Source organism: Ruditapes philippinarum, unplaced genomic scaffold, assembly GCF_026571515.1.
Source record: "Ruditapes philippinarum isolate M1 unplaced genomic scaffold, ASM2657151v2 ctg6543_1_1_1_1, whole genome shotgun sequence".
Lineage (NCBI taxonomy): Eukaryota > Metazoa > Mollusca > Bivalvia > Venerida > Veneridae > Ruditapes > Ruditapes philippinarum.
Window position 1 is genome coordinate 5980 of NW_026861258.1, and position 69476 is coordinate 75455.

Here is a 69476-nt window from a genome sequence, read left to right on the forward strand (position 1 = left end):
AACATTACAATTGAAAAAGGGGCGTATCTGAATACATTGCAGTAATGAACATGGAGAATTTTAAACAAATGTTGTGCCTTAATTAACGTACTAAGAGTAAAAATATGGGGGTCATTTCTAATTTTTTTATTGTTAATTTATTCGTTTCTTTATTATTTTTATTTAATTATATGTTTGCAAAATTAAGCATTTATTGACAAAGAATTTACAAGCCACCTGTTCCTATTGCTGAACCGTAGTAGATATGTAAAAGAGTTCCGAGCTTATATAAACGTGAACATGAAGCAAATATTTTTACACAGAACAGGACAGAAAAGACCGTTGAATAAGAAACGAGCATTTTCAATAAAATGTGTTTAATGAATATATGAATATAAAAGCAATAGTAAACGGTGTTCGTTTTGTGTATTTCAAGTTATATTTTTAAGTTGTGTACTAACTTGTGTTCGTATTTGAAAATAGTAAAGTTATGGCAATTTATATGTTTTGTGCTTGAATGTATATGGAGTGAAAAGGAAGATAAAGTGACTTTAAGTTAGTTATCTATCTTGCCCAGGTTATGATGTATATATGATTATATTTAATGATAAGGGATTTATATCTTTTTCTTTAATAAGTAGGATAATGGTGATCTATGAAAATTGTATCTGGACGTTAACGTTGTAAATTACCTGTACGTTACACGAAGCTTCTAGTGTATTTCATCTTCATTGTAAGTGCATTATTTTCTGTTCATCTTTATTCCTCTATGTATATAGCTCAAAGTATCTTGTCTTTATCTCTTTGTTTGCATCAATGACTTGATTTGCTAATCAGTTTACGTTCACGTCGAGCTATGCTTTCAGTTGTTGATTACATAAATTGGATTGGAGCTATGCTTTCAGTTGTTGCTGCAAAATTGAATGGTAAACCAATGTGTAGGGTCAGTTCGCATAACTTATCTAACAACAAACAATTAAATTTGCAGCCTTACAGTTAAATTCAAATTATTCCTTGTATGTTATAAAGTAAATATAATCATTGTCGTTGCACAACAAAGCAACAAGTTGTTTAAATGTTAGCTTTTTTTACAAATAGTTCCGTTTTTCTTGACATACACGCACGCTAACCTGGACCACAGGGTCACTTTTGTATCGTGTAAAATCGTTCATTAAGAATTTTAATCAATTCATTGTTATAAATACATCGTTAATCCGTCTTGATGAGAAAATGTATAAATTAAATGTCATTTTACATCTTGTGTAATGAAGCATTCTTTAGTGATATTATAAGTCTTTCTAGTCCCCCTTTTTACTGCTTATTCTTTCTGATGTAAAACACACTTTGATGTTGTTGGCTATTACCATTATTATTACTGTTGTGTATTCTGCAATTAATGGTACGGGTGTTTAATCTATATATATAAGTGCTTGCTTTTTTGCAATAATTAATCACATTAAAAGATTGTTTTGGCAGATTGTGTCAGATCCAAAACAACTGAACATAATTTCGTTTTATATGTTATTACTTTGTGAAGTATAGATGAGCTTCATTATATCAGCTTTCAGAACAAGCTTTTGGTCAAATTTAAAAGATGAAAGGATGTTCAGAAAGAGTTGTTATAGCCACAATATTAAATTCTTTCTTTACAAAAACATTGTATTAAGAAGAGTAACATGTCAATGTAAATGTATTTTAGTGGAGTAACTTTTTAATCTCAGTGTACATGTATTTAAAGGTGCACAGTGTCAGTTAAATCGTATTTAGAGAAGTGACCTTGTTAATTTCATTGTATTTACACGAGTGACTGGTTAATTTTATTGTATTGAGAGGTGTACAATGTCGGTTCCGTTGTATTTATAGGAATAACTGGTTGCTTTAATTGCATTTAGAGGAGTAACTGTTTAATTTGATTGTATTTAGAGGAAAAGCATGTTATTTTGATTGTATGTAGAGAAATATTTTAAGTTAGTGAACATGATTTACATAACCACTAATTTGAATTCTAATTTCAAAACTTTTACTTGCATGGTATATTGTTCACGATTTATGTAATATCAATAAATAGATAAGAAGAGTGTTTATTAGTAATTGACCCTAGGAATATTACAATTTAAACCCTACATAATTTAAGAGAAAAGTGAAAACAGAGTTTTGTCAAATTTCAAGCCAATGTGTCTGAACAGTCAAGAGTTAACAATCTGAAAACCAGGTATGTATCTTTCTGAGGTGGCTCATTTTGAAAAAAAAAATTATATATGACAGTCATATATATAACATTAACATTCAGGGAAAATAATAACATTTTATGGTTGATATAAAATATAATTCTGACAATGTGAATATACACAACTTTACGAGATTGTAAATAGATATAAATGGAGGTATGGGGGTTACGCGTAATTTGTGCAGGTGGGTTCAATGTTTGTAGATATGCCATGTCCTTTTAGATCTTATAATAACTTTATGTTTTGGGCATAAAGATATGACCGATAAATGCTATCCACTGATTCATACTAGTGGTAAATTTACAGGTAGTGCAACTGTTATTTATTAACTAGCAAATAAGAAAAAGGTGCGTAGCTGAATATATCGCAATATTGCAATTAAAAGTATCCATTTTGTAATATTGAAAGAATTAATGGAGATGGTAACACCTTAAGAAAGAAATATTACATGAATATGAAATATTCAAATCCAATTGAAACCATAAAGATAATTGTATTAGTTGGATTTTTTTAATAATTAGAAAACATCCTTCCGGCGCAATACAAATGATGCGTGCACTATACCAAAGGACTACATGTCCATGTGTTCTTATCCACAGAGCGAAATATGTTTCAAGGGTCACATCGACCAGTTTAACTGGTTGAGGGGGACTTTAGGTGCCCTCTAGTGCATTATTTCAGGCACGACTCGGCTTCGAGTAGTACCACTGACTTTCCGTAAAATAGTTGCTTAGCTTCATCACAAATGAAGAACATTTGACGTAATGTCTCTTCGTACATGTCGTAGCTAATGAAAAAAACTTTCAGCTTAAAATGCTTATAAAATGATTTAAATGCCTAAAAACTCGGTTAATTGTTCTTTGAGTATTATACCGAAATACCATACGAAACGAAACCTCTGAAAAGAAACTAATAACAAACACATGTTGTTCTTAAAAGAAACAGTAAATGCTTTTTATTTTTAGAAAATTTCTATTTTGATTTCATCATTTGACAACAGACAGGTACGTACCTGTAATATATATGTAGAAACATTTTAAGCTAATATGAAGCACACGGGAGATAGTTGAAGTATCATTACAAAGGTATTCATCAGAGCTTGAAAATACCATTCAATAAGAAACGTGCGTTTTCAATAATAATCATTTCTTGGCAACATAAAACTTGGATGAATTATGTTAAATAATGAATACGATTTTCACCAACAGTAAATATCATTCGTATCGCAGTGTTGTTTCGAATAATCTAAGTAGGAATTTAATTTGGTTTATTTGCATAATTGCAGGTGCATTGCTGTTGTGCTTTAATGAATATTAAGACATGAGAAGTAAACGTTGACTTCAAATGAGATATGTAATTTGCAAAGTTAATGGAGTAAGCATGATTGATATTGAAGATGAAACGTGTGTCTTCTCTTTGCTGAAATTTTGCAATTTTCCTTTTAAATTATGGACAAAGGGGTGATTGCGAGGATCATAATATCGAGTTTTAGGGATAATAGCAGCAATGTAACAGCACTTAATTTTCTTCATATGTTATAAATGTTTATCAGCATGATTAAGGTCATCTGTATTCCTTCGCCAGGCTAAAAGTATTTTGTTAAAATGCTTATTATGATTTCTACCTTCAACTAACTGGTAAAATTGCTTAGGTAATGAAAACATTGTTCGTGATTTGTTCAAACGTGTGTTTTCAATAATAATCATTTCTTGGCAACTATGGACCTTGATTGCATTATGTGAACATTATGATTAATGGATATAATTTGTTGTGTATGTAGTCACAATTAATAACATTCATAGCACGAGTGATGTTTTGCTTATTTCAAGTTATATCTTTGATTGGTTTATAAACGTGTATTCGTGTTATAACAATTTATATCTGTTATGCTTGAATGACTATTGAGAAACAAGAAGTAGAAAATGACCTAAACTTAGACATATATATGTTGTTAAGTTAATAATGTATGCATGATTTATAGAGTGATAAATATCGACATCGATGGTGTTATCTTTTATGATCTTACATAAAGCTCCCATTATCTGTTAGTGAATATTTCTTCACAGTAAGTATAATTCCTTGTGTTTATCTTTAACTCATATTATATGGTATGAATCAAGTGTTTGTAATATCATTTTTTGTGGAAAACAATGTTGTTCATTTGGTATTAAATGTTTTTTTAAGTTTATGTGGAGATATGACTTCAATAGATGAGCTATTAAACTTGACAGGTCGCTATAATTTCTTTGTCTGTGTGTTAAACATAACATGAAGATATGGTTTAAATTTTAATGTAATGAAGGTATGGTTCAGTTCTTGATGTATTCAACTACACATGAAGCTAAAGATTAATTAAATAATACTAGTAGTAAAATTTTTATAATACAGAAATAGCATGAGCAACACCAAAAAGGTTAAGGAGAATTTATTTTTGGGCCTAGGAAAGTTCTTAAAAACATAAGGATCGGATGATTAAATAAAATTGCTTTATAAAAACTGAATTTTAAAGGCTTTTACTAGAATATTTAACAGTATACATAAGCATTATATGGAAAAAAGCAAACACGATAGTGATAATACCGTAAGGAAATAATATAATTATAATAATGGTCAACTTGAGACTAGTATCCACCAAAATGGTATTCCTTAACTTCTTTCATCACTTAGCGTGTTTATTTAATCCACTTTGTAACTATTGCAATAACCTCTGCCGACCATAAACAGACCTGATCAAACCGAGTCTGCAACATTTTCAATTTTGCCTTTTTGGGCGTTCTTTAGGGATTCCACTTTTCAATATATTATATGGTACCAGGTTTAAGATGAAATCTGTTTTTTTAACGAAATGATTTGCAAAATATGTCAGGTATCATCAAAACGGTTTGTAGCTTTGATTTATGGAGTTATGTCTTTATTACTGGAGTTTATGACTTCATTTAGAGTTAGCTGAGATTCTCCGGATAATGTATCTAATTTCACACGGGTCTTTGATTTCTGCTCTTGCTCTCTTGAATTTTACATGGAGCAATAGCTGCTGTTAATAAAATTAATGTATTATGTAACACACTGCTGATTATGTACATACCTTTGTATTAATAAATAATTGTCATAATATGAACCTTTAAACGTTTTACCTTGACAAGGAATTACGATTGTTTTGTAATTGTATTTATTGACTGTTTCTGTGATTGAACTATTATTTCTGTTGCTACATTAATTACTATGGTTTCCTGAATAAGTGTATATTCGAACACCGAGGACAATGATTTAGCACGCTATATTGATATAGATAAAATGATTTGTTTCTAACATCGTTGTGGAATTCAATTGATATTAGACTAGCTCGGGTATGAACGTCGAAAATTGTTCTGTTGAGACACATAAAGTACTTTTATATTGTTTGGAAAATGATATATGTTGATTGTGACAGGATAGTGATAAAAATACAATAATGGCTTGACAAAAATAAGCATAACCAAAATGTTACAAAATGATACGCTGAACATGATGAAATGGAATTTTCATGATTGCTTTAGTTTCACATTAATTTAAAAGGAATTTAACAGCCTCGTGCTGATCGTCTGCGGCGAGATTGATTGGCTTGCCAATTTGTGGTGTCAGTGTGCGCCTTTTATTTTAAAAATATAACAACATTTAATTAAAATCGCAGCACTACAGTTTAGTTATTTTGTTACCGTATACACATTTCTGAAATGGGTAAACTTCAAAGCATTGAATTCAACTACATATTCATTTTTGCAGTTGCCTATAGTGATATAACTATATTGAATTTGCACTTTTTATTTCCTTATTAAATCAAACAGTAATTTAACAGCGGTGTGCTTCTCGACATATGAAATTTTTTGGCTCTTAGAACATTTCGTATTATTAGAGATATTCCAAATATTTTAAAATCCCATAAAACATGAGACACAAATGATGAACGTGTGTAGATTTACGAGAAAGATTTCCCTATGACAGCAGCCAGTATTTCTAATATTTTCTTAACTATCTTCATTGTTTCTTATTGTTGCATAACAATAACGTTGTTTATTTTGATCACACCCAGTACAAAAGATATTAAAATGGTAAATCTTTTTTTCATACATGTTGAATTATTCTTGAGAATAAATATTTAATTTGAACGAAATTGCCTTACGATACAGTATTATACAATGATATAAATATAATTGTCGTCTGCTGATTTTATAAACGCTAAATTCTGCTTTTACAACACCAAAAAAGTGCGTACAAATTGAAAATTAGACTTACCAGTAACAATATATGTTATATTTGGACATCATTATTAAGATATATGAAACATATTTATAGCTAGGTAATAATAATACTACGAAGCTGTACAACTTAATATTAAAACCCAAATTATTTATGAGGACAGACATCAAATTATTTCAGTTTTTAATTTACGATGAAAGTCGGCAAACATGATTATGATTCATCTTTATGTGGCTCATTTAAAACAACAAAATGCTGAGATCAGTTATTTCACAGTTGAAAGAACATAGACACATTATTAAGTGTAATAAACGTTCAGGGAAGATATAAATATTTTATCGTTCCTATAAAATATAAATTCAACACAGTGAATGAACGACTTCACGAGATTATAAATAGATATAAATGGAGGTAGGGGGGATACGCGTAATTTGTGCAGGTGGGTTCAATGTTTTTCAGATCTGCCATGGCCTTTTTGAATTGATTATGACATGAAATACATCCGCAGATTAATTCTTTAGTGTTAACATTACAATTTGAAAAGGGGCGTATTTGAATACATTGCAGTAATGAACTTAGAGAGTCTTAAACACATGTTTTGCCTAAATTTACGTACTAAGAGTAAAAAATGTCATTTCTATTTTTATCTAATTATTTTTGCAAAGCATTTATTGACAATGTACAAGCTACGTGTTCCTATTGCTGAACCGTAGTAGATATGTAAAATAGTTTCGAGCTTATATAAACATGTATATGAAACAAACATTTTTAAACAGAACAGAAAAGACCGTTGAATAAGAAACGAGCATTTTCAATATAAACTTTGTGTTTAATGAATATAATTTGTTGTTTTTGCAGAAGCAATAGTAAACGGTGCTTGTTTTGTGTTTCAAGTTATATTTTTAAGTTGTGTACTAACTTGTGTTCGTATTTGAAGATAAAGTGTTCGTATTTGAAGATAAAGTTATGGCAATTTATATGTTTTGTGCTTGAATGAATATGGACTCAAAAGGAAGAGAAAGTGACTTTAAGTTAGATATCTATTTTGCCCAGTTTATGATGTATGTAAGATTATATTTATTGATAAGGGATCGTGGATCTTTTCTTTAATAAAAAGGATAATGGTGATCTATGAAAATTGTATTTGGACGTTAACGTTGTGAATTACCTCTACGTTACACGAATCTTCCATCATGTTGGTAGTGTATTTTGATCTTCATTGTAAGTACATTATATTGTATCCATTTAATCTTCATTGTAAGTACATTAAATTGTATCCATTTAATCTTCATTGTAAGTACATTATATTGTATCCATTTAATCTTCATTGTAAGTACATTATATTGTATCCATTTAATCTTCATTGTAAGTACGTTATTTTCTGTTCATCTTTATTCCTCTAAGTATATAACTCAAAGTATTGCAATGTCTTTATCTTTTTGTTTGCATCAATGACTTGATTTGCTAATGTGTTTATGTTCACGTGTAGCTATGCCTTCATTTGTTAAATTTGTTTGGAGCTATGCTTTCAGTTGTTGCTGCAAAATTGAATGGTTAACCGATGTGTGGTGTCGGTTCTCATACCTTATTTGAAAAATATGTGACAACAAATCAATTAAAAATGCAGCCTTACAGTTTAATTCAAATTATTCCTCGTATGTTATAAAGTATATACATGTATAATCATTGTATTTGCACAATAAAGCAACAAGTTGTTGAAAAGTTAGCCTATTTTTACAAATAGTTTCGTTTTTCTTGACATACACGTACGTTATATTTCTGGACCACTGGGGTACCTTTTGTATCTGCTACAATCGTTTATTAAGAATTCAATTAATGCATTGCTATAAATACACCGTTCATCTGTCTTGATGAGGAGCTGTATACACATGTTATTTTACATCTTGTATAATAAAGCATTCTTTGGTGATGTTATAAGTCTTTCTTGTCCCCCTTTTTACTGCTTATTCTTTCTGATGTAACAAACACACTTTGATGTTGTTGGCTATTACCATTATTGTTACTTTTGTGTATTTCGCAATTTATTGTACTGGTGTTTAATCTATATATCATTGCTTGCTTTTTTGCAATAATAAATCACTTTAAAAAGTGTTTTGGCAGATTGTGTCAGATCCAAAACAACTGAACATAATCTCGTCGTCTAATGCGTTATTACTTTGTGAAGTATAGATGAACGTCATTATATCAGCTTTCGGGACAAGATTTTGGTCCAATCTAAAAGATTTTCCAGAGAAAGGATGTTTAGGAAAGTTGCCACAAAATTAACTTCTTTCTTTACCAAAACATTGTATTAAGAAGAGTACAATGTCAGTGTAAATGTATTTAATGGAGAAACTTGTTAATTCCATTGAATTTAGACGAGTGACTGGTTAATTTTATTGTATTTAGAAGTGTACTATATATGTTGGTTTGATTTTATTTGGAGGAGTAACTGGTTAATTTTATTGTATTTAGAAGTGTACCATGTCAGTTTGATTGTATTTAGAGGAGTAACTGGTTAATTTTATTGCATTTAGAAGTGTACTATGTCGGTTTAATTTTATTTGGAGGAGTAACTGGTTAATTTTATTGTATTTAGAAGTGTACCATGTCAGTTTGATTGTATTTAGAGGAGTAACTGGTTAATTTTATTGCATTTAGAAGTGTACTATGTCGGTTTGATTTTATTTGGAGGAGTAACTGGTTAATTTTATTGTATTTAGAAGTGTACCATGTCCGTTTGATTGTATTTAGAGGAGTAACTGGTTAATTTTATTGCATTTAGAGAAATAACTGTTCAATTCTATTGTATTTAGAGGAAAAACATGTTACATTGTATTTTGATTGTATGTGAAGAAATATTTTAGGTTAGTGAATATGATTTGCATAACCACTAATTTTGAATTCTAATTACAAAATTCTTACTTGCATGGCATTTTGCTCATGATTTATAGATGAGAATGTTTTTTAGTAGTTGACACTAAAAATATTACAATATTAAACCCCAAATTATTTACGGAAAAGTAAAAAAAGATTTTTGTGAAATATTTCAAGTCAATGTGTCTGAACAGTCAACAGTCTAAAAACCAGGTATTTATCTTCCTGAGTTGGCTCATTTTTTAAATAAAATGTTGGCAATAAAATCCTATATATAACAGTCACAGTTGAATAAACATAAACATTCAGGGAAATATTAACATTTTATTGCTCATATAAAATATAAATCTGACACTGTGAATATACGACTTTACGAGATTGTTAATCAATATAAATGGAGGTATGGGGGATACGTGTAATTTGTGCAGGTGGGTTCAATGTTTGTAGATATGCCAGGGCCTTTTAGATCGATCTTATAATAACATTATGTTTTGGGCATAAAGATATGACCGATAAATTCTATCCACTGATAATTTACAGATAGTGCAACTGTTAGTTATTAACCAGCAAATAAGAAAAAGGTGCGTAGCTAAATAAATCTCAATAGTGCAATTGAAATTATATATTTTGCAAAATTGAAAGAATGAATGGATGTGGTGTCACCGTTAGAAAATACTATTTGAATTTGAAAATTCAAATCCAATTGGACCATAGAGTATAGAGATATATATTGTTTTTATAGTTAGAAAAAAAACCTTCCAATGCAATAAAATAACGCGGGCACTATACCAACGGACTACGTGTCCAAGAGTGCAACATATGTTTCTGGGTCATTTTATGCTTGTTTTCTTTTATTGCTTTTTAAGTCACACCGACCAGCTTAACTGGTTCAGGAGTACTCGTGCATTATTTCAGGCACAAGCTGTCATCTGATGTGTACCACTGAATTCTTCCGTAAACTAGCTGCATAGCTCTAGCTTCGTAGCTAAGTGAAACGCATTTTGTTTAAAAATATTTAAAACTTTCAGCTTGTGAAAATGATTTAAATCCATGAAATCTCGGTTAATTGTTCGTTGAGTATCATACCGAAATACGAAACAGAACCTATGAAAACAATCTAATAACAAACACACGTTGTTCTAAAAAGAAACAGTAAATGATTTTTATTTTTAGAAAATTTCTATTATGATTCAACCCCTTTGTTAACAGACAGCTACGTACCTGTTATGTATGTTTGTAGAATCGTTTTAAGCTCATATGAAGCACACTGGAGATAGTTGAAGTATCATTGCAAAGGTATTCAACGAAACTTTAAAATACCATTCAATAGGAAAAGTGCGTTTTCAATAATAATCATTTCTTGGCAACATAAAACTTGGATGAGTTGTGTAACATAATGAATACGATTTTCACCAACAGTAAATATCATTCATAGCACAGTGTTGTTTTGAATAACTTAAGTCGGATTTTAGTTTGGTTTATTTACATAATTGTACAGGTGCATTGTTGTTGAAAACATAAATTGGCATGAACCTTTACTTTCAAAATTTAATGTTTTGGTTATTTCAACTTTAACAAGGAACTATGATTTAATTAAACATCACATTAAGTTGCTGTATGTTAAACATCACATTAAGTTGTAGGTGTATTAAACCTCACATGAAGCTATAAATGTGTCTTTGTCATTGGAGTAATTGTCTTTCCGCCACAATACAGCCTCATTGTTTATTCATAGTTATTCATTACTTGACAATATTTTACTATTTTACCGATAGGTCACCTCTGAAAACTGGGCAAAATCCATTTAATATACAGTTGATACATCATTCCTCTACATTCTAGGATAATGTAAGTTTAAGAAAAAATATTTTATGCTTGGAATACTGTAATGCAACAAACTTAAAGAAGGTAAACCCTCCAGATGCAAAATATTAAGTTTAGGTTATTTTACATTTCGTATAATACAGCATTCTTTGATGGTGTAAGTTATTGTTGTTTGTCCCATTATGCTGTTTTTATTTCTAGTGAATCATCACTTTGATGCTGTTGTTGGTTTTTGCTTTTTTGTTTATTCTATGGTTTTGGTACTTAATGTTCATTTCAGAGCTAGATTTTTGCGATAATAAATCATTTTCAAGATTGTTTTTGTCAGGTTGTGTCAGATCTAAAGTTTGATTCCTGTAACCGTTTAACAATCTTTATATTAATAGCTGATTAAAGTCACAACGACTCTTTAGAGGTCATATGACGCCTTTAATGCCATATGACACCTTTAAGGTCATTTGGCGACTTTGAGGTCATTTGGCGACTTTAACTAGTGTAGTTAGACTTCAGATACCTCTCTATGTATTATTTAATGCACAACTGGGTACCTGAGTAGGGCCACTGACATTTCGTTAGCTATCTAATGAAAGAATCAAAATTAACTGGCGGAATTCAAACCACAGCGACGATTGGTAAGATGTTTGTCAAACCTTATCTCCTCGTCCACTGAACATATTCTCCTTTTATTTGCTTATATTGGTAAACGTATGGTACATCTGAAATATTGTACCCCACCGACTTTTGGGCCAAGCGGTGCTGTGTTTTATGGGCGGCCTTCTTTCTTTGCCTTTCAGTAATGTAATGCTAGGTAAACTGTATTCAGAGATGTTTCATGTTAATATATTTAATGGTTTGCTAAAGCAGGTGTTGTTTACTTTTTGGAGGGATTTTTTTCTTCATTTTTTTTTAAAAAATCCTGATTGACCTTGATTTGATATGTTCAGATGTGTGAACGTATAATGTAGTACAATCTAATATTAAGGTATTCATCAAATAAATTTAAGGTGTCATTAAAATTACGTTGTGTTTTATTCAGAAGTGATATTTCACACAAGTTTCATTGTACATAACGAATAGTTATAAATCAATATGTTCTTCAGGTATGAACCATACACTGTTTATTTGTGGGTATGCTGATTGAAACATTGATTATATACTTCTCTGGAGAATACATTTACATTGTTTCAGTGGAAATATTTATGATAGGCTCAACAGTTAGTAAGATAAAGTAACAAATCACGAACACTGTTTTGAAGCCATCTGGTAATACAGTTTTACAATAATATGAGCCACGCAAGACAAAACCAACATAATGGGTTTGCGATCAGCATGGATCCAGACCAGCCTGCGCATCCGCGCAGTCTGATCAGCATCCATTCTGTTTGCTATCAGTCTCTCTACTTGTTATAGGGTTTGTAAGCGAACAGCATGGATCCTGATCAGACTGGGCGGATGCGCAGGCTTTTCTGGATCCATGCTGGTCGCAAACCCATTATGTTGTTTTGTCGTGACGCGGCTCATATTGTTTCAGTAAATGAATTCGTATGTATCTGTTGCGTTATAAGTTTTAAACATACTTATTATAGCTCGAGTATGATGAATGTTGAACCCCTGTCCGCTTCCAATACTTTACTACTGGCGACATGTTTACTTATTTGCCAATTACCTGAACCATCTTTTTCATCTGTTGCTTTTTAGCTCGACTATTCGATAAGAATAAGTAGAGCTATTGTAGTCACCCGAGCGTCGGCGTCAGTGTCGGCGTCTGCGTCGGCGTAACCACTTATGTTAAAGTTTTTGTAATAGTTCAAATATTTTCAAAGTCCATTGACATATGGCTTTGAAACTTTGCACACTTGTTCACCATCATGACCCCAACCTGTAGACAGGAGGAGGTAACTCTATCAAGCATTTTGACAGAATTATGCCCCTTTTTCGACTTAGAATTTACGTTAAAGTTTTTGTAATAGTTCAAATATTTTCAAAGTCCATTGACATATGGCTTTGAAACTTTGCACACTTGTTCACCATCATGACCCCAATCTGTAGACAGGAGGAGGTAACTCTATCAAGCATTTTGACAAAATCATGCCCCTTTTTCGACTTAGAATTTACGTTAAAGTTTTTGTAATAGTTCAAATATTTTCAAAGTCCATTGACATATGGCTTTGAAACTTTGCACACTTGTTCATCATCATGACCCCAACCTGTAGACAGAAGGAGTTAACTCTATCAAGCATTTTGACAAAATCATGCCCCTTTTTTACTTAGAATTTACGTTAAAGTTTTTGTAATAGTTCAAATATTTTCAAAGTCCATTGACATATGGCTTTGAAACTTTGCACACTTGTTCACCATCATGACCCCAACCTGTAAACAGGAGGAGGTAACTGTATCAAGCATTTTTTTTACTATCAAGCACTAAGAATAGTCGAGCGTTGCTGTCCTACCGACAGCTCTTGTTAGTAATAAGTACACTTACAGTGAATAAGTATTTTGTATGGAAGTCAAAATACTACTTAATTTACATTTTTGCTACTTATATGACAAATTATTTCACAATTATCGCTAGTTTCTTCAGGCAATAACATTTAACATTCTCTAAAACCATTATCTAAACATAATAAAATCCTTTTTTTTTTAAAAGTAAATTATTATTTATTTCCGAGGCATAATGTGCCTTTAAGAGGGAGACAATGTTACCATTTGACTACGTTTACCCTTCATTCTTCCATTCTTCCAATTCCGAATGAAAGCATTATGGATTGTGTCACTTATATTTAAAGCGTGTGTGATCGACGTTTAAGATTTTATCTCCCATTACAGACAGAATGAAAGATAATGAATATTTGATAACCCACTTGGCAGTTCGTGCTAAAGTCCTGGAAGTTTACTATAAGCACGGAGAACACTTGCATATTTTCTCCATCGAGTAAAAGGCATTTGTCTCTCGGATTAATACACTTCTTTCCTTTGGTTTGATCTCTACATTTTAGTTAGTTGTATCGCATTTCTCACACGGACACATCAATACTATTTTTGTTCGTCCTCCTTTTGTTGACCATTAACGAAATGATTTTTTTCCTGAATAGTCTTAAACGATTAACGAGTTTTAGAAAGGCTCTTCCTTTGTGTTACTTGGTGGTGACTCGTGTTATAAATTGTTATAAGATGATAGTTTCAGTTTTGTTAATTTATAGTAGTGATGCTGATTTTGATGAAGATGATGATGATGAGGATCATCATCATCATCATCGATGACTGCACCAAAGAATGCTTTTGTGCTCATTATAAAAGAAAAGAGCATCACATTGTTATAAAATACGATAAAAATAATTTCAATTTTTTCAAACAATTACTGAAGTCAGTTTTAATGGCTCTTCGCCAACATTCTATTTTCCTTATACTTAAATAGGTAGTTTGGTTGCATGTGTAATTTCTCTGTTAACAGCGGTATTTCCAACAACAAAAGTTCATGTCAAAGTAGGTCTCAGATAATTAAAGTTATTTGCAGTTCATATAAATAATTAAATACAATTTTAGATTGAACCATTGCCTTAAATAACACATGATTATAATGAGAGTGCACATAGGGAAGAATGTGATTCAACACCACATGTGATAACAGCAACTTAGCAGCTTTAAAGCTGCGTGCCACCAGATTAGCCAAAATATTTCAAGAAAACCAAACTTGGGATATATGTTCTTATTTTTGAGAAAAGTAAAAACATTCACGATTCTTTCTACCTTATGTGCGATCAATGACTGGTTTTAAAGTATTTATCATAATAATTCTACTGCGTGACTAAAGTAGTAACGGCTATTTTTGCATATTTTGGCCTCTCTTGTGGTAATTTACGTGAATTGCCTGTTGCAATTTGTAAATTAATTTCTTTGTTTACTTCACAATATTATACTTCTAAATACACTTTCAAAATTTTAAAGAAGTTTAGCATGAATCTGAAGGCATACTGCTTTAATTTAAGTCTACATAGTCTTACTTCAACTTTTAAAGCATATTCGAATGAAACAATTCTGTGTGTTTTATCAACATAAGAAAAACGTATAAAAAGTGTGTTCTTTATAGACCAATCCACTTTAATATGATTTTTATCTTTCATGTTTATCCCTTTGAAATCTATGTTTTGATTTTATCAACTCTGTTACAAGTGTCTGTGGTTATTTTTAAATGACATTGCTTCCTTTTTTCATTTATCGTATTTATATCTGAAATGTATGCGTTTTTTCTTCTTCTTATTTCTTATAAATGTTAAGATATATCTAACAACGTTGAAGACTTTAAGCAAATAAATGTTTCAATAGACACAAAATCTTAAGATTGTCTTATTTTCATTTTTTCTTGTTGTAACTTGTGGTTAAAAAGCAATGTTAAATCGAAATTTTTATTGTTTAATTAATTATTATTATTATTATTATTATTATTATTATTATTATTATTATTATTATTATTATTATTATCATCATCATCATCATCATCATCATCATTATCATTATTATTATCATTATTATTATTATTATTATTATTATTATTATTATTATTATTATTATTATTATTATTATTGTTATTATCATTATTATCATTTCTATTATTATTATTATTATTATTATTATTATTATTATTATTATTATTATTATTATTATCACTGTGTAAAATAATAATAATAAAATAATAATGCGAATATTTTTTATTATTACTATTGTTGTTGCTATAAGTTGGACTCTATTACTGCAAAGGGCCAATGGTGATTTGCTGGCGAAGAAAAACCTCGGTTGTAGAACCATTGTCCGTCTGACAATCAGGTTTTTGTTTGTCTGAGGCATAACTAAAAATACTATTAGAGGTGTCAACTTGAATATCATTTAAAAGAAGTACTGTGCGTCTCAAGATACCGAACTATATTTTTCATAATCTGGAGTTGTTTCCCTTTCCTCCGGAGCATAGCGCATAAAAAGTATTGGAGGTATCAATGTAAACATCCATAGATAGATAAATCTCATTGAGCAGAAGCGCAGTTCCCAAGGACCATAACTCTCTTTTGCATAATTAAGTTATTGCTCTTATTCGGGAGTATAACTCAAAACGTTTAAGTTGTATCAATTTGAAACTTCACATATAGTTATATCTCAGTAAAGAAAGGTTCAATTCTCATAAGCAAAATTACTCAATTTTCTAACTTAAGGTAAAATAGGTCATAACTTGAAACCTCATGAATAGATAGATCTCATTGAAGAGAAGTGCATTGTTTAAGAACCATTACTCTTTCTTGAATAACTTTGGGGTCAATACTTTTTGTTTATTTCCATATTGATTTTTTTCTTGATCATAAATTTTAAGTAAAATGATATAATTTTCCAATACCCTTTAACTATATCGCGGTTTCATACGGTATTTTATGAAGTAATTTGAAATTGATTGTAAAGATGAAATTGAATGCTTCGTGAATGACATAACTTGTTTTGTTACAGATCAGTTTGCATACGTATTAAGAAATAGCATCTAAACAGAATATCTATATAAGTCGACAAGGCATGACCAATAAATCTTTAGCGTAACGTTAATTACTTTCATAAAGTACAGGAGATATCGGTTTTACTAACATGTCTTATTTTTGTTATATTTTCAGTGCTGGAAATGAAAGTGATAATGTGAAAACGTTGGATACATTTTTTACAATACTATCCGTGCCATGCCCTCCGGTGGATAGTCTCCATTTTGTATGTAATCATAAAATAGGCGATCCTAGATCAACATGTGAGGAACGTGCATTAATTATTAACAAGTGTTTGCATCAATTTCCAGGACTCTATAATAATTCCCAATGGAGTTTGTGTTTGATGGATGTTTGTAAGTGTGAAGCAGTGTTAAATGTTCTTCGCAATAATGATTTTATAAATAAATCAGACGATGATGCGGAGTCAGTGACTGTGACAACAATTACCGTATCGACCACATTGTCAACATCGAATTTAACAACAAGCTCAATCACATCCGCGGTATCTTCTCAAAGCACATCTATTACGACATCTATAACGACATCGTCAGACACAACATCCGGGTCATCTGAGAGTGTTTCACCAATGGATGACGGAAGTGAAACGCCATCTAGTGTGGACGGAGAGCTTGACACTGTTTCATATATCTATCCAATCATTGGCGCTTTTTTGATTGCCTTCGAAATCGTGATGTTATGTGTATTGTAAGTTTGATAGTTATTATTTTATTTTATTTTAATTTTTATTTGAAAATCTTTTTTGGATTAACAAAATATTGTTGGTATTATTCAGTTGCCAGAATAATAATAAAGTGAATTTAAGACAGCCTGCACTAGGTCAAGGTCAAGTTTGTAAGCAGCATAGTGCCAAAATTATTTAATATAATGTATGATGATTCAAGATATTCTCTTGGAATATATCTATTTACGAACTCATAATAAATCACAATTTATTTATTTATTTATTTATTTATTTATTTATTTATTTATTTATTTATCTATCTATTTATTTATATTTATAATCAGATAAGCTCCATGTACTTGCCTCAAGAATTAACATGTGTAAAGCATTGTCAAATCTATTTTGCAATTCTTTTATCCCAGAGTGTACTGACTGAGAAAAAAATATCGTAGATGTACTTTAAGATCTAGCTAAATATTAGACACTTAAAGTGAATAAGTTTAAGGGTCAAATGAGCATACCCGGCATATAATCTTGACTGGCTCTACACTGAGGGTAAAGGTGTTCGTAACGAGGGTATAATTTCTATACTGAGGATACAGATGGGATTCCGAGGTAATAAAGAAATTCTCGTAGCTCAAATTCAGATCTCAGGTATTTGATTGGTCGGAAGTATCTACAAAATGTTCACTGACCAATGAAAATCGTGAGGTTTGAGACGGGTATAACCTCAAGGCAAGGAAACTATACCTAGGGTATTGGTTCAGCATATAAACGCCTACAGTTACCACTGCCTCTTTATTCGAACCAATGTCTTATGACAACATTTATATGTTTTTGTTCTGTATAATATAATTTAGCAAATTACTTAACAGTCGATCGAATTGATCCATCTTGAAATGATTCTAATGCGATTTTTTTAATTGTTCGTCTCACTATAATTTTATTCAACTGCTATCATATTTATAAGCACAGTTATATCTTTTTCGAACTAAAGTGATTATACAACAAAGTCGTTTATTTGTCTTATATAGCACAACTATACTTGAATAGCACAACTATACTTGCAAGGCACAACTATGCTTGCAAAGTACAACTATACTTGCATAGCGAAACAATACTTGCAAAGCACAACTTACTCTCCTGCCATCGGTAGAATGTTTCACTATCGTTCACTTTCTACAACTATACTTGCATAGCACTCAATTAAACCTTTATTATATAGACTGTATTTTGATGTTTTGACTGCAATTGGCAAAATGCAATCAGTGCGTAATATTGTACAAATGACACTTGTTTAAATTTTAGACAAACATGCGGTTGCCGAGCACCGTGTCTGTTTTTATCAGTTTTTATTCGACTCTGAAGAAGATTTATGGATATTTTTCAAGTACATAATTACTGTTCCCGAGTTAATTCTCGGAAACATGTTTACCCTGTCATTAAAATAAGACGTTAATGTTTAACGGAACTAAATTGAATCTCAAACATAACGTTTTTAACATTTTTACTATGGTGAATATTAAAGGTTATAAATTGAATTATACGTAGGTTTTAAAGAAAACGACCAGTCTTAAGGTAGTTTTAGCCCATCGGTGTTTTTTCACTTCTTTCCAATCAATTAAATTGTTCACTTGTCCGTAATACATTTGTGACAACCTCAATTGATTGCGCGGCCCCTGAATTATATGGGGACAAGTGCCCTACCAACGCTTCTTCTGACTTGCACACAATTAGATTATATTAGATTTTTATAGCACTCTTAAAACGTTAAGGTGGGCTTTGTGGTTAACGTTGCATACTTCAAACCTCTTCCTCATTACCTACTGGAAATTGGAAATTGCCAGTACAATAATGATAATTATAAAGCAGGTGTTCTTTTGGTCTTTAATTAGTCATCGATAAATTTGAAAAGTCGAGGTATGACATTTCAATGCCTATCTCAAACCCGAATCACAAACAGTATATGGCAGAGTAGAGTTATTCTTTTACGAGGAACCACGTTGCGTATCTCTCTATAGTATATTGAATCATCAATTCACCTGTATTTGTAATCATATAATCTAAATTATGTATAATAACAAAGTAGATTTCTACGGTATTAACTTATATTTACCTGTATAAAATATATAGTCTGATGCAAATTATCTTGCAAATTACACTGCATTTATTGTGTTCGAAAACTGTTTTATAACTCAAATATTTTGCAAATGAGATTGCAAATGGCTGCTGCAAGTAAAAAGCTGAAATTAGTATACCTTTGCAAATAAAACAGGTTTCTGCCAACAATTTTCTACACAGATTCCAGAATATCAGGCTCTTGTGGATAGCTGCATGACGGGCCGATATCAATCTGTTGTATAACAGTAGCGTTTTAGAATGAATATAGAAACTCTTCAGTTCGGAGTTGTTGGGGTTTTTTTCTCGAGTGCTTTTCAATTATATTTGCTTCTAGGAAAAAAATGAATATGATGAATATTTAAAATTTCGTGCTTAAACATTTTTTTGCTTACAAATTACCGGAGTCATGTATATAAACGTTAAATTTTTATAATCTCAACTTTCCTGAGATTGATCCCAATGTGGAACTGGGAGTTCCGAGATCGAACTTAAATGTTTATAACCTTGGAGTCTTGTATCAGAAGGTTTGTTCAAATCCACAAGCTCTGATTTAACTTCATTAATTCATCTTAATCTCTAAGATACCGGACCCCTTTATTCAAAGTTTGTCTCTGCCATTTATTTTGCAAATATATGCATATTCTATAGCAAATTTAAATCCTTTAACATATCAGAGTCTTGTTCTCCCGTTCTTCACACGCAGTGTCAAAAAATAGTTCACGCTCCTTCTTTCAACAGAGGTATAATTCTAATATTATTCTTTCTTCTTTTTAGCAAGCTCATTATAGATTTCTCCAACCTGTGTGAAAGAAAACAAAATAAACGATAAAAAAACATTCTTTACCATACAACTTATTTGAGTGTTTCTTATATTTTGAAGTACTGGTTGTCGTAAAAGATATTCTGGTTCAAATAACACCATCTTTAGCGTTCATATTGTATTTATTTATGTTTTGTTTTCGTGAGGTTTGCTTATGATATGAATCTTTTCTTGTTATTATTGCAGTTCATGTTATAAGAAGAAAAGAGAACACAATGCAAATGCTGTAAGTATTATTTAAAATTAAGTTGTCAAACAACAATTAAAAAAAATATATTGCCGCTCAAAAAGATCTATAGTTCGTCTGCTGTTGTTGATTTTAACGGAATTTCCATTTTCCGATTGTATTGTGTTGATTTTGGAGTAATTGTTCCAGTAAACTGTTTGTCTTGGTTTTATCTGTATACATGTACATGAATGTATTAGAATGTACATCATGTTCCTTTATCTGTATACATGTACGAGAATGTATTAGAATGTATATCATATTCTTTTATCTGTATAATGTACGGACATTTCCGCCATGAATGTATTGGGTTTTACATCATATTTTATCCAGTCAGGAGTCTGCTGAAATAAACGTGTCTGCTTTTTTTGTGATATTAACAGATTTACCTATCTAGATTCCCAGTAATAACTAATAAAGATTTAACATAATTTCTTCTTCCTGATTTACTTTTATCACAGCCAATGAATACAAAACGATGGTGTTTTTACAGAAGTTATTTTACTACATAATACTGCGAACATGGCTAGAAAGTTTCAGAGAAGTAAGCATAAAATGTGCACTGAAGAAGAAAAAAAACAATTTATGATTCTCTAAGATTTTTCTCCATTTTCTTTAGTCTTCTTTTCTATGTTTGTGCGCTGTATGCAGGTTTGCGTGAAATGGGCATTAAGCTTGACCTTCTACTTTTTAAAGCTTTTTCCTTGATTTTTGTACATTTGATAATTTATATGATTTAAATATATATATAAATGAGGCCAGACGACAGTCTGAGTGTAGGTTTTGGAGAGATAGACGCTTGTGTTCCAGATGACTTGTTGCCAGAAGGTAAAAAAAAGTCTTTAAAAAAGAAAATATTCCCTTTGGACAAAACCAATCAAATTTGTTCACCGTAATTTCTCCGGTGAGGAAACGATAAGGCGGGTATGGCCTAGAATCCATTGTGGTGTTTAATAAGTACAGGTTTGACTGTACTTTTGACATCGACTTACCATGACCGTCACCGGTACACTTGCACTAAATAAGTGTTGCACACGTGACCATTTTGCAGTGAGATAATGATACATATAATTCAAACTTTTGCCAAGTCAAGACCGAAAGATTAAGAACCGGTTTATCCCACTGTTTCTGGCATTTGGTTTTGCTTCGTTGTTTGTTGTTGTTTAAATGCCAGCTGCTTTGTTCGTTAAAATATTTCTAAACCTGTTAGTTTTTACGATTTCAACTGTTTCTTGTAGTGGTTTTGTGGTTAATACATGTTTTGTTGCGAAATACGGAACAATTGAAACATTCTTTGCTAAATTAAAAGAGTTACAATTTTTTTATAGAAAAGATTTCTTCATTATTACGCTGAATGTTTTAACTAGAAAGTCTTAAAGAAAAATGAAGCCTGCCGTCTTGTCTCCCCTGATTCAGAAAAAATAGAGATGTTATTGCGTTTCGAATTTAACTGACATTCTATTCTTGTTTTATTGTGATTGAGTTCTTAAGTGTTTCAACTTTACTCATGGCAGAAAACAAAGTGATTCAACCTAAAGAGTATAGCACTAGGGATGTTGTTGATTTGTATGTGTGTGCGTGTGCGCGTGTGGGCGTGTGCGTGCAAGCTTGCGCACGTATGTTGTTGTTGTTGTTTCTGCTGCTGCTGCTGCTGCTGCTGCTGATGATGATGATGATGATGATGATGATGATGACGACGACGACGACGACGTTGTTGTTGTTGTTGATGATGATGATGATGATGATGATGATGATGATGATGATGATGATGATGATGATGGTTGCGTTTGTTTCTTTTAACCTGTGGTAACGGAACTTTGCTTCAAAACTTAGCTGGATATATTTATTTCCAATTATATTACTGTACTATTTCTCTGTTCCTATAGTGCGATATGTTGTAAATGCTTAAATTTTATTCCAGGGTTCTCTGGTGCTACAGGAAGAGGTGATCGAACCCGTGACCTCGAGTCCAACCAAAGCCGCCTTACACCCTAACTCGGTCTATGACGAGGACAGCGTACTGAGTGAGGATAAGACGATTTATAAAAGTTACATAAATCTCAAATATATAGATGATACATCGGCCGAATCAACGCCGGAAAAAGCTCTTATGAGAACTTAGGAAATATATGCCATATGTTAATCAAAAATAGCAAAAAAAAAAATATTATTATAATTGTGTAAAGGAATTTGTGTTATACACATACGTGCCATATTATATTTTAGAAAAAAACGCGCCTTTATTCTGTTGGTTGTACTTGTTTTGAATGCAGATTTCGAGAATGAATTGGATATCGCAGTGAAGACTGCTAAAGTCTAAAGACTGAGTGCAAGAGATGTTTCATCCGTGAAAACGTCGTGCTAAAAATTGTGTGTAATGTCAGTAAATAGTGAGCTACTACAAATACATTAGTGTTGAGGTTAGCATGTAATTAATTGAATAATGTTAAACATTTGTGAATACTATCGCCCTTGTTAAAAATGCTAATTTTTGTACAACATTTTGAAACAATTATATAAGAAAAAGATTGACTTGAATGCAACGCAGATAACTAGCTCCCCCTCTTTACCATGAAATACCATTCAGTCTAGAAAAGGAGATCTTCCATAGTTTACTTGTCAATTTTAAAAGTAAAGTAATCTAAAAAAAATCAAATCAAATTATGTAAACACTCGATTGCATACATATGTCGTGCCCTTTGATAATTCAGTATGTTTGATACTTACTTTTACTTATTGTTGGTTGTATTACCATTCGGTTTGTTGTCCGTCTGTCCGTCCTTTTCATACATACACTCGGTTTGTCAATATATAAAGTCAACTATAGACTATGGTTATGATTGAAATCCAGTGAATTAGTTCATTAAGTGATCTTCACAATTCTGGTACTTACAGCGTTATTTTGCGTAGCATTGAAGGTTGTATTTTAGACCTGGTCAGTATAATAAGATAAAGATCACTACAGTCTAGAGTTGGGCTTCTTAGGTATATGGTTACATCATTTTTACTGGATGATTTCTACACTGTGTTTACAAGCATAGGTCAAAGTAAAACGTATACTAAATGTTATCATGTAACATATCATTGGAAATTGGTAGAATTGATATGAAGTCTTGAATTTGTACAAAGTTCAAAGTTAAAGTTACAAGGGATCTTGATGGTAATTTTTTTGTATATTCTTACTTATCCAAACTGTTGATAGTAAATTAGTGAAAAGGCGGGGTATAATTGATGTTCAGGACCCGGTTGTTCAAAACATTGGTTAGTGATAACCAACGGATAAAATCTTAGAATAATATTGCCGAGGCTTTAACAGTTTTGAGGATAGAAAAATATACAATACGGATGGGGTCACCTGTTGCCCATTGCCTTTGTTTCTTAAAACACAAACAAGGGTATTATACAAAAGGTATAAAGCGAATATGAAAGTTCCTTTTTACTCAGGAGCATAAGAAAGTTTAAGATCTCAAGAAACCATTTTAAAGTTATAGTGCCCTCAAGAACAAAACAAAGGTTTATGTCCCTCAAGAACATTAAAAAGTTTAGAATCCCTCAAGAACATTGCAAAGTTTTAGGTCCCTCAAGTACATTACAAGGTTTTAGATCATTCAAGAACATTGCAAAGCTTAAGATTCATCAAGATTGCAAAGTTTAAGATCGCTCAAGAACATTTCAAAGTTTTAGATCCCTCAAGAACATTACAAACTTTAAGATCCCTCAAGTACATGTACATTGCAAAGTTTTAGATCTCTAAAGTACATTACAATGTATGCCTCGAGAACATTGCAAAGTTTTAGGTCCCTCAAGTATATTACAAAGTATTAGATCCCTTAAGAATAAATATGTTTCATGAAAGTTTAAAACATATCTATTTTTGTGATGAAACCTTTTAAGCCTCACAAATAAGTTTATACGTTTCCCTCTGTAGAAAGAGCGAGATTTGTTTTATAATTTTGAAAAACGGATTTAGAACATTTAAGATGCATATCACCGGAAAATAGCGATAAAGATATCAAAATGTAAACAAAATGGTATTTTGACTTCCATACAAAATACTAGATCATAAAAAGTGTACTAATTACCAAAACGCGAAAGAAGCAAATATATATATTAGCTCGGGTATATTAAGTAACTTTTGGAAACTGTGACGCCAAAATAAAAAGTTCTTGAAAAAGGAAAATCAAAATGACAGCATTTATGAGGCTTAAAAAGAGTTAAAAAAAACTATTTTATATCTAAATATATGAAGACATAAATTCTTTGTATGTTTTTGTAGAATGTAGAGGATATCCTATCAAGAAGTGAAATTTTTCACACGGTGGTGTTACGAGCGTCTAGCGCTTGTGAAATATAAGAAAGTATCGCACTTAAAAATTAAATGTAGATCTTGTGTATTCTATTCTAGATTTTTCAACTTAAAAGAAAGCTTTATTTCTTGCCACTGAATATGAGTCAATAGACTATGTATGATATATATATTGTATCTAACTGGTGAAAATCTGTATTTTACTAGGTAGTAAACAGTGTATAGTTATTTAACCTTAGATGTTATTTAGTAGTGACATTTATTTGAGATATAGCGGTACCTCTTTTATTATTACAGATATTCCAGTGATAGCTTTTTTCATTTTTAATGATATTTTTTATTTTGTTTGTTTTTTCTAAGTATGATATTTATTTGTATCTCTTCCATTTGTATTGTAATAACTGTTAAACTGTTATTTAGCTTTGCAACTATTGTTTTAAAAAATATGAAATAAATATATATTAAAATGTGTTCATTTATTATGCTCGTTGTGGTTTGATATAAGATACACTATCCGCTAAAAGATATTATTTCTTATTCCAAAAAAATACGAATCGCTAGTTTACTAGGTCACCTGGCTGGGTCCCTTATTTTAACATATCTATAACACATTGTACCTCAAATTGCACGCAACTCTTGCTTCCCTGTCCAATTTGCAAATGAAGAGTTGTCTCGCTTTGACTGAGTTTTATTATAGAGGGAAACTTATTCGTGAGTTTAACCTTTCCTAAAAGCCATTCATTTCCGAGTTATATTCTTACCAGACTGACAAAGTACATGTACAATAAAATGTGGCAACGATCCATAACTCATGTCTGATGATATCATAATAATTACATCAGACTACAAAAAATGTAATTAATAAATTCTTCGTAGAAGGCACAACAATATTTTCTACTGTATACATCATTGTGCACTTAATAAAAGAAATGCAGCATATATTGCTAAAGCAATGATAAATAGGTATCACCTAGCGTGCAGAATTTCTTAATTTGACAGCTTCTATTCATTACCAATATTGAGATATCAAGAAAATTATTAAAGTTAATCGGTCAGGAGGCTAGCCGGGCTCTATACTACTCGTAAATGTTAATCTCTAAATTCCAACAGGTTAAAGATAAAACATTTGAAAGTCACTGCAATTTTTTTTTTTAAAGAAGGATATGTAAAAAAACCACCTTTTTTTATTAGAGTTGCATCAAAACACTATATAAGAATAACTCATTTGAGCCGCGCCATGACAAAACCAACATAATGCGTTTGCGACCACCATGAATCCAGACCAGCCTGCGCATCCGCGCAGTCTGATCAGGATCCATGCTGTTCGCTTACAAACCCTATAACAAGTAGAGAAACTGATAGCGAACAGCATGGATCCTGATCAGACTGCGCGGATGCGCCGGCTGGTCTGGATCCATGCTGTTCGCACCATTATGTTGGGTTTTGTCATGGCGCGACTCATTTTTAAATGATAGTTACGAGTATAGACACTGTACTGAACTTTTTCGAAACATAATGATTTATTTTTCAAAGGGAAAGGAAGATGGTGCTTTTTTTTTATTTGTTTTAATAATTTTAAGATTTTTTTTCTCCATTATTGTATGTCTGTAAAGTTGACGGCCGAGCAGCCCAGCATCCTAATGTAAGTACGGAAATTGGCAAAATGCATTTTCATCCCTATTTAAGAACATTACAATTACACTTGACATGAAAAAACCGACTTCACTTAAAGAAATACACGTACGTGTTCTGCAGGTTATAGCACTCTCAGCACTGTGAGGTCCGACTGCAGGAAATCCAGACTATCTGGCGCGAAAACATGCACTCTCAACATATTTGCTAAAACATTTCACTAAACATTAAATATATTTTCTTATTTGCGTCACAGAATCGCCAAACGGGCTCGAACCAATAAAAATTATACCTGCATGCTCTGTACACTAGCTACTTGAATGAGGCCGGTTTAAAGTGTATAAATCTATATCTTATGAAATATTTTTATGAAAGTTATCAACAGTAAAATTATATTGGTTCCATTATCATATGGTTGATTCCCGAAAAAGTTGTAACATATAATGTCTCCGTTATTTAATACACATGAATAATGCACGTTAGCAGAATAAAATGTTCCAGAACAAAATATTATTTTGCTATTTTAAGTAGGGTCCTATCCGTTTAGCAATGACTTTATTCATGCCCCACTCTCTTTAAGGCAATTTATTGTCATTTTTATTTCATACAAACATTTTGAAAGTATTCTTTTTTCAAAATCCAAACAATAATTTTTACATCAGATATATAGCTTTATACACTTTAAACACTATGTGTTCGTCTGCATGAAACACAGACCGTCTGACGGACTCGCATGTTCGGCGTGAAAGCATGCACATATAACAGATTTGCTAAAACATTGTATACTTGAAGTACATCTTATTTCCATCACTTTTTCGCGCAACCGGGCTCAAGCCCTGAAAATATATATACATGATCTGAATGCTCTGGCAAGTTTCACGGTGCCTGTCACAGACCTCTGACGGACTCGCATGCTCGGTACGAAAACATGAATTTTCAACAGATTTGCTTAATCAATGAACTAGACGTATCTTTATGCTTGCGTCAAAGAATCGTCAAACCGGGTTCGAGCCCCTATAAAGGCCGGTCTCTGCAATATGCGAAACGTCTGATACTTTCATTAGAGTCGGCGTTGGTTAACCTGTCTGGTTAAGGTTTCGTTGACGATCATTAACTTCAATAATTATAAGGTTATTTCATTGAAACTGTACATGTATATGCGGAGGCATCTTGGTGCTACGTGCCGCATTCATTTTAGGTCAACTGGCACCGGAAATAACTAAGAATACATCTGGCTATTAAAGGAAAGTGCATACCCATAATAATTTTAAACTTTGTATGCAGATGCACCAAAATGGGTTCTAACAGCTACATTCATTTTCAAGTCAAAAGGTCAAATATCCATTTTTTTATTTGTGTATTAGGATACCGGGCGTTCTCTCTTTCACATTCAGAAAAGTAGCGAGTTCGTATAAAACACCTAGATATCCCCGTAATTTACCACTTCTATATCACAATAAAAGACCGAGTAAGTATAAAACAAATAGAGATCCCGGAAATTTGACATCATATTGTGGTCAGAAAAGCCGAGTTCATATGGAATATATAAAGATCCCGGAAAAGCAAACAGACAGTTGGGGTAAAGAGTTCCAAACATCTAAAATCTAGAGACTTTATTATAGAACATTAAGCTCCAAGTAAAATCCAAATAAATTTATATTTGTCAATCCCAGCACATGTATATCGTATCATATATATATATATATATATATATATATATATATATATATATATATATATATATATTGATTTTAGATAATAAAATTAAGAAATAATTTCGTTCTGGATGGCGTTTATCAGCTTTTTAACACTGGTTTTGAATTTTGATGCAGTTTTTTCACATCAAAATGAAAATGATTATTTATAACTTTTTATTGCCACAAACTTCGAGAAATATCAAAACCATTATTTCATGAATCTCGGGATTTTTACAATCTTGTTTAATAATTCAGGTGATATAAACACATATGCTTCAATTTGTTGGTATATAATGAAAAAACACTAAAAACTACATGTTCGTTCATTCATTCTTGCTATAAATTAAACAGAGAAAAACACTAAAACATATTGCATTGTGGTTTTGATGAATTGACAGCTAAATAACTTTTATGATTTTAATGATCTGAGGAAAAATTGAAGTGGAAGACAGCAAAATATTAGGAATTCGAATCCTTGAATTGGAAATGATCTGGTGTGCTTTAATTGAATTCAATATAAAAGGAATTAATATTATTATCATTGTGCGTAAACTTATCCTTTCTGTATAACAAAATTCCTTGAGGTTTATTATGATCATTTTTGTATAAGATAACCAGTCTAAAGCGGCAATCGCAACTTTTCGGCCCTTTCCGTCAGTCTTTTTAAAGGTCTCATTAAAAAGCGTACGGAAGAAATATAGCATCAGAAAGCGTCTGGACTTCAGACATCGATGTAGCTGAAAGGAATTATTATCCATTAAATATTTGTTTTTCTAAATGATATAATTAATAAGAAAAAAGTTTTTTATCAATAAAATATTATGTCATACCAATAAGCATAAAGAAATCCCTGCGTCCGGAAGGTTTTATTAAAATTAGGGTCTTTCAAAACAAAAGACATATAGATAACAGAGATAGTCAACAAGATATCACGCGTGTTTCCTAAACTGAAAACTTGTAGCAAATAAAACTTATGAATCAGATATCAAAATCATTAAAATAATACATTTTCTGAACTGAAAGCTTATGCATTTTTCTATGGCTGCAGGTAAAAACATTTACAGTTCCCATTTAAATAAATGATACATCAATTTTTAAAGAGAACTCCTTATTAATTTTGTTACAGAACTATTTATTTGACGAAAAACTGGCTCAGTGGGTATGTGTCAGCTATGTTTTTTCTAAGTGAAAGGCATGGAAAGCTACCAATATTTTAACATGCAGCAATAGATAAAAGATTTAACTTTCAAATAGTGTATAAAATAAAAGGATCAAATGTATATGTCGCAGTCCACTCTAACTATAAGGGAAAGATGAATTGCTAAGAGGTTTTTGGCTTGAGGGTTGCTGCAAAAATACAGGGACGCGCTCTCAGATGACATTTATTATTAACCAATATGAAGTATGACTCGCGCCATGAAAACCTTCAGTACGAGTGCCAATACAAAATAATGACAAATGACACAAAATCATGAATGGCAAAATGTAGAATAACAAGTATGGAATCAATACAGACAATCATATTTACCTGCAAAAATACAGAGGCGCGCTCTCAGAAAATATTTATTTTCAATCAATATGAAGTCTGGCTCGCGCCATGAAAACCTTCAGTACGAGTGCGCATGTGTGAATGTATTTAGTGCGGGAATAGAATATTTAGGGTTGAGACCCGTACCAGTGGTTAGTACATACTTGTTAATAAATGATTGAATGAAGAAATGAATGAATGAGTAAATGAATAAAAGGATGAATGGATGACATATAGGAAAAGGGACACAAATATAGGACTTCACAAGATATACACAGATACAAATACAACAGACATGACATGGACATGTACATAACATAATCTACGGTGTACAATACGTAACATACATTGACAAACAACACATAACATTAACACATCAATATGACACTGCAACATATATACACTAATTAAGGTTTACTTGCTACAAAATGCCTATTTTTTTACTTTTTAACAAGTATGAGTGATATTTCAGTGGAGCTGCTTATTTCTGTTATCTACATCTCTGAATTTACCTCAATTACAATAAACAATAAATATAACCCGTTTAAGTGTTAAAATGAAAAGTAATGTCTACCCACTTTTCCTGACGCTTCCGGACGTTATATTTTATCTCGACGCTTTTTAGTGAGACCCATTTTTTTTTTAAATGATAATAGCCGAGATGTTCCGATTGCTAAAGCGGTAGATTACAAAAACGTAAATAAAGAAGAATGCAGCTTCAAAATACTATATAACTGTATACACGCCGAATAAATTATTTGAGACAGATTATTTATTTAATTAAAGTAATGTGATAATGTATATACGCAAATTAAAACCGTTATAAACAAGAGTACAACGATGTCATCATATTTCGCGAGAACAGTAAGGTAGGTATCCTAGACTGCTAGAGTCATTAGTTTTGACGCCCTTAAGCTGTTTAACTAGTGCATTTTTTATATTGAACTTGATCATTAAATAATATACAATATAAAGTTACTATGGCATGTTGTTTATCTCTGCAAACCATTTTTATGTTTGTTAAAAATTCAAAATCAGTTTAGTTTTGTACTTAAGTAAACAGACCGTGGAGGCATCCGTTGTTGTTTACAGTCATATGAAATGACGCCTTTTCATTGGGTGGTTATTTTAAAAGGATATTTCACTGTAATGTAATATGAACAGCAAAAGAAGTTTTTAAATGAGCAAACCTGCAATGTAACAACATCGTGAAAACTTAAAATTATAATTTATTTCATATAAAACTACCCATTATTTAGGAATGCCATACACCCTGGCAGTGGTCTTAATAGGTGTATCTGTCACTTTAACATTGAATGTATTTACCATTAATCTTGATGAATAGCATCTGTATTTGGCTTAACGGGCTGAAAAATATATCTAAAATGAATGAGGTTGTAAAGATATGTATATGTTGATTTGAAAAATGATTTTTTTTCTTTCTTTTTTAGACTTTATATACAATAATTAACCCATTATGAATTTTACTCAGTATCAATTAAAAACCAATTAATGTTTTCAAACAATATAAGCTGTACACCCTATGCTACAGTGAATATTAAGGACACTTTGCAAAGTTTTGGTCACATGACACTCATAAGACATTTTAAAATGGAGGATAGAAACAGAAAAGGGCAGGTCAAGATTTTTCAAAGGCTATATTTGCAAAATTATGGCTTGCATAAACATCAATTGAATTGGCATTAGTAAAAAGATGAAAAAATACAGTGCATATAATAAAGGTGAAGCATTTTCAGTGAAATGTCTCTGTCTTGCCGCATGTTTTAGTTATACGTTGTACATACATGCTTGCAATGCAGTCAGCAAATTATTATCAAAGTGATAATTTCACTGTTTCAAACAGTGAAATTACCAGTTTTAAATCACTGATATATTTCTATAAACCACCGAAAAGCATGTAATAAACATGTATATCTAACCCTAAATCATGTGTTTATTAAACCTCCCAGAGCTCCAGATATCATGCGTATCAGCGTGAAATACGCATAGAAAATCTAAAACACGCATCACTATCAAAATTTGTGCATCAAAGTTACGCACAACAAAATGAAAATCACTTGTATGTCAAAATTTAAGTGTGAAAGAATAGAAGTGTAAACATTTGATATTTAGAAAGTAGAGGTGTAACAATACGGCAAAAACCATATTGCAATAATCAATATATTGCCATTTTGCCGAAGCGTATTGCAATACGTATTGTTGTTTTTATGTTTTGATGTAAAGATGGAGTAACATATATTATTATTATATGTATATATTCTTAGTAGAAACTTAATAAAAATGTAAGGAATAAATAGAAAGTAAAGTGATAAAAGTGTCACACAATTTGATAAATAAAACTAGTCTCGTGTGACCTTTCACATCTGGGCCGCTTATGTAAATTATACGGCTGCTTACTGACTTTTAAGTGTACTAGTTGTTGGATATTTTTATCTTACATTGGCGCCAATTAAATTTGCCAATTAAAGATTTTATGCAAAATTTGTACGAAATTAGAAGGCAATTAATTGAAAATTATGATTTTTACCGGTTTTCCAAAAATCAAACCGCGTAACGAAATTTATTTTTTCATATTGCAAAATATCGGTATACAGGTAAACCGTTACACCCTTATTAGAAAGAGGATGTTTTGAGCATAAAAATCAATATATAAAACAGTGATGCCATTAAATGATTAAAATATGAACTAAGAATTTAGATGAAACAAAGTAATCTAGTATTTCATTTTTTATTGTTTCAGGTGAGGCCACAATCAAATATGGTCGTATAAGAACATGTTGCCATAATGAATAAGAAACAAGCGACTTTGTTTCAGAGCTGGGGTAATAGAGCAACTACCTCTGAACAAAAGTCTATCCAGCCAGTGGCTCAGGCATCAACCTCATCAGTTAATGATGATGTCATCGATTTATGTGGTAGCTTTGAAGATGATGACGACGATCTTCTGTGTGAGGCTGAGGAATCGGTATCTAATGTTAGTGGACACACAGGAGCAGGTACTATTGCAAATAATACATCACATAACAGCCGAGAACACGCTAATGATCAAGATCAACATGTTGGAGATGTTTCAGTCGGTGCAGATGGCTTCATGCCAACCCAGGCTCAAACTCAGAACTCTAATCTTACAGGTTTTGATAAAAGTGCTGGTAAGCTGTGGATCTACCCGACAAACTATCCTGTTAGAGATTATCAGTTTGATATAGTCAAGCAGGCTTTATTTAAAAACACAATGGTTACGCTTCCTACTGGGCTTGGTAAAACCTTCATCGCTGCAGTTGTGATGTATAATTTCTATCGCTGGTACCCTCAAGGGAAGGTGATTTTTATGGCTCCAACAAAACCACTTGTTGCCCAGCAGATTGAAGCATGTTACAATATCATGGGGATTCCACAGGACCACACAGCTGAAATGACAGGTACTGTTACTGAGTTACATGTACAATGTAGGGTGAACGTTTCAATTTACAGAAAAGCATACTCGTGGGGAAAAAACAAACTTGTTAACATTATAGACTTCACAAAAAACTGTTGAATTAACAAACAAAAAATGCACACAAACACAATTCTAAATATTCAGAAAGATATGGGCATAAATTGTTAGGAAATATTAATTAAACTTTTCAAAGTGGCAATGATGTTTTCTGAGTACATTTGTAAATACCTTTTGTTGCTTTCTTAAATAAAATGTTACTACTTACTTATATAAAGTATCAAAGGTATTTATTTTTCTTACCAGGGAGTATGGGGCCATCAAAGAGGGAGAGAGCATGGCATGACAAAAGAGTGTTTTTCCTTACACCACAAGTGTTAACCAATGACCTGAGTAGAGGATCGTGCCCGGCACATTATGTGAAATGTTTGGTCATAGATGAGGCCCACAAAGCTCTTGGTAACCATGCTTACTGTCAGGTAAATACAACATTCTATTGTACGAATTTATAAAAATGTTACAGGTATTGCTTAAAGTAATATTTAAGACCCTACTTGTAAGGGAACATATTGATTTGCCCTTGTTTGTTTATCTTGCTCTGTCACTGTCTGTTGACTAACAAAATAGTGGAATGTGGGGTATTCTGGCATCTGCAGACATATTTGTAGTTGACTGTTGTCAGTTGATGCTTTAAATGTATTTGTTGAGTTTACTTTACCACTTAGATTTTAATTTTTGACATTTTCACTTACCATGACGATGTTATCTACAAAAATACTAAAATAGATATTTATTTCATTAATTCAACTTAATGGAAAGTAAGCATATTTTTTTATTCAAAGTCCCTGATGGGATTTGATCCCTTTGTGGTGAGGGGCAAGTTATTTAAAGTCAATGGTCTTAAACACCCAGCCACAGACACCCTTTACATGATGATGAAGTACTTGAATGTGTAGGGAAGATTTAATAAATAGTTTGATATATCATTAATAAATTATCATTTATTTTGATACATGTTAATATTTCATTACATATGTTTCAGGTTGTAAGGGAACTTGTGAAGTACACAGAAAACTTCCGAGTTCTTTCTCTCAGTGCAACTCCTGGTAGTGATATCAAGGTATGAGTTTACATATTACAACAGTTTTTAAATTTATATAAGCTTACAGGAATTCCACTGAGGTCCAAAAACCTAAAAAAAAACATGAAATTGGAATACTTTCTTAGATCAAGGTTTGCACTTAAAATAAGTTTGTAAAAATTGATGCCAATTATGCAGAAACAGAATTAAATTGAATTTTTTTTTTTTTGAGATTATCAGCCTGATTTAATTAAGTTAAAAGCATTTAGACGTTTTTTCATTTTTGGTCATTTTTCATGGGTAAAATAATTGTTCTGGAAAAAAACAGGAGTGTGCATCAAATTTTTAGTCCCTTTAAACAGTGAACTGTATGTAGATGATTAATGGCTAAGCCTGGCAGCTTGTTAGTTTTTTTGTTTTTTTTACAATTAATCCAGCAAACAATTTGATGTGTAAACCGATCAAAAAGTAATTTTATACTTGTTCACATAACACACACTGCTAAAACATATATGTGCATTATACATTTACCTGGCTGAATTTGTATAATGAGCAAGACTTTTACTGAATTAAGAGTAGACCTTCATTAAGATGAAGGAATTTATGTTAAAATAGTAAAATTTCAATAGCCAAAATTAAAAAAAAAGACAGGTCAGGCAGCACTGTATGCCAGCCTGTTTCTATACTTGTGTGGCATATGTCTGTAGTTATCATCTCTAGCATTTTAACGGTCAACTCTGATTGGTTGTTTATTGCTTTTCTTATCTCACAGGCTGTTCAGCAGGTTCTCAACAACCTTTTGATATCTCAAATAGAGATACGTACAGAAGAGTCGAACGATATCAAGAAATACTCTCATGAAAGGAAGGTAGACAAAGTGGTTGTGCCCCTTGGTGACGAGCTAACTAAAGTTAAAACAAAGTACATCCAGGTAATTGAAGTCATTTAAAATTTTCCTCAACATAAGTTTCAAAAAAGTTATATAAAAAACTGAAAACCAAGAGCCAATCTTGACTGTCACGATGTTATCAATTTATTTAATAAATATTTTAGCCAATAACATTCAAACTTGAAAATTTCTTTTCAATATTGTGAAAATAATAATTCATTTGCAAATGTGTTACAAAATTGTATCAACCATGAAACATACAATTCTTTTTTCCCCTTTTTTCTTCAAAATATTAAGTGAGCAGATACATTTGAATTTTTTCTCTCTCACTAACCACCTCCATGGTCGAGGGGTTAGAGTCGATGACTTCTAATCCAGTTACCTCTCTGGTGTGGGTTCGATCCCCGGGAGATGCTTTGGTAGTTTAGCGCGGAGGAATGTAGTCTAGTACTGGTGTAACTCTCCAGGAACGATGGTTAGGAAACTACCCACCTATATGACTGAAATACTGTTGGAAAAAGGCGTAAAATGAAACAAACAAACAAACAAATCTCTCTCACTATTTCCATAGTTTATTGAAAACTCTTTCATGTCTAATGGATATATAAACCCCTTTTCGGAAGATTGTTCATCTGTTTGCTTTCAAGTAGCTAATGTATGATTGATTAAATGTCTTTGCTGGTTCAAGTCAGGGTAGGCAAGCTTTGGGTCAAGGCAAGTAATTTTCAAAAGTACTTGCTCGGCAAGACAACCAAATAAAAAAGTTAATGTCAAGGCCTAGTGATAGTATCTACATGGATACAATTGTACAAACTTACATTAACAGAGATGCATCTGATTTCTGTTACAGATAATGGACGTAGTTGTGAATAAACTGAAGAGGTATGGTGTCCTATATAACAGAGATACAGCCAGTTTGTCCAAGTTTCTCATCCTCAAAGCCAGAGAGGCATTCAGGCAAAATCCACCAGAAAAACTACAGGTTCTTACTTAATCTTTTCCAAGCTTTGATTTTGAATATTTTATTCAAAATTTAAGGAGGTTTTTCAGTAACAAATTTAAAATATGATCTACCAACAGTATAGAGCCTGGATAGATGGCAATGTGATTTATATGAAGATTTTATTTAATTGCATTATAGCAAAAAGTGCTTGCTATGACATTGAATATGGTCATATATAAAACATACATGTAGCAAAAATGGATGTGTACTTCTGTGATAACTAAACATAAAAAGCACATAACCATTTTCATGACTAGATTCAATATAAATGTTGATCAAAATGAATATCTAACCTATCAGATTGAATTGAGACCCTTAAATAAGCAAGTGTCAAACTAAGTATTAATCACATAAAATTTGAAAGTTTTTTTTCGTGAAATTCTCATCATATTTTTATTTCAGAGAAACCAGTATGGTATAGTGGAGGGAGACTTTGCATTAGCTATGAGTCTCTATCACGGGTTTGAGCTGCTACAGCTGCATGGGTCAAGGTCATTGTACAATTTCCTTGAAGGAATATTGACTGGAGATAAGGGATATGGCCGGACAAGAACTGAACTGACCAGAAATGCAGATTTTAATGAACTAATGGGTCTTTTATCTGGGAAATATACTGCACCAGAAAGGTCAGATTCATGAAATTAAAGGCACATAATGCCTTAGAAATCAATCATTTTTTTTAAAAATATTTTAGAAAAGTCAAACATGTGTTCTATAATGTTTTAATAATGGATTTAGAGCATGTTAGCTATTAATTATTCAAGAAAGTAGCACTGAATGTGCAGTGATGTGGCATGACATCCATACATAATACTAAGTCACTGTTATTATACCATTTGCCAAAGGGCAACTTTTGAAAATATGTAGTTCATCTTTATGGCCTATGATTAATTTTTTGAAAACTATTACAAGATAACAAAAATAAGAAGTTTTTGAGAAATAAAAATGAGCCGTGCCATGACAAAACCAACATAGTGCGTTTGCGACCAGCATGGATACAGACCAGCATGCGCAGTCTGATCAGGATCCATACTGTTCGCTTACAAACCCTATTACCAGTAGAGAAACCTGATAGCGAACAGCATGGATCCTGATCAGACTGCGCGGATGCGAAGGCTGGTCTGGATCCATGATGGTCGCAAACACACTTTGTTGGTTTTGTCATGGTTCGGCACAAATGGTAGCATTTTGGAAGCTTAATGGGCCTTTTAATAACAAGAATGGCTGAGTAAATATTACTGTATCTATAGATAACTCATTTGGAAGAGTTCTCCAGAAATCTCTGTTTTTATTTTATGAATTGGTTGGAAATCTAGTATGTACTGGTTTCTTCATACATAGAAAAGTTCCTGTCTGTAAGGCTGTCATAAGATGATTGATTATCATTATTATACATATTTGTATATACCAGGATTTTTTTCAAAAAAACATATGTTAGATTACTTACAGATTTTAGATCATAAGAATACAAACATACATATACTGTTAATATTAAAAAGTTTGTTTACTTATTTCAGAATATAAACATTAATAATTCATATTGACAAACTCTGTAGATGAATGATTATTTTTTCATTTGTCAGTGAGACAGCAAGTCAGGCTAGAGCTAAGCCTTTTGTAATTGGACATCCAAAAATGGAGAAATTACAGGAGATTGTTTTAGATCATTTCAACACACATTCTGATGGTAAGATAGTAATTCTTCTTCTTTTATGTATAAAAAATACTTTTTTAGCTCAATTGTGAAAAGGCTTTAAGTTTATTTGAATAACTCTGGATCTTACCAGTACTATTGTTATGAGGTAATATTGTCGAAACATCATTGGCTTGAACCCATAGCAGACATCTTTACCACTAGATCACTGCTCCATGTTTTTTCTTTGGGCTGATTTGTAATATAGATGTTGATTTTTCTCTCGAGTATTCAAAGAATATGTATTGCTATTGTACCCGCTCAGCATTGCTGTTGCCATCTTATTTTGGTTAAGTTTTGGTGTGCAAGTTAGTATCTCCAAAACTACTGAAGGGTAATGAGTTGAAACTTCACGCACATACACTCTGCTATTATCCAGTGTGATTGGCTTAAGTCCCATAACTCTTGAGTTACTTTTTCACAGAGTTATACCCCTTTTCGTACTGTCAAGCACTCAAATTTTTGATGGCGAAGATATGACCAAAAACATGTTAGAATTGGCCTAACACCTGTAAAATACTGGTCATGTATGTAGAAGTGATATTGCTAATTGTTTATATACCTTATTGATATATATACAGCTGGTACAAGAGTGATGATATTCTCACAGTATCGTGACAGTGTACAGGAGATTACGGACATGCTACATGTACATCAACCCCATCATTAAGTTATGAGTTCAATAGGACAGGCCACTGCTGGAAAATCTACTAAAGGCTTTACACAGAAAGAACAACTAAAGGTTTGAACTTTAATGTGACTTCATATATAAATGAATTTATCGTCTGTGACCAAATGATCAACATTACTATTATGACTTAAGTTTTATCATTTTTATGAAGTTATTCTTATTCTTATAAGCATTCTTTTAAGCTAAAATGTAAAAGTTTTTTTAGTTTTAAAGGTTTCAAGTGTTAATGTTGCCGACAAGTAATCTAAGGATTGCTGACTGTGGGTTCAGACCCTGTCAGAGGCAGGTTCTTGTGTCCTGGAGCAAGAAACATTATACTCATTGCTGAGTGCTGTATCAGGAACAGATTTGAGAAGCGTTTAGCTTCCAATACAATCAAACTAAAATAAATTATGTATAAACTGAGTTTCTGACTTTAAATTACTTGCACTTCACTACTTATGACTTGAATTCTGTGAGGAACTACCGTACTTTTGGATTTTTGGTTTCAGCAAATATTTGCTTTTCTAAGCAAAAATGTGGTGGTTTTTTTTGGTGCATGCAATTTTTGCCATTTAAATTTTATAGCAGTAACAGAAATATGACAGGTAATTTCATCAAAAGTCCACTTTTTGAAACATTTTTATGATGCATAAATATCCACTTATACAAACTATGTGTGATGGAAGAGTGATTTAAAGGTTTGATTACAATAATGTGTGTAAGAAATATGTTATGGATTGTGTAAGAATGATATTTCACATTTGTTCTATGTTTGTTCATAGGTAATGAAACAATTTAGAGAGGGTGGCTACAACACGTTAGTATCAACATGTGTAGGTGAAGAAGGTTTAGACATCGGTGATGTGGACCTTATCATTTGTTTTGATGCTCACAAAAGTCCTATACGACTGGTACAGAGGATGGGTCGTACTGGACGTAAACGAGAGGGTATGATTGTGATGCTGGTGACCCAGGGTAAAGAAGAACAGGTACGCAGAATCTTTGATGTTTTCTGATAACATATTGTAACTAAAATCCTTAACATTAGCTAGGCAGCTAGATAAATCAGAATTGTTGTATTTTCTTATGCCAATTCTTCGGCCAGAGAAAATGCATTTAGGGTTATCAGAGACCGAAAATTACACTTGTCCCCTCGTACTTTCGAGTGGAATTTAAGAGAACATCGATGTATGACAAGCAAAATTATGTTGCCTGTACATTTGATTAATTAGCTACTGGTCCTGCAGACGAGTGATTCTGAAAATATTTTGATGCCTGGCTATCGTTGTCTTCCTATACTAGTCTAGATCGTATGTTGTGTTATAATATAATTAGCGTCACATTGGAAGATTTCATTTATCATGCTTTACATTTTTGACAGAATGAACAGTAAAATTTTGAATCGTTATTGGCTACCACAAGTCAGTTGATCTCTTTTAAAATAAGAGAGAAATTCAAATCTTTTTTTGCCAATTTGTTGTATGAAACATGAAGAGGTGTTTAGTAAATACGAGGACTGAACTACAAAGTCTTTGACAATGGCTGTAAAGCAAAAATATTATTTTTGCATGTTTGCTTAGCAATGGCTTATAAAATATCAGTAAAATATTTTTAAAAGTCTGTTGAGTATTTTGTATTGAAACGATATTGTCTATGACTTATTGGGACATCCCTCGCACATGTACTTTAAATATGTACTAAGTCTATAAAATACGATGAAATGTCTGTCATTTGTTTAGACAGATTTTAACCCATATTTCAGATATACAATCAGAGCCAATACTCAAAGAAAAGTATACACAAAGCCATTCTGAACGGTGCCAAATCATTACACTTTTATCAACACAGTCCGCGTATGTTGCCTGAAAACTCTGTGCCAACTTGTCACAGTATGCATATCACAGTGAAAGAGAACTTTAAACCCACAAGGAAAATCTCAACAGATAAGGAAGCCAACCAGAGTAAAATAACCACAATGATGAGTGATGGTAAGGTTTTAACTTTGATATAAAAAAATTTCCCTATGTGTTTTTTATTAGCTTACCAGAGCACTTTCCAGAGCACAAAATGCTTGTAGGTGAGCTTTTAGCATGACAAGATCTCTGTCCTCTGGTGTTCATTGTTGTTAACAATTTCTTTAATCAACATCTGTTCTTGAAATACTTGGTGGATTTTGACCAAACTTCACAGGAATGCTCCTTAGTTGGCCCTCAAAAAAATTATATAAATTGTTCTAATCTGATGCATAAATAGGTCACAGGACTTGAGAGACTTGAAAAATGTTAAAAGTCTTCCCTTCAGAAATGAGAATGCCCAGAGCTTTGATATTGTGCATTAGCATCATCTTGTGGTCCTCTAAAAACGTTATATAAATTATATCCATAAAGGTGAGAAATGGCTCTGTACTGGGAGTCATTTGTTTATATAGTCTAACTTAGTGAAACACATGTAGGTTTTCTTATGTCAAGAGCTGAAATATTTTGCCATTTGTAGCAGATGTCTAAAATTATGCAGTTTGGATAAAAAATGGCAAACCTAACTGTGATCTAATTAATGGTGTTTTGCTTTGGAGAATTGTGACCTTCTCTAGCGAATGATCATTGGCCATTCAGTACACATTTGAAAAAATAGATTATTTTGATAAATTATATAAATGTCTATAAATTATGAAAATTCACTAAAAACATAAACAAAGGCAGGTGGTCATGTCTAACACTAATCTGTTGATACATAATGAACACATTTCATAGCAGTGATGACAAAATATGGTCAAAAAATCATGCATAAGGTCATTTAGAAATGGGACACAACATATTTCCATGAACAGAACATTTCTTTTACTAAAATCATTAAAATAGGTATGAAAAATTATTATTTACAAGAAATTAGGAGTATTTTTCGATATATCGTTGATATTTGTCATTCGATATTGGTATATTGTCAATATGCTTTGGACTGAATCAATGACAGCTCTAACTTCTATATACATACGTAGGTGTTGTGATTGTAATAGTGCCTTCTTGTAAGATACAATGTTTGTTAATTTTGAATTTCAATGTTTTAAAACAGTTTGTCTCCCTTTGATTGGAATGACAAGTCATATATTGTTAAACCAATATTAATTTAATAACAAGCTAATTTATGAATGTGCATTAAACTCAAGGTTGGATACATAGCATACATAAAATCTTAACGGAATAAGGGCAATTTAAGAAATTTTAATTGGATTTGTTTAGGTTCAATAATTGAAAATTACAGTGTTTAAATTTTTCAACTGAATTATTTTCTTAAATTTTGACATTTAGCTGCTTCAAAGAAGGATCAGTCAGAAGAAATAATTACACTAGAAGAGTACAGGGAGCTTGAACCATGGCTGATCCCTGATGAGGAAATACCAAAACTACCAACTTGCAGTATAACTTGTTTGGAGCAAGAATATACCAATGAAGAGCAGGTAGGTAATTAATTAGTTAAAACAACATGTCTTTTATCAGTGATGGGAGAACTCATTTTATCTTGTGCTCATATATCTATGTGAGTGTCTGTTAAGTTGATTATAATGTAATTTTTAAAATCAAACTTAAATTACGTAACATTCTGGGGTGACTCAGTGTGTCCACATGCCTAGTTGTTAAGGTTGTTATCTTTTAATCATTTGCACCTCACCTCAGTTGGTTCGAAATCCACCAGGGTCTTTGGGGTTTTTTCCGGAGAGGAAGCTATCTGGCTAACATATGATACATCGGGGGTTCTACTCAGATGCCTGCTTGTTCCTGAAATAATGCTTAGATCAGCATCTGAACTCTTACTCGACTAATAAAGCTGGAATGTTGCCATATGGCCTTGCAAGTGTCAGTGTGACTTAAAACCCAATAAATAGATACAAACAAAAACATGTATCAGTTTGTTATAGAATAACAGTAGTCAAATCTGTTTTCTGATCGGTCCACCAGATTGATTTAAATTACAGAATATAAGGATCTTACATTGGCTGCTATACCAGAATATCTAGCTTGAGGGTAACTGTTTACAGCGGTAACCGTTAAACAGTTACCCAAGAGCTTGATAATCTCATCTGTTCAGACAGCCATTGACTGATTATTTTTCTTGCATTTAACATTAATCATACTTTGAAAAGATATAACTAAAACAAGCATTTTCATTTAGCACTTTATTGTAGTAGTTTATTAATTTGCAGCTTCATACATAATGGCAAAATGATGTCATTCTAAGAAGGGTGTACGGGCGGGTGTAAGGCAGGTTTTTCTAGCACCATTGTAAACTGTAGATAATTCTGTATGTTATGCAAGAAAACCATATATGTTTAGAAGTCCACATGACTGCTTGATGAATGTATTATTATGAAATACTTATTGTTAAAAAGAAACAATCACATTTCAGATACTAACTTCAAATAAAAGCTTCAAGAAAATTTTAGGTACTGACTGAATACCGATAACTTTAAACAAATTCAATTTGTATATTGTTTCAGCATGAAAATGGGAGATTTTTATCTCTATCAGAATGGACTCCATGGCAGAATACTCTTCAAGACACGGAACTTGTAGACCATAGTCTTGGTTCTAAACATCTTGTACAAATTATGGAGTTCATACAGCTTCAGCGTATGTATTTTGTGAAATATGTATTTTGTGTTAAACCTTATGTCTTCAGTTGTTGTGTTAGTAATAAGTTAATAACCAGTACTCGGCAGGGGATATAAATTCAACAAATTTGCTTGTTTTACTTGGAAAGTTGTATACAAGATTTCTATTTTCTTTCTTTTTCTAAATGGCACTAACAATCTTTAACAGCTGATGGTGGTGTAGGTGTTGGTAGTTTACCATTGCAATAACTGCAGTTAGGCACTTTGAACTTATATATATATGAGTTATACATTGTTGAGTACAATACTGAATTCTGTTGAGCAAGTACACATATCAAGTCAAACCTATAACAGTCAAACCTGTTTAAAGACTATCTGCACATTTTTAGACTCATGAAATGAAAATGAGGCTAAATTGATAAGGTTTTTCTAATAATAATGTTTATTGAAACATCACCTGGTACAAATGCTGGAAGTTTATTGTTTACATTGTATAAGGTGTGGCATAAAGTGATGTATTCTTTATCATTCTGATTTTTAGCTAGACTATTCGCAGAATTATGCCCCTTTTTGGACTTAGAAATTCTTGGTTAAGTTTTTGCGTGTAAGCTGGTATCTCCATAACTACTGAAGGGAATGGATTGAAACTTCACACACTTGTTCCCTGTGATTATCTAAGATGATTGGCACAAGTCCCATAACTCTGATTTGCTTTTTTTACATAATTATGCCCCTTTTTCGACTTAGAAATTCTTAGTTAAGTTTTTGCATGTTAGCTGGTATCTCCATAACTACTGAAGGGAATGGATTGAAACTTCACACACTTGTTCTCTGTGATTATCTAAGATGATTGGCACAAGTCCCATAACTCTGATTTGCTTTTTTACATAATTATGCCCCTTTTTCGACTTAGAAATTATTGGTTAAGTTTTTGCTTGTAAGCTGGTATCTCCATAACAACTGAAGGGAATGGATTGAAACTTCACACACTTGTTCTCTGTGATTATCTAAGATGATTGGCACAAGTCCCATAACTCTGATTTTCTTTTTAGCATAATTATGCCCCTTTTTCGACTAAGAAATTCTAGGTAAATTTTTGCTTGTAAGCTGGCATCTCTATAACTACTGAAGGGTTTGTACCTTTTCGGACAATTTTATGTATTCATATAGGTAAGCATTATTATACTCAATGAAACACCCTTGTGACAACTTTTCAAATAGTCGAGCGTTACTGCCCTCCGACAGTTCTTGTTAAAGCTTATGATTTCTTCTTTCCAGAGAGCCTTGACCCTTCTGACGATCCATATGGTTTAGAGATGGCAGCTTATTTGAATGAGGAAGATATCTTAAAACCTGGTGAAACTGAGATCCCTTCATTACCTACATTCCTTGCACCAAAACAGGTATATAAAGAATAGTATATATCAATAAATTGTTTATATATACTGGTAGATGTGATTTTCAGTAAGGTTCCAGTTTTGAAGAATAGACTAGTGCAGTAAAACAAAAATACTGGTCACTGCTAAATTTTTGTCTTGAGCTTCTCTCCTGTGATTTTTAGCTCGACTATACGAAGTATATGGAGAGCTGTCCTACCCGCCCCGGCGTCCGCGTCCCGATTTCAGATTAAAGTTTTGGTGCAGTAAAATATTTTTCACTATGACTTTGTCATTTCTTAAGGTATCAACTTCAAACTTCAAATAATATGTTCCTTATCATCAACCACATCTTATGTGATAAGGCTCATAACTCTAGCACCAATATTTTCAGATTTATCTCCCCTTGAACTTAGAATTTTCCTTAAAAAATACTATTTTTAGCTCACCTGTCACAAAGTGACAGGGTGAGCTTTTGTGATCGCTTTTCGTCCGGCGTCCGTCCGGCGTCCGCAAACTTTTACTTTAAATGACATCTCCTCATAAACCACTAAGCCAATTTCATCCAAACTTCACAGGAATGTTCCTTTGGTGGTCACCTTTGAAAATTGTTCAAAGAATTTAATTCCATGCAGAACTCTGGTTGCCATGGCAACCAAAAGAAAAAACTTTAAATATCTTATTCTAAAAAACCCAAAGAGCTAGAGCTTAGATATTTGGCATGAAACATCTTCTATAGAGTGTCTACCAAGTTTGTTGAAATAAAAGCCCTGGGGTCAAAATTGGCCCCGCCCCAGGGGGTCATTGATTTTCCCTATATGCATATAGTAAAAACTTAAAAATCTTCTTTTAAAGAACCCAAAGAGCTAGAGCTAAGATATTTAGCATGAAACATGTTCTAATGGGTGTCTACAAAGTTTGTTCAAATAAGAGCCCTGGGGTCAAAATTGGCCCCGCCCCGGGGTTTATTGATTTTCCTTATATGTGTATAACAAAAACTTAAAATATCTTCTTTGAAAAAACTCAAATAGCTAGAGTTAAGATATTAAGCACGAAGCATCTTCTAGTGAGTGTCTACCAAGTTTGTTCAAATAAAAGCCCTGGGGTCAAAATTGGCCCCACCCCAGAGGACATTGATTTTCCTTATATGTGTATAGCAAAAACTTAACAATCTTCTTTGAAAAAACCCAAATAGCTAGAGTTTAGATATTAAGCATGAAACATCTTCTAGTAAGTGTCTACAAAGTTTGTTCAAATAAAAGCCCTAGGGTCAAAATTGGCCCCAACCCGGGGGTCATTGATTTTCCTTATATGTGTATAGCAAAAACTTATAAATCTTCTTCGAAAAATCGGAATAGCTAGAGTTCAGCTATTAAGCATGAAACATTTTCTAGTAAGTGTCTACAAAGATTGTTCAAATAAAAGCCCTTGGGTCCAAACTGGCCCTGCCCAAGGTGTGTCATTGTTTTTAACTATATGTGTAAAGAAAAAACTTGACCAGCTAGACCTTAGATGTTTAGCATGAAACATCTTCTAATGGGTGTCTACCAAGTTTGTTCAAATAAAAGCCCTGGGGTTTAAACTGGCCCCACTACGGGGGCCTATATACAGGTGAGCGACTTCAGGGCCATCATGGCCCTCTTGTTTACTGTTACTTCTTTATTTCTTAAAAGATCAACCTAATACTTCAAATATATGTACCTAATCATCATCCCCATTTTATGTGACAAGGTTCATTACTCTAGCACCAATATTTTCAGATTTATCTCCCCTTGAACTTAGAATTTTCCTTAAAAAATACTATTTTTTACTGTTATTTCTTTATTTCTTATGGGATCAACCTCATACTTCAAATATATGTACCTTATCATCATCCACATGTTATGTGACAAGGTTCATAACTCTAGCACCAATATTGCAAGAATTATCTCCCCATAAACTTAGATTTTTATACTAGAAAAATGTTATTTTTTTACTATAATTTTTTTAGTTTTAAAGGTATCTAACTCAAACTTCAAATACTTATTCCTTATCATCAATTACATTTTATGTGACAATGTTCATAACTCTTGAAGCAATATTTACAGATTTATCTCTCTTTGAACTTAAGATTTTCTTTAAGAAATATTATAACTTCTTTACTTTTTAGCTCGACTTTTCTATGAAAAGGGGAGCTATCCTACTCGCCCCGGCGTCGGCGTCGGCGTCACACCTTGGTTAAGTTTTTCGTACCACCCCACTTTATTTCAGAAGTATTACAAGTATGGCTTTGAAACTTACCATACTTGTTCACCATCATAAACCTCCATCTACAGACAAGAGTACATAACTCTGTCAAGGTTTTTGACAGAATTATGGCCCTTTTTTGACTTAGAAAGTGTATTGAGCTTGGTTAAGTTTTTTGTACCACCTCACTTTATTTCAAAACCATTGGAGGTATTGCTTTGAAACTGACCATACTTGTTTACCATCACGACCTTCATCAACAGACAAGAGGACATAACTCTGTCAAGGTTTTTGACAGAATTATGCCCCTTTTTGACTTAGAAAATACATTGAATATGGGTAAAATCCACTTATTGCCTTAACCCTTTGAGATATTGCTTTGAAACTTTTAATGCTATTTCACATCATTACCCCCATCTGTACGCAAGAGAAGGTAACTCTGTCAGGGATTTGTTTTAAAAATTAAGGCCTTTTATCGACTTAGAATCTTGGTTAAGTTTTTTGTACCAGTCAACTTTTTGACTGAACTGGTTGAGATATTAAATTGAAAGTTGGAATACTTGTTTACCATCATGGTCCCAAACATGGGCAGGAGAAGGTAATTCTGTTAAGGATTTTATTTGAATTATGGCCCTTTTTGACTTAGAAACTCAGTTAAAATTTTCATTCTTGTCCACTTGTTGACCTAACCATTTGAGATATTACTTTGGAAGTTGGAGTTCTTATGTGCCATCATGCGACCTATCTGTAAGCAAGAGAAGATAACTCTGTGAAAATGTTTCTTGATTTGTACTTAGAAATTCCTAGTTAAAGTCTTGTGTGCCCTTAACTGTCAGTCCACTTGTTGACCTAACCATTTGAGATATTACTTTGGAAGTTGGAGTTCTTATGTGCCATCATGAGACCTATCTGTAAGCAAGAGAAGATAACTCTGTGAAAATGTTTCTTGATTTGTACTTAGAAATTCCTAGTTAAAGTCTTGTGTGCCCTTAACTGTCAAAGTTTTGTTTTATAGGCAAGCACTAAAAAAGTCGAGCGCGCTGTCCTTCTGACAGCTCTTGTTAAGGTATCTACTTCAAACTTCAAATATATATTTCTTATCATTATACACATGTTGTATGACAAGGTTCATAACTCTAGCGTGACTATTTCTAGAATTATTCCCCTTGATCTTGGAATTTATGTTAACAAATGTTATTTTATACTATAACTTAATTATACATAATTAATTTTTCTTTCATAGTTTTGTCCTCCTTACTGCGTCCAGTATTTTTGTGTCGCCTCTACGGAGTAGTGGCGACATATAGGGATCACTTCTCTGTCGTCTGTCTGTCCGTCTTGCCGTTTGTCTGTCCGTCTGTCCGTCACAAAACTTGTCCGGACTACTCCTCATAAACTACTGGTGCAATTTCATCCAAACTTTACAGGAATGATCAGTACCAAGTCTAGTTGTGCATATTGTCAGCATTTTTTGTTTCAATGATTTTTGTCAGAGTTATGGCCCTTAAAACAATTTTTATTTTTTAAGTTTGTCCGGACTACTTCTCTTATACCACTAATTCAATTTCAATGAAACTTTACAGGATTGATCTGTAGCTCAAGTCCTTGCGCATATTGCACGGGTTTTCCGGTTGAATGATTTTTGGCCGAGTTATGGCCCTTGATAAAAAGGTGTTTTTTCTGTGTGTTGCCAGATACACAAAAGCTTGTCCGGACTACTACTCATAAACTACTGGTGCAATTTCATCCAAACTTTACAGGAATGATCAGTACCAAGTCTAGTTGTGCACTGTCTGTTCGTCTGTCACAAAACTTGTCCCAACATGAAATTGGCCATTATGAGGCGACACATGTGATCACTGATCGCTCTTGTATTAGTTGAGCTTTGCTGTCTCCTGTGACAGCTCTTGTTTAACTGTCCAGTAATTATGTTGGAGTTTTTGATACAAAAGTGCAAAAATTAATCATTTTCAACAACAGAAGCACACCATTAATCAACCAGTGCTAAAAATGCATCTTTGCATTTGAAATTGAGATTGAAAATGGACACTATTTTATTGACAGTAACAAAAAATAATAAGTTATAAATTCATTGCACTTCTATGTTGCATGCTTGAACAATTTTGATAACATGCATTACATTTATTTCAGAACAAAACCAATGGAGACAAAGGCAAGATTGGTAAAAAGTCTGATGAAAAACCAAAATCTAGGAGAAGTGAAAATCTTCCGAAGTTTGATTTTCTTGATGATAGAATGGAAATAAGCAGTGATGAAAGCCTCCCTGAGTTTGAATTTAGTCGAGCTACTAAGGAAACTGGTGACATAGAAAATTCAGGATTAGGTATTAAAAGAAAACCTGACACTGTCCAGAAAAAGCTTACAGTTACAAGAAAAGTATCAGATGATGAAAATATTCCAGCTCCTGATATTCATGAAGTTATTGACATTTCTGAGAAAATTGAAAACTGCACTAATAAAACAACTGATGTGGCAAAAGATGTTCAAAATTCGTCATTGAAAAGCAAGAAAAGTGGGTTTGTGAGTAAAGCAAAATCCCTAGAGAAGAGGATGACAATTGGAAATGCTAGGAGGAGGAAGAAACATCGACAGAATAGTGGTCATACATCGATTATAGAGTTGATAGCAGACAATGACTTAGCAGACTTTGATTGTTCTCCTGGGGTGTCTGATATGCTAAGTATAAAACCACATGTTGAAAATGAAGATGCAGCAGGGTCAAGACATTTAAATGAAGAAAATTGTCAAATTTTATCTGACGATTCTGATTCCGAATTGTGTAAAATTAGTTCCTTTAAGGATATAAGTACAGAAATATTCAGGATACGAACTCCACCGTCAGTAGAAGAAGTAGCCAAAGTATGTGAGGCTTTAGAAACAGGTTCTAAATTTGGAGATGTAGATTTCATTGATGCGATAGATGAGTGGCATAGGGAGAATAAACAAGGGAAGTATATAGTGTATCCCGAAAGCATGTTGAATGACTCAATCACCGATTTTTGCAGAAACAGGAAATCGGACAAGAAAAAAATGTCCATTTCCATGGTAGATATAAAATTAAAAGAACCATTCTCAAATGAAAAATTGGTTTCTGATAAGCGAACACATGTTGAAAGAATGGACAACAAGAGAGATAAAACTGTTTTGAAAACTACATTAGATAGTCCAAATAGCAATGCTTTAACAGATATGAATACATCTTGTGCATTAGATAATCCAAATAGCAATGCTGTTACTGATATGAATACATCTGCTGATTTAGTGAATGGACTGAAATTAAAGAATAGAAAAAAATTGTTCAAATCACCCTTGAATGAGAAGCAAGTTGATAAAGAATGTTTAAACGGAAACAAAAGAAAGATAAGGCATTCAGTTCATGTTGATGATGAAATGGAAGTTGATGTTGCTAATGATATTCAATTAAAATCAACAACATTTGTTTCTGGGGATGGGAAACACCATTTAAAGGAAAATGAAATTAAGTTTACCCATTTAGACAGGAGTGACCAAGATGATATAGATTTGAATGAAAAGGATGATATCGCTTGTACTGGTAACTTTATGTTAAATGCTGATGACATGTTCTCAGCTAGTGATGACTGGATGTCTGAAGATTTGGTTGAGATTAAAGATAACTCAAATGAAGCTTCATCTGTAATGTTAGGGTTATCAGAAAGTAAAAAACTAGATGAAAAAGGAATGTCTGATAACAGAATATTGGATGATGATTTAGAAATAACGTATGTTTCAGATAACAACACAAGTGCAAAGTTGCAAAAAAGTTCAAATTGTACTTCTTCATTAGACAAAAATATAAGAATTTCAGGAGCTGATTATAGTTTTGTGACAGAGAATATAGGGAAGAAAAGGAATTATAATAATGAATCATCTTCAAATCAAAAAGTAAATGTGTCTTTTTCAAATTTGGATAAACCAAAGTATGACTCTTTCCTGTCTGATGACAAAGATGATGATTTGTTTATGGGCATTACAACTCCATCAGCTACCAAGACCCATGAGACTAGTACTCAGATCACATTCACACAGGCTCTTGACTTTGTTCATAGTGGCAAAGGAGGATCTGGGTCATCAGAAGCTTGCATTAAGAGTCATGGCAATGAAAATGGACATGGTTTTGAAAATAAAATCAATGCAAGTAAAAATAGAATCATTGAAAATCCAAGTCCAAAATTCAATTTGAAGAAAACACTTCTTGGTTTTAATAGTACTGATGAAAGTATATCTGATGATGATGAAAGACAGATAAAAGATTGTTCAAAAGTTATCAATTATAACATGTCCACTGTTGATGAGGATGTTTCAGAGGAAGGTAGAGATTTGTCAGAAAAAAAGGTTTCAAGAAAAGAATCCTCCTCTTCAGAAAGTGTTATAGACATGCCAGAGTTTGATTTAGGGTTTGAGTTTGATGATGATGTAATTCCACCTTCTCCCAAAGCCACTCAAGTTTCCCAAAAGTCGTCATCAAATAGACTGAGTCAAGCCTTTACATTTACAAACTGTTTAAGCCAAAGTCGCTGTGATGCATCAGGTGAAACATTTTATGATGACAAGTATGGAAGTAAATTAGAAAAAATAAAAGTTGGTGAAAGAAACAATTTTGGAGCAAATAATGTCAAAGTTTTGAAGAGTAAGAAAAGCTTAGACTTAAATGATACACACATAGAGGATGTTGAAAAGAGTATTAAGAACAATGAAGAAGAAAGTCAATCTCTTTTTAATGACATCGTTAATGTTCCTCTTCGACCTTTGAGTAAAAAGACTAAATTTTCTTTGGATGCTATACAAGAGAACTCAGAGGATGACTTTTTTGAAAATACTGAAAAAAATGTAGTTAACAGTGAAACACATTCAGATAATGAGACGAAAACATCAGGAAAAATTGAAAACGGAATCAAAGAGCCCTTTGCTACGAAGTCAGATCTTGATACTGAACAGGAGATTGAGGGCAATTGTACGGGAGCATTTGAAACATCTTTTGCACTTTTAGGTGAAGATCTTGAGGATTGGATAGATTCAGGAGCAGAATTTCAAGTTCAAAATGATCCAAAACCAAAGAATGATAATTTAACAAATTTTGATAATGAAAAAAGCTGTGATTCGTTCCTTGCTAGTCAAAAATCTTTAGAAAATTTTCGACAAAAAGTCAATACCCCAGTGGTTGCTGTTAGCCCAATCACTTTTTCACAGGAGAAGAATGACAAACATTCTGTTAGAGACAAACAAGCTAAAGAATTACCTTTAAGACTTAACAAAAACGTTAGGAAATCAGTATTTAGGTTGGATGATCTTTCATCAGATAGTTTTGATGATTCTTTCAATTTTACAAGTGATATGCTATTAGATAAAGATACTAACAGGACAAGTACAGGTATGGTGCCAGTTCTACACAACACAAGCACACCGTTAATCCACCAGAGCAAAAAGGTTCAAAGTGTTACTCCATTTAGAATATCAGAAAACAATACCCCAGATAGAGCTAATGATATTACTCCAGTGAAAGCTTCAGACACTTTACCTGATTTAAATACACATTCCCCTTTTAGGGAAATGAGTAGAATACCTGAAGAAACGCCTATACAAAAAGCTGACGAGTCTGGAAGATGTTTATCGAGACTAGATAGCTCAGAAGAGAAAGATGATGATAGCTTCATTGTAAGGAGAAAGAAAAAAGTTAAGATATTAGACTCTCCTTTAACACAGAAAGAAAATATTGTTAAGAATCATATGACCAAAGAACAGCCTCATGAGAATGATAACCAAGAAAAAAGTAAAAAAGGCACTGCATTTATGATAAGTAGCGATGATGAAGATTTTGATGATTCGTTTATGTTAATGAAAAATAATTACACTACAAAGAAGTCTATTCCACAGCTTGAACAATCTTCTGATGAAGATTTTGAAGAAAGTTTTGCTGAGTCAAATATACAAGTTCCTTGGAAAAATGCTTCAAAAAATATTGCAACCAATGATAAAAGGAAACAACATGAAAAAGTGAAACTGAAAAGCAAGCAAAAGAGAACTTCAAACCCATTCATTGATGAAGAAGCTGAGCTAAGTGAAGAGGGAGATAGCAATGCATCTTCTGATGAACATGAAGGAAGTGACTTAGATAGATATGAGGGTAGTTTTATATCAGATTCTCAAAATACCCAGTCACAAGCTCTTAACGATACTGATGTACATGCTCTCTATCTAAAATCTGTAAAAAGTCCTGTTGGACATAGGGGTGGGTTTAAGTTACAGTTTAATCACAGGAGTGATGTTGATGTGTTTTCCCAAAAACCACCACCTGAAGACTCCCATTATATGGAGGATTCATTTTGTGTTGGCTCAGCAGATGAAGAGGAGGAAGACAATTGGTTGCTAGGAGACGGAGGAGATGAATCTGAAGAGGAACTAAAGGAAGTAACTTTAATTCAGAATTCAGTAATGCATACAGGTAGAAAGCGCAGAAGAGGTTTGCAAGCTTTCCAGACTAGTAGGCAAAGAGCAATACAAATGGGAAGGATGAAAGCATTAAGTGAAATAAGAACAAAGTTGGCAGGAAAAATGAAAAGACCAGCTAAAAAGCAAAACTTATCTTCCAGTGAAGATGAAAATGAAAAGGTTGATGCTCCAAAAACGAAACGTAGTAGAATTCAGTTAAATAATGACACATCAAGTGATGAAGAAAACGTGCTTGTCTTGAATCAAAGTGATTTGATGTCTCCAAAAGTTCAGCCAATGTCAAAATCAAAGAAAAGAAGTAGATTACTTTTGAGTAGTGACAACAGTGAAAGTGAAGATGAATTTTATGAAAGCAGAAGCATGTGCAGAAGTAATAAAAGTGTTAAACTGGTAAATAGGAATGTTTATGATAGAAATGAAGATTTAAATGAAAAATCTGTAAGCAAAACATCAGCTGTAAACGGTCACCAAACTGCTGACGAGTTAAGACAAGAGAGATTGAGGAAACAAAAAGAAAAACAAGCAGAATATAGAAGGCAAATGGCAGAAAGGAAAGTAGGAGATAGTAAAGGCTTAGATAGCATAGAAGAAAATTCAAGTGCCAATGCATTAACAAAATTAAAGAAGAAATCTGTTTCAAATAATGAAGCACACAATGATGATTTTGATTTTGTTAGACCCATAAATGAAGATAAGTTTGATGATACAGACTTGCTTATGAACTCAACGGCGAGAAATTCAAAGTTTGATGGAAAACTAGTAATATTAGTGGATTCAAAAGAAATTAGTGGATCACAAGATATTATTTCTGATCTGAGATTTAAACATGACATAAACGTTTCAGCAGCACAGTTACATGGGTGTGATTATATTGTGAGTAATCGGATGGCTGTGGAAAGAAAACAATGGTCTGAATTTAGTAACGGTAGCAATAGAGCAAAATTGATTGAAAGAATGCAGTATTTAGGTGAGTTATACGATAGACCGTGTCTTATTGTTGAAAAAGATCGCATCAAACCAGGTGAGGAAAAATCTGTAAGACAAGTTCATTGGACGAAGTATGTTGATAGAACAATAGCATTGCTACAAAGATCTGATATAAAAATACTATTTACTGATAACTTTACTGAGACAGCTGTTCTCCTCGCAGACTTATGTAGACTTGAACATCGGAAAAAGACGGCAATCCAAGTGCCAATAGAATTGAATGATGAACAGAGCCATAGAGTGAAATTCTTTGTTTCTTTACCGAAATTGAGTTATGTCCATGCACTGAATTTATGTGATGGATTTAAGTCTGTGTCAGATTTTTTGAAATCAAGCGCTGTTTTAATAGAGTGTAGGGGGAAAATGTCTAAGAATAGAGCTGTTGAAGTGTATAATTACATAAGGAGAATGTTTGATCAAAATTTGTTACCCACTAATTACAAATGAATGTCACAGTATTGTTTCTATTTGAGCACAGAAAGCAATCATTTTGTCTATTTCATTGTGATTAATTGGTTTAGAAAATAAAAAATAGATTTGTTTTAAAATAATAACAATGTTAATTAAATTGCAAGTCACAGTTTTCGTTTTGCCAATAAGATTTGTTTTTTATTTAAATTGTAAATTTGTTAAATAAGAAATTATATGTAATAGAAATATCAAAAAAAGATAAAAGAAATATAAAATTCAAGTTTTGACATCTGTCTTAATAACTATTACAATGTATTATCTTTATTTTTGAATTATGTGCAATAAAGTAACTTTTCATGTTTTCCCCAATGCTTTTGAGTTTTATTGACATTAGTCATATTCTAAAAGTCTTGTTCTACATCTGGCAGATTTGTGCACGTACAGTTTAACACCTGGCAGGTTTGTGTGTTTAATGCATATTCAAACAGTTTAAAACCTTGCTGATGGGGGGCCTCCGTGGTCTAGTGTGTTCAAATCCCGACGGAGACTTGATTCTTTCAATCCGGCTAGCTTACGGAACGTCGGTAGTTCTACACAGGTGCTCGTTCGTGCCTGAAATGCACGGAAGGTCACCCGAAGTCTTTCTCCACCCGTGCCATTTGACGATTAGTATGCTTGTGCGAGGTAACACTTAAACCCAACTAAAAAGAATATTGGCTGATATGTGTACATGCACAATATGTCACATGGCTGATGTGATCATGTGCATTGTTATTGAACACAGTTTTCCGATTCTTGCCTTATTTGGCCACAGGGCGTGCTGCCTTCATGACTGAAGTTTTGAATCACTTGCCCTTACCGCTGTTGGTTCGATTCCCACCAGAGTTCTATTTCTTCGATGTGAGTAAACATTCTGCATGATGAAGGTCGTGTTTCCATACATCGCCTCATTACTTTGACTGTCGCCAATAAAGCTGGAAAATCGCCCATAATTATGAAAGTCTAGTGTTTGCACCATGTGATTTCCCAATGTTAAACATTATTGGACCCAATCTTAACAATTTTGTCTCGTTTTTATAGTCCAAAACTCCACATCAAATTCGCAATGTACAGGATTGAGCCTCATTTTTCAATTTTTTAGTCTAAAAATTCCTTTAAACATTTGTACTCGATGTATACATAGCCTCGTTTTCATTTTTCGAGTACAAATATCAAATACACGTTGTACCCACATATTGGTGAAAACAATAGATTTAATTGGACTCGTAAACAGTTGCAAAGCGCTAATTCCTCGTCCAATATAGGAGGTTTGACAGCTATGTACCCGTCCAATAGAAATCGGTTTTGTACTCCGAAATGTATAATAACCCCATAGTATTTGAGTTTAGGTGCATGGACGTGCACACAGCTGTCTAACCAATATTTGAACTTTATGAAGGGGCGCCATGTTTTGAAAAAGTGTACAATAGCTATAGTATTGTATTCGACAATGTTTAATGACAAGTTTATTTCACACTACTAAGGGGGGGGGGGGGGGAATAAACCGACGGTAAATTTGTATGGCTTATTTGGGAGGTCTCGTAATGCAAACGCTGGAAAATCATCTGCTCTGTAAACTCACATTTCTGGAGTTTTGTAATATGTGCATATATGTTTTGATAAAACTATGTAGATATGAATTGACATGGCTATGGTAATGCCATATGGTATTGAATCATGAAACACTGGTTGTGGTTGCTGGTATTCAGTAAAAGCAAAAATAGGACGAGGATTTTTTCTGGCGTAATTCTTAAGAAGGTCGAGGAGTACATTAAAACGAAGGAAATCATATTATGGCCAATTAGCAAATTTACGCAGCTGAAAAAAAGAAAACTTGGCTGAAATTTCAAATGCACTTGGAAAACGAAGATTAGTTACGTATGATGCGCGTGTATCGTCATCAAACTTTAAAATTTGCATAATTTATGTTCATTTTATGTCTAACCTTATATAAGATGGCTCTCTCTGTTACAATGGTCACAAACAGCATTGGTCCGTATCGATTTTAGTTCGGTTGATATAATTCTTTAAAATTGTTTATGGTTATGAGTATTCACTGAAATTATTATTGTAAATATTCTCAACAAAATACTAGTTTTTACCAGCATGAAAATCGAAACTATCTCAAGCTTTGATTTTAAGTCTGACTTTATCTAAGATTTACTAAAAACGTAAATAACAGACGTGAAAATTATAGCTCTTAGTTTGCGAACTTTGGCTCCTCTTATTTGTCAGTAAGTTAAGCCTGACTTCTTTCCGAGTCCTCGCTTTTTATTGACACATGTCGGTAGGACAGACTGTATGTCTTAAAGCTTTAATGACTAAAACATTCCTCATTTACCTAGATGGACAAAAGAAATTGGAGGGAAGATCTGTAAGTTAAATAGATAGTTGATAAAAAATGTTTACTTTTGTCTTAAAGATGGGTATAGCGTTGGTATCAATCAAACACAATATCGACAGTTTGTTAACTAATGTTTTACCTGTTAGTTTTGTTATCAGTGTCTACCTTTAATTAAATTTACAACCTGGTATTACACAATGTACCGTAAATCTACCAACTCATTGTCGTAATACAGTCAATCCAGTAGTTTAAGGCACTTGATGTCTACTTAACTTCCTCGGTACTTGGTAATGACCGGGAAATAAGTCGGGGTCCCTGTATACAGTATGATATGCAGCGACAATTGTGTGATATTTAGATTTTTACATTTGATGTCTATCAGCGGGCACCCCTTCCAATAAGTTACGAAACATATTTGCAGTTTCGACACGTGTATTTACGTGCCTGAGTCACGTGACGCCGAGCTTACGGCACGGTGAGCGCATTTCATACAGCGATGACGGTAGAAATGTATACTAGTAATTATATCAGTAACATATGTTGTTATTTGGGACCATTTTCAGAAAGGATTGACTGTATTTTTTATTATTTTTTTGGGAAACCTAACATTTTATTATGATTAGTATTTTTTTATAGTTTATGATGTACACGTATCTTAGAGATTTTGTTGTATCCTCGTTCTTTCATATGGGATTACGCTGAATGTATGTAGGTCAGTTAAGCCACGTTGCAATTATTAAATATCAATAAGAACATTGTCCAGGTGCACGTGGTATAGGCATGTGTTTTGTATCCCCGCGGTATTGATTGTAGAGCTTTATTATTATTGAGCGTTTAAATTAATTTTGCAAAATCGTTTTCTCTTTATGGACTTTATATCGGAAAAATGCTTCAAATGTAATAATTCAGGTGTTTACTTCACCAATAATGTAGATCTAAATTAAAACAAAGATTAAATAAAGTTTCAGGTTATTTAATTGCGCATTTTCATTTATTTATTTTCATTTATTGTGCGGACTGAAATGAAACCATGAAATTATTTTAAAAAGAGGATAAAGTCTGCAATTGTAGTAACAATTTCGTCTCTCATATACATCATAACATGTATACATATATTACTAATTTCATTTACATGTTAAAACATCCAAGCATTGATGTCGTCTCCCGGCGTCCCTGGTGCCCTAGTTTTTGGACCGGAAGGAGGGTCAGATCCCCAGTTCCGGCTTGTTCTGGTATTGGCAAACGATTTGCCGCTGTCAACGTCATCATTTACACTGACGACAGAGCCTGAAATAAAACATGCATTTATTTTACTGGTAGTATAACTACAATGTATATAGAAAGTAAATTAAAATAACAAGTCTAATCGTCACTTTTAATTTAGCTCGAATCATGTCTTACTGGATAGTGCGTTAAATTTATAGACCTTTTGGCTGTAGTAGGGGACCGAACACACGGCCCCTAGACTTCTTAACTCGCTCTTCCGTACCATTATTAACGACGTTGCTGACGAGAATGCATGAAAAATCATGAAATGTGACAAGTTTTCACGAAGCCGTGACAGATGTTTTAAGCTTTTAGATATTCATACCAGTTATGTAACTCGTGTCAAATTAAGATGAAGCTAGATCTAGTGACAATTTTCAAATCAACTTTTAGCTGACAGCTTTCTATAAATACTTAATACTGAAAAAAATATGGAATAAACAGTTCAAAGTGTGCTAAATGTTTCTACAGAAATATGTAGTAAAATGTGTCTCACCACTTCTGCTTGAATATTTTGGCGGGTAAGACTCGTCAGATATGTCTGACCCCTGTCGATTTAATCCTGGTGCAGAATCATCACCCCCTCTTTTCAAAAGTTTCCAGATCCCCATTCCTGCTCCACCAATCAGAAGCGGGCTCATGGCGCCTGCCGCTGCAGCAAGAACTTCCGACTTGCCGGCAGCATCGGCTGCCATCGCTTCACCTCCGTCTTCTGCATCGCTAGAAAAGTTACATTCGCAGTCCTTCTTGGTAACAGGACACGTGTCCTAAATTAAGAAACGTACAACAATAAATCGTTATGAAAGTAATAGTATAAAATAAGTTCAGTACTGTGAACCACTGACCAGTGGGACGCTGATTGTAATCAAACGAGACATTATAAATTAAATTTTGAAAAAAATCGCATCAAACAAATACTTATATTGTGGACGGTTATAAATACAAACACCAACTGCAAATAGGACATGGACGCGTACCGGTAACCATGAGGTAGAGTATATTCTGGTTAGAAGTGTCCAAATGTGGACACTTGCTTCTATGCTTCTTACAACTGATTCTACCGTTTAATTATCTTTGCTTAGTAATTTTGATTAGTAATTACTTAGTAATTGGGATCCATCTCTCCTGGACATGGTTTATTCTAATTAGAGATGAAGCTTTTTTTTTAGCTTACATTGGCGGTATCGAAATCAGTGCAGCAAGACGACTACGTTTACCAATTAAATCTTTCTGTCTTGAGGTATGACAGAAATCAAAGACATGAACGATTGATCGCAAGAGTAAGACACTTCATGATGAATTAATATTCCAAAATTGTGAAACTGATATTGCAGGAACCGCAAGATAAACTATGTCCATGCTATGTTTACAATTTTCGGAAACAGACCTTGTTCCGTATACCATGCCCTTTCTTTCTCTTTCATTGATGAATTTATAAGAATCTTGTTTCGAAATCGGCTATATCATTTTAGTAACCTATAATATGGGAATGTTTCTCAAATTTGAAGGTGATATATAGATCGTCTTAGAGAGTATTAAACCTCTGTTACCCGGGGTCCAAATTTAATAACCGTTCATGCTCAAATTGCAAATGGTCGTATAATTAATCTATCAATCTCGTATTACTCACCTCTGAACAAAAAATAGTTTAATAGTTTAAAAACCTTTAAGTTTAACATCAAAGCAGTGAAAACGTATTTGTGCTGTAAACTTATTTTCAAATTATATGAAAATTTTCAACCGCAATGTTGTTGCTTTGTGATAAAGAAATTTGAATAAAAAACAAACATTGAAAAGCATTTGTAAACCATCGATGTTGTTTGTTGAATTGTCAATTTTTTACAAGAATAAATTATATATCAAATCATACCTCGGCTGTGGCAGCAACTAAGACCATGAACAGCACAAATAAACGCAAGTGTCCTCTGTTGAACATACTCTGTTTATTTATTTATCCTCTCGAGGCACAGAAGAAATAAATATTAGGAAAAAATGCCGTCAGTAACGTTATTTGTGATATTAGATTATTATTGCGTTGTATTCATCCCCCAAAATGACAAGCTGGGGACACCTATGCAATCGATAAGCTTATCAGTCTTATATTTCGATTGCCGATACTCAAAATCTCCTATACCGTAATGGATTTAAAATATTTGTGTAGCCTTCCTTGTGGTGAATATCAATATGCATGACCTGTAATGGTTCTCTGACCTTCTGTACAATGACGTCAATGCCAAGAAGTTTCTTTCTTAATCTAAAAACCACAGACCACCGCTAAGTAATGTAGGTGATATGTTTATGATAGAAAAAAAGTAATTCATAATTGGCATATTGATCTACAGGATGTATATAAACATATAATACATGACAAACTTGTCCCTTACATTACTCTTTTCAATTATTATATATGTCTATTAAATATGTCATTCTAGCATCAACCCAAAGAAATCTTTGTCTTAAATTAAAAAAAAAATGGGACTTAATTGAAACAAGAATCGCGTAGATTAATGACTTTCAGCAAAGTTTACCAATATTAAACAAATTTGGTAAAGACAACTTTTTACACACAAAACGCTTAATGCGGCTTAATGCGGCTCCATAGAGTTCCTAAAGCCTAAACATAGAATTTGAAATTTTTCACACATACTAGTAATAAAAGGAGCACATTTTAAGCAAAGGATCTCATAGGTTGAAAATCGATTTTTTTGTGCGATATATCAATAATAATAATAATTTTGTGTCGATTGTTCAATCATCTGGCATGTACTTTCAGTTATAAACGTTTTCTAAACTTTTAACAGCACCGCATAACAGAATTTATTCAAAGAAGGCTGTACATAGGACCATATAAACCATATACCATTGGTCATATATAACCAGGTTACATCCTTTGCACACAATATGGGAATATATTCGTCATCGATCAATTATTTAAAATTGTCGCTAAAGTGATCAAGCTTTGTGGGAACCAACATAGCACTGTGCTGTAGCCGGTATGTACAGCGCACCATAGTTCCTTTGCAACCATGTTCTACTAATTGTGCAAGACCCTGAACTCTAATCATAATTCACATAATTATGTGATACATTGAATTTTGTAAAAATGGCTCTATGAATGAGTTCGATGTCTTTTTGGTTTAACATAACATTTAACATATGAACAATATTTACACAATACATTTTGAGATGGGGGAAAAAGCTATAAAATATTATGAATGTCCTCTTCGGTGTCTTTTTGTTGTCTGTAAGTGGGCGCAATATCGGTTTTTTTTTTGGTTTTTTATGTTTGTTTTTTTGCTTTATTAGAAATTGTCCAGCGATTTTTATATTCAAATAACGAACTATCTTAATATGCGTGACCACCAATTCAAGGTGGTCAGATAGCGTACGGATACACAGAGGATACATACAAGTATAACTGTGTGCAGACGAACTGTAACATTGTTGATAACTTAGCTCCAAAAAGGTGTAGAAGCAATAACGGTATTATTATGTAAATGCCTTTTTTTGTAATCGTATGTCCAACATAAGTGTGTCAGTAAGGCATCTTCAATTAACCAAATAAGCAACATTAACTAAAGTGACGTTGTGTTGTAACATTAAAGCTGCATGCCTCCAGATGAGCCAAAATATTTCAAGAAATTCAATCTTTAGAAAAATGTTTTAAGATCTTAAGAAAAGTAAAAAGATTCAATATTTAATTAATTATTCACATGCTATGTGCGACTTATGACTGATTTTACAGTATCAATCAATATAATTCTACTGCGTTACTAACGCAGTAAGAGGTATTTATGTATATTTTGACCTCTTTTTGGTAATTTATGTGGATTGTAAGTGCCGTTTGCAATGTGTGAATTATTTTCTTTGGTCTTTTTACAGTATTTTACTTTCTAATACATTTTCAAAATTTTCGTGAACATTAGCATAAATCTGGAGGCATGCTGCTTTAAAATAATTTATTACAACAGTTCGAGACATTACAAATTGTGATGCGGCTTCTGGCGGACTGTTTATTTTATTATTATTTTTTTTACTGTAAAAGCAAATCTGTTTTACTAGACATGTTAAAGGCGCAACACTGATTTTCAACAAAGGAAAATGAGATAAATATCAACTCTTTGATGCGACTTATACAAGTGATTTCATACCAACAACAAAACACACACATGCACACAAAATGAGAACAAAAACACGGGAAAATTGTCTACACATAAAACAAATTTATTTTCTAAAACAAAACTAAATATTATGACTTTTTTCTTCAAAATTTAATAATGTATCTACATTTTAATAGAATGTATTTTTGCAACAGATTAAGTACTTTCTTTTTCCAAAGAAAAACAACAAAGAGGCTTTTTTGAGATAAATGTTTACTAAGCTTATATATATTATTATATCAATCTATTCGTTTATAAGTTCCAGAAATGAAATCATTATAAATAAATTGTTCTTACAAAAATTAGGACAATATATAATACATTAAAGAACAATGAAATAGAAAAGCCAATAAAAGGCTTTTTGTCAGCTTCACCAACACATATTATCCTTTAATTGTCTATTACTCTGTAATCAAACAATAAAATCATATGTAATGCTAAAAAGGCTTATAGGGACTCCACTGAGGTTTTTGACAGGACGAGACTGGTAATAATTTCTCGAAATTAATGTTCCGTTTGATGTGGGTCTAGACCAATAACTTGTGTGTGTAAACTTTCAGGTCATTCGCTCACTCTAGTTTTCCAGAATTATTACTCTAATTGTAAAAAAATGACCAAAATTGAAAAGCGTTGCAACACTTTTCACTCAAATTTGGCTAAGAATAGCATGAAAATACTCAATGGAGTTTCTTTAAGCTATAGTATCGATTAACAAAATGAATAATAAGTAAATAGCATACAGATGACCTATAAACCATTTATATTTGGCGGGGTATTTTAAAGTGACATTATGCTCATTTTTTTCACTGTCAAGCTGAGCTGAATTCGTTAAATATTTACAATGATTGACTATTGTAAATGTCATTGACTAAAAATAGATAATGACTAACATTGAGGATAAAATATAAAAACTGCCTAAATACTAAAAATACTTCCCCACTCTTTTTATAAATTGAACGTTTCCAATAAATTCAGAAAGATACGTATATTTTACATATATTTATATGGGTCACGGGGGTGATTAAATTATTAGTGTGACATTATGAAATTGAAAACAAATATGACAAAATGTTAAGTTCATTTGAATATTTCTTATAAAAAAGGTCACCGTTAATGTTACTTTAAGTAAAAAATAACAAAAGAAGTAGATTTCTGTGGCGGATTTTTTGTACAACAAAACGCCCGAAGATTTTTTTCTTAGAGTAAGTAAAAGTTAAGTAAATTGTGTATTACATTGACAAAATGTCATAGAACTCTTGGAACAAAAAAAACGAAGGACGGAATGACTAAGAATGCTATAATTAGACACGAAACAAGAAAAAAAGGAATCCATTTTTATTATCGATTTCAAATGATATACTTTTCTTTATTTATACTTCATACTTTTCTTTCATTATATTGCTGCATACTTTCTTTCAAGCTTCACATACATTTCATACTGTTTAGGGTATACGAGAGATGCTGTGAGTTGTCTTTGAAAAAGGAGACATTTAAACAGTAATCATAGTACATGCAATCACTATTGGAGAAGAATTAAATGAACAATAAGATTACCCTTTAACAAGCTGCAGCTGGGTTTTGTTTCAGAGAAAGTTCTAATTGTCTAAGTACAGTGATATCAGGTCAACCTCAGAGTTAAATTAAGACGGTTACAATAAACATTTTGTCTTTAGCCAAAAACGTATTACTTTAATAAAATTCATTCTTCTGAGAATAGTTTTTTTAAATGTTTTATTGTTCATCTGACTGCTTCTCCATGTTCTCAGAAATTGAAAAAAAGCATAACATAAGGGTCATAGGACATTTTCTTGAAACGCAGAATTGTGTAAAAAAGCTTTGATTTGAGCCCTTCAATTTCCATGTACATTTTGCAATTCTGTTGTGATTAATGATTCCGAGGGATCGCCCTTTTCCAGATTTTTTATATAAAACGCAACTCAGGAACAAAAATTGATTAGCCATTTCCGCCAATATAGAGCCATGTCAGCCTATACCCCCGTGCTGTCAGACCAGGCAATTTACTAGTCAAAGCAGTACAATTCTGTGTCATACATAGCGTTTTCGGGATCATGCATAAAGTGACATTACGATCAATGTTTTCACTGTCAAAATCAGAGCTGTATATTTCAAAAGATTGAAAAGATTTTAATGGCGACTGAACAATAATTGATAATTACAAATGTCTAGGATAAAATATAAAAACTGCCTGAAATATAAAGAGACTGTCCCACTCTCTTTATAAAATTGAACATTACCAATAATTTCCGAAGGATATCTATAAACATTTGTATGGGTTATTTGGAATTATTGATTACTCAGATGACATTTATTATAAAATTGAAACAAATATGACAAAATGTAAAGTTATTTTAATTTTACTTAAACACTCCCCACTTACTCTTGCATGGGCATAATGTCACTCTAAATACACAAGAACGTTTTATATGTTTCGATTGATCGGAAATATTACTAATAAAGGACAGACTAATAAGCAAATGTCTCATGTTTTGAAGCTGTTAACGTAACTGTGTCTGTACGTGAATTTATATATTCTGGAAACAGTATCAAATAAATGAACTGAATAGTAATTCTTAATATCAATTCAATGTTTTCTTTTTTCTTCGGAAATATAACCGCATATAGAAATAGAATAAATTAGATATACATTTCCACCATAATTATTACAGTTTTCACATTTCAGATAGACAATTTGATAGAAAAAAGAAAGATGTTTTCTAAACTTCTTATATCTTAAAATATATACCCTATCCCAGCCCTTTAGAAAAAAACATTGTGCATTTTCCATGGACGGTTAAACATATGTTCAGAGAAGAAAATAGAATAAATAATCACTGCTGATTTTCAATAGGTATGGAATGCCCCATTAATCAAATTTTAATTACATTACCATATATACAAAATGTATAAATAAAAAACCGAAAGACCAAACTACTACGATATCACAGACTTTAAAAATTTATAAACCAATTACGAGTAATATACATAACAGAATGTTCGTAATATCCCTAGATTGTCTAAACCGGTCTGAAACAGTCGATTTAAAAATCGGCAATGGTCCCAGGCATTCCGACATTGTGGCTCAACTTATCATTACGTCCCGCCGAATAAATGTTCGGCGTCTTAACATATCCGCCATTTGCCTCGGATTTCTTTTTGTTGAATTCCTGCGGTGGACCTTTCCCTTCTTTTCCACGGTCCACGGATTCTTCCGACATAGACGAGTCTGATCTTTCAAAAGACGCTGAACCAGAATTTCGTCCGCGTAACATATACCAGACTCCGAACCCCCCTCCACTGACCACAACGGATCCTAAAGCACCAACGGCGCCGGCCAAGGCTTCGTTGCCCGTGTCCTGCTCTTCTACGTCAATATCTTCATCGCCGTATTTGCACGTGCACTTAGGTACAACGTTACACTGTAAACAGATATAGAGGATATTTATATGTTATGTACCATAAAATAGTGTTTTTCAAAGATTATCTAAAAAAAATTATATGCTATGTTAAAACCAAATACATTACTATATATTTATAAATATATTCAAATGTATAACTTTATAAATAGTAAAATCAAAATGTCAAATCTGTTGTATCGTTTTTTTTTCTCAGATTCAAAACGGGAAACTGAACTAAAAATTAAGTTGAGATTTATACACTTATCTCTTAAGCGATTTTACATCATAAAACAAACATGTTAATAAAATTAAATTTATTTAATAAAGAACTTAAAACAAACAATGATATACCTGTTGTCCGTACACTACGGCCACTATTGTTACAAGAACTGAAAATAACACCAATCTCCTCATGTAATTTTCCATTCTTTTTTAAATGTAATGTTGTAACGAGATTTAATAACTAAGGTTCATGAATTGCTTATCACAAATTGTTAGACTTGTTGGAATATTCGATTAAAGCGATATCGCTCAACGTTTTGGTTTGGAAAAAGATTAGCGGACTTTATGTGGATTCGATATTGTCCGTTTGATTTATCTAAACAACCTTGTTCCGCTTAAAACATCTACGTGAAAATTATATTTGATACAAAAACACATTAATTATATTATTATATTCACAATATTTTTACAGATATACATTTTGTTCACCTCTACCTGGTGTCAACGAAGAAATGAACTTTTTAATATTTTTTATAATGACATCAAATTTGAATGAAAATTCATCCAGAAAATATAGTCTTTTCATGGTTTTAGTCATGAATGTGTAAGGCAGCGACTTTACATATTAACAGAATATTATTATTTTTAAATTGAGATTGCATGTGTAATGAACTTACGCGGGACATTTGTTAATAAACCCCTATCCGAAATACTGTAAGTACTTAAGTCGGCGTTGTGCATGCCATATGAATCGCAATCCTTGTAGATTTATTATGTCTTTATTTTGGGTATGTGATAAATAGAATATTGAATTCGTGTAAAATACTGAATCTATTGAACTCGTTGAATAAAATAATATTATGCTCGACAGAGGTTCGTATAATATAATTTTATTCAACTCGTGCAATGAATTCAGTATTGAACTTTTACTCCTTCAATATCCTCTATTCATCAAATACTCGTGCCACTTTTACGACTCCATAAAAATGGTATTGCACGGCATAGGGTTGCTATGGCGATACATATAAACAACAAAATGAGAATTTTTTTTTAAATTACAAAATATTTGTAATAGAATTAAATTCTTCTCTTAAATAGCGAAAATTCTTTATAATATCTTGATTAATTACTAAGTTATTAATAGCGTCCATGAATATATTGATCAACCCTCGTATTTGGACGTGACGTCTTTTACGTTATACAACACAATGATTACCTCCCTTGGTAGATTGTATGATAAGGGGAGATCATTGCATAGGAGATGGCAAACAAAGTCTAAAGAAGCGCAAAATGTTAGCGTCAATGAAAAATGATTGCTTTTTTACTTAAGACAGTCTTTATTATGGGTTTGTGATAAAAATAGATTTATTGAATTCGTTGAATAAAATAAAATTTTGCTCGCCAGAGGCTCGCATACGATAATTTTATTCAACTCGATCAATAAATTCACCAACATTTTTACATGGATTAGGATGAAAAAGAAAGTTAAAGAATATAAGGTGACTGTATGGTCTTAAATAGCAAATTTACGACAGTTGTAATTATGAAATTCATTGTACTACGTATATCGTTGCCATTTTTTATCGTCTTTTGACATTTTCGCCTCAAAAATGCAAAACACAAAGATACGACCTGACTTTGTCGGATTTTTATGAATACGCAAAGGCGCAAATCAGCAACCATATTAATTTAATATATATGTTCGGGTAGTTCAATGTTTGTCCGTTCATATATGCAAATAATATTTAATATCTCAGTCACATAAAAAATTACACAACCAGTAATTCTCAAAACAAAGGAGATAAAGCATGATCTATGTGGATAGTGTCAATACAACAATGACTGGGGGAGGTTTTCCGATTAGCTGGTTAGTGCCAGATAAAAAGCGGGAATCGGTATACAGCAAGAGTGTATCGATTAGCTGTACCTAATACCTTGATAACGATAATCCAAATATAACAAACGTTTCTGACCCCTTTCCCCTTACCTTGGATGAAAGTCAAGTATAAGTGCAATTTAGATATCACAATGTATGTGAATATTGATAAATACTGACGCATTTATTATTGCATTATCAAAAAAAAGGTGTTTTTTTTCTCTCACAATGCAAATTCAAGTACACACTATCCTTTTAAAAATTATGACGAATTAAAATAAAATAGATAAATGGAAAGAAAGAAATAAACAAAAAAGGGAAGAAAATATGAATGGAGGAACGAAGAAAAACGGGTGTCAAGAACCCTATAGTAAGGAGTATGCATAAAATTATGAATTCAGAATTTCAGAATGTCGTGTAGACGGATAAGAATAATGTGCACGAGTATATAACGAATTTTTTTTTAGCAAGATAAAAAAAAATATTATTGAACAATTTATCAAGGTCAAAATCAATAAAATTAATGTTAGATAAACATTTAGGCTTTATTAGTTAAAGGTGAATTTAGTATGTTTGTTGTTCCCACCGGAAAGTAATTACATGTTAAGGATTACAAACCCTACTGTACAGCACATAAAAATTCTAAATTTAGAATCATTTGGTTTGCTTCATAGTTGTTTAAGTCTGTGGTAACGTAATTGTTACTTAAAGTCAGTTTGTATATTGTATAGGTCCAAACTGAAAACAAAAACATTTCTACACACAAAAAATCCTTATTTCATATGCAAAAATTCTTCTTCTAATTATGTAGTGGTGATAGGAATTGGGCAAAATTGCAAAGAAGTTGTATGGCACTTAAAACAATAATAAATCAAAGCACAGAAGGCGCTGGATCTGTTTGGGTCTCAGAATGTCCGAAAGGTGAAGGTTGTGAGATTATAAACCAATTTGTTTTTGTATAGTGCCACCAATGCTTTCCAGTGTTTTAACTGTAGTAATTGGGATATAAGACTAATTGCAACACTGATATTCAATTCAATGTTTATTTGACTTAAATTTTTAAAAAAAAAAATGAGTTGCCTTAACTGGGATTTGAACTCCAGACCTCTCGATTTCTAAGCGAGCGTGAAAACCCCTCGGCCACGGTGAAGTTATATGTTAACAGCCTGAAGAAAACCATATTATTCTAAATTAGGCTTTGTTACTTATTATTTCGACGCTAAACCTGTTGTTTAACACAGATGTAAATAATCATGGAGCTTAATATAAGCATGTATATCTATAAAGGATAAAACAATATTAGAAATCTTCGACCATTCGAGAACTATTTTGCTTGAAAATTAATGCGCCTGTCATTTGACATTCTTTACGCAGTGACCTCCCCTGAATTTTTCGGCGTTAGTGTAAAGGGAAGTAACTGCTTCAAAAAAGCGAACTACTTTCGGCATTTGCAATTAACAGCATCAGAGTCTGAAATTTCTCTACCATTTTTTGTTTGGTCCGACGACCCCCCAAAAAAATGGATAGTGAATTTTTTTCTAATACTTCAAAAACTAATGTTTTGTACTATCTAGAAAAGAATAAAGGTAATGAAAA

The 69476-nt window shown here is 32.5% G+C and overlaps 4 protein-coding genes across 4 annotated transcripts; 2 read left to right on the forward strand and 2 right to left on the reverse strand.

Annotated features, from left to right (window-relative positions):
• Nucleotides 1–4143: 4143 nt before the first annotated feature.
• On the forward strand, nt 4144–25291 carry LOC132715062 (uncharacterized). Its single transcript, XM_060698036.1, has 4 exons — nt 4144–4272; nt 16790–17362; nt 20467–20506; nt 22428–25291. The coding sequence occupies exons 2-4, from the start codon at nt 17001–17003 to the stop codon at nt 22626–22628; spliced, it is 603 nt and encodes a 200-aa protein (XP_060554019.1). The 5' UTR covers nt 4144–4272; nt 16790–17000; the 3' UTR covers nt 22629–25291.
• A 5045-nt stretch (nt 25292–30336) lies between these two features.
• LOC132715063 (Fanconi anemia group M protein-like) lies at nt 30337–54921 on the forward strand. Its single transcript, XM_060698037.1, is given in 15 exon segments — nt 30337–30538; nt 32431–33109; nt 33430–33602; nt 34166–34243; nt 34977–35135; nt 35944–36075; nt 36499–36722; nt 37680–37783; nt 38371–38531; nt 39245–39451; nt 40225–40450; nt 41768–41916; nt 42955–43087; nt 44347–44471; nt 48822–54921. Coding segments are annotated over 14 exon segments (8277 nt in total). The 5' UTR covers nt 30337–30538; nt 32431–32475; the 3' UTR covers nt 54594–54921.
• Nucleotides 54922–57897: 2976 nt separating this feature from the next.
• On the reverse strand, nt 57898–60337 carry LOC132715069 (uncharacterized). The gene is made up of 3 exons (XM_060698042.1): nt 60077–60337; nt 58703–58973; nt 57898–58227 (listed from the first exon to the last, which is right to left on the reverse strand). The coding sequence occupies exons 1-3, from the start codon at nt 60140–60142 to the stop codon at nt 58076–58078; spliced, it is 489 nt and encodes a 162-aa protein (XP_060554025.1). The 5' UTR covers nt 60143–60337; the 3' UTR covers nt 57898–58075.
• Nucleotides 60338–65331: 4994 nt separating this feature from the next.
• LOC132715066 (uncharacterized) lies at nt 65332–66306 on the reverse strand. The gene is made up of 2 exons (XM_060698040.1): nt 66134–66306; nt 65332–65803 (listed from the first exon to the last, which is right to left on the reverse strand). The coding sequence occupies exons 1-2, from the start codon at nt 66206–66208 to the stop codon at nt 65426–65428; spliced, it is 453 nt and encodes a 150-aa protein (XP_060554023.1). The 5' UTR covers nt 66209–66306; the 3' UTR covers nt 65332–65425.
• Nucleotides 66307–69476: the final 3170 nt, after the last annotated feature.

Excerpts from the sequence above, each read along its gene's own strand:
- LOC132715062 (XM_060698036.1), top strand. The coding sequence starts at position 17,001 with ATGGATGTTTGTAAGTGTGAAGCAGTGTTAAATGTTCTTCGCAATAAT. Across the intron at positions 17,363-20,466 it reads ATCGTGATGTTATGTGTATT|TTCATGTTATAAGAAGAAAA; the intron begins GTAAGTTTGATA and ends TTATTATTGCAG. Across the intron at positions 20,507-22,427 it reads GAGAACACAATGCAAATGCT|GGTTCTCTGGTGCTACAGGA; the intron begins GTAAGTATTATT and ends ATTTTATTCCAG.
- LOC132715069 (XM_060698042.1), bottom strand. The coding sequence starts at position 60,142 with ATGTTCAACAGAGGACACTTGCGTTTATTTGTGCTGTTCATGGTCTTA. Across the intron at positions 58,974-60,076 it reads TAGTTGCTGCCACAGCCGAG|GACACGTGTCCTGTTACCAA; the intron begins GTATGATTTGAT and ends TTCTTAATTTAG. Across the intron at positions 58,228-58,702 it reads AAAATATTCAAGCAGAAGTG|GCTCTGTCGTCAGTGTAAAT; the intron begins GTGAGACACATT and ends GTTTTATTTCAG.
- LOC132715066 (XM_060698040.1), bottom strand. The coding sequence starts at position 66,208 with ATGGAAAATTACATGAGGAGATTGGTGTTATTTTCAGTTCTTGTAACA. Across the intron at positions 65,804-66,133 it reads CCGTAGTGTACGGACAACAG|TGTAACGTTGTACCTAAGTG; the intron begins GTATATCATTGT and ends ATCTGTTTACAG.